This window comes from Adiantum capillus-veneris, chromosome 13 (genome assembly GCF_014529385.1).
Source record: "Adiantum capillus-veneris isolate H3 chromosome 13, ASM1452938v2, whole genome shotgun sequence".
Classification (NCBI taxonomy): Eukaryota; Viridiplantae; Streptophyta; class Polypodiopsida; order Polypodiales; family Pteridaceae; genus Adiantum; species Adiantum capillus-veneris.
In genome coordinates, this window is record NC_140943.1 from 123,449,429 (window position 1) to 123,521,517 (window position 72,089).

General features: G+C 44.9%; 1 protein-coding gene across 2 annotated transcripts; it reads left to right on the forward strand.

Moving 5' to 3' along the window:
• Positions 1-5,677: 5,677 nt before the first annotated feature.
• Positions 5,678-58,566, forward strand: LOC147444808 (uncharacterized). 2 transcript variants are annotated; one of them, XM_086527342.1, is made up of 4 exons: positions 5,678-6,286; positions 6,373-6,476; positions 57,215-57,255; positions 57,336-58,566. In XM_086527342.1, exons 1-4 carry the CDS (start codon positions 6,198-6,200, stop codon positions 58,275-58,277), a joined length of 1,176 nt encoding a protein of 391 aa, XP_086383468.1. In that variant the 5' UTR covers positions 5,678-6,197; the 3' UTR covers positions 58,278-58,566. The 2 variants fall into 2 exon arrangements, with proteins under 2 accessions (XP_086383468.1, XP_086383467.1); XM_086527341.1 differs by lacking the exons at positions 5,678-6,286; positions 57,215-57,255 and having other exon boundaries at positions 6,302-6,476.
• The last annotated feature ends 13,523 nt before the right edge of the window (positions 58,567-72,089 follow it).

Below are 72,089 nucleotides of genomic sequence, written 5' to 3' on the forward strand. Positions count from 1 at the left end.
AAGCCATCTATGGTGCAAATCGCCTCTACGATTGCGCATGGAGTTTCCATCCTTTGATCCCCTCATACCCCCCCCCCCCCCCCCCCCCCCCCTCGCCCCCCCGACCCTTCCCCCCTTAAATGCTCCGCGTCAGTTAGTCATGAGATCATTCTACAAGGAAAACTCCCATCTCACTTCTTTTTTATTATCTCTAACGTTGGTAGCTAGCTAGCTTGGTATACAAATCAATAACTTTCTCCAATAAGTGTCCCCAATTTTGGAAGCAGCCGATTAACCGGTATCTTGGGAGATCCTTTGGATAAATTTGAAGTGAAAAAGGGGCAGCAGGCACGTGGAAAGAGGAAGGGGGGGGGGGGAGAGAGAGAGAGAGAGAGAGAGAGAGAGAGAGAGAGAGAGAGAGGAATCTCATTTGGAGCAGGCACGTGGAGAGAGAGAGAGAGAGAGAGAGAGAGAGAGAGAGAGAGAGAGAAATCTCATTTCGCATGGGGCCTCAGTCGTGTGAGGGCAGAGCGGAAGAGAGAGCGAGAGAGCTCGCCTGAGCTCGTCTGACTGCAGGAGCGTCTGGCGGTGGCTACGGATGTAGCGCAGAGGGCAGAGCGAGAGAGATTGTGAGAGAGCTCGTCTGAGCTCGTGTGAACGTGCATGCGATGTGTGCAGCCTGCAGGAGGCTGTGGCGATGGCTGCGCAGGCAGGGCAGAGGATACAGCGTCCCGCAGAGACAGATGGAAGAGAGAGGAGAGAGAGGGACGGTCACATCTTGGTAGATTCGGCTTAATCGGGGTGTAGACCCAATAGGAGATCCATAATGGGTACCACATACTTATTTGGCAGGTTCTTAATTCTATTAGTGGAGTCTTTGCAAATTCCTAATTTCTGTTGCTCGAAGAGGAGCTCTAAAACCGCAACAGCACACCAAAGCCAGTGATCGACTGCGGACAATCAATGACCTTTAGTGGAGCTTGCGTATTCATTACACACTCACAAAATGCTGCTGAAGAATCAGTATTTTATGAGATTAAAAAAGAGCACTCTAACCCCTCCTGCTCTTGCCATCGTCGCCATCCCCTGCAAAACCGTCACAGGTGAGTGAGGGTTTGGTTGCAAAACCTACGCTTCAAGTGAGTTGCCTACAAAGATAAATATTGAAGCCATGCATTGCTAAATGGTTGTTGATTATTAAAAACTTTATACTTTCATTTACTCCAAACATGCCAAATATACTTTGCTTTTATTATGTTCCACCATGTGGTGGGAAATCCTCTAAAATCTCCCTAAGAATGTGCTATCATTTTAGGTATGAGCATTTAATGGCCACTATTTTTCCAAGAATTTCATGCTCGTGTGTGTGTGTGTGTGTGTGTGTGTGTGTGTGTGTGTATATATATATATATATATATATATATATATATATATATATATATATAAATAAATAAAGAGAGAGAGAGAGAGAGAGAGCATAGGGAGTCTGTGAGGAAGTATTACATATCCAAGTAAATTTTCTTTGGAGTAATAGAATCCATTAATAATTACTTATGAAGTATGCATTAAGGGGATTGCATTCAATTCTTTTATATGGATGACAAAGCTATTTTAGACATTTTACCCATAAATGTTGAAGATCGTGTTTGTCAAAGTAATCGTGCAAAATGTTTGTGATGAATAGTATGACATGGCCCTAAGAGCGTAAAAGTGTGATCTAACACAAAAATATATACGTGGTTGAAGAACATGTAGACGCATAGGTGTAGGAGCTATGCGCTGATACACTATAGCCCTTTTAAAATGATACAAACGCTTTTCCTAGAAAAGCTTGCCTAAAATAGGTTCCATAAAGACTTCAAGGATATTATATCTTTTAAACCATTGAAACAAACATGTGGGTCCTAGCTTGTGATTTTGCTTCAACAAATATTTTGGTAACTTACAATGGTTAAGGTTAAGGAGGTGAAAAGAGAGATTCCTTACTATAGACAGGAACAATCTAGGATGAGCATGCTTTGCTGTAGCAAAGCTTGATTGTAAGTATCCACAATGTGAGTGTGCACTGAGCTTTTTACCTATCCATAACCCCTTTTTTTTTGGGGTTTGGGGGTGTGTGTGTATATGTTGGGGGGGGGGGGGGGGGGGGTGTTTGTGTGTGTGTGTTGGGGGGTTTGAAGAATTTGGCTTAGAGTGTCTAAACATTATTTGGCTCACATTTGTGGCTTAACGTCCTATCACTTCTACTGGGTCTACATTCACGTAAACCCATTAATTAGCAACAAAGATTCCAAAGGAATCTCCAATTTGAAGTGAAACCCTTCGCAGCAGTTCCCACGCCCCAGCCGTGTTTAGAATCCCTCTGGACCTTTCTCGAGCTGCACCCAATGCCACCCTCCCTCCTCGGCCATAGGTGGGGCTGCTCCTGTGATGGGCATGCAAGTGCACAAGAGGGTCAGGTTGCCTTCTTGGTCATGGTGAAGCTGACCACTTTGAACTCTCTCCTTGCCTCTTCTTCCCTGGGCACACACTCCCAATACTTAGTCCTACTGCATCATTCGGTTGCACAACCACTCATCCCTCTCTCCCTCACCCTCATCTCTCCGCCTATGCTCCGTTTCTTTGCCTCTGTGTCTGTCTCCCTCGGACCCAACGGACATGGTTCACCTCGATGCCAAAAAATCTCCCTATATTACTCCCTCATATCCGGCTCGCTTGCCCACATGGTGTTGCCTCCACTAACACCTGCACGCAGCTCCAAGTTAGGGTCGGCTCTTCACTTATGCTACCTTTGCACTGTGAATCTGCCATATTTTGGGGGGGGGGGAGAGAGAGAGAGAGAGAGAGAGAGGTTGTGCGCCTCCCCTACGCGCGTCCGTGCAAGTGCGCAGCTCCGCTGTATAAAACTCGAACAACGCCATCGAGACCTGCAACACAACCGACAAGGAAAAAATATAAGTCTCTCTCTCTCTCTCTCTCTCTCTCTCTCTCTCCTCCACGTGCCCCTTCTCCCTCCTCTTCCACTCATTTTAAAACTTGATCGCAAAATGGATCTTTGAAGATACCCATTAAACACTCTTTCCCAAAATTGGCTGGACCTACTTGATGTAAAAGAAGAAGGCCACCAAATTTGTGGATGGCCTTAAACCCTTGCCCAAAAGTAAATGCAACACCCATTTGACTTGAACCCTTGGCTCTATGATAAGAGTCCAATGTTGCAACCAATGGGTTACAACTGCAACGCAATTCCTTTTTCAACATTGAATAAGCAGTGGCGATTCTTGTATGTATAAATGGCAATGTAGCATTTGCAACATGCTGGTGGGCGCCCTTAGGGCCGAAACCTTGACACCAAGCTAGTATCGACAATTCAACACAACATACATGCTTGAAAGGTAAAGGCTCTAGACTTGTTTGGGTTCAGCCATCGTACTTGGTTGAAACCTTGACACCAATCTAGTATCGACAATTCAGCACAACATACAAGCTTGAAAGGTAAAGTCTCTAGACTTGTTTGGGTTCATTCATAGTACCTTTTGGGCATATATGGCAAGTATTTATTTATGCATTTCCTAGTTATTTATGCATTTCACAAGAGTCCAAAAGCATACCTAGAATGAGGGGTCGGCTTTTTCCACTTGTAGTATGATATAAAGCATCCGACCTTCACCTGATGTCAGGTCTAGATGTTTGGCTTCTCTTATATAAGAGGCTTTCTTGTGACCTCCCGAGCAATGCATTATGTCTACTTTATTATCTCTTGATTATGGATAACTCATTAATGTTTCCATCCTAATGCGAGCGTGCACGCTCGCGCGCGCGCGCGCACACACACACACACACACACACACACACACACACACACATATATATATATATATATATATAGAGAGAGAGAGAGAGAGAGAGAGAGAGAGAGAGAGAGAGAGAGAGAGAACATATGGAGTTTACATGTGAGGAAGTAATACGGATCCAAATAAATTTTCTTTGGAAGAATATAATGGATTAAAAATTACTTATGGATTAAGGGAATTGCATTCAATTCTTTTATATGGATGACAAAGCTATTTTATGCATTTTACCCATAATAGACAATTCATGTTGAAGATCGTGTTTGTCAAAGTAGTTGTGCAAAATGTTTGTGATGAGTAGGCTCCCCAAAACGAATTTTTTAGAAACCATTAATTCGGTCTTTTTTTTTTTTTTGGGGGTGGGGGCGGGGGGGAAGGGAAGGGTGGGGTGGGGGAAAAAAAGAGAAAGGGAAAGGAGAGGGGGGTTTATTTGTTTTTTTTTTAGTGCTCAAGGGATCCCCGAAAGGCAGCCAAGGCGAATAGCCTAATGGTTAAGCTTCTCTTTATAATCCTTGCGTGCTGAGATAAAATCCTAGGCATTACGAATGCTTTTGAAGCTAATTGGAGATGTTGAAGCATCTTGGAAAGATTCTGTGTATTGAAAAGTGAAAGTAAAGCCATTAAGGTGCTAACATGGTGTGATGAATAGTGTGGCATGGCCCTAAGAGCATAAAAGTGTGGTCTAACACAAAAATATGGTTGAAGAACATGTAGGAGCTCTGCGCCGATACACTGTAGCCCTTTTAAAATGATAAAAACGCTTTTCCTAGCAAAGCTTGCCTAAATAGGTTACATAAAGAAATCAAGGATATTATATTTTAAACCATTGAAACAAACATGTGGGTCCTAGCTTGTGATTTTTCTTCAACAAATATTTTGGTTATGTAAGGTTTAGGAGGTGAAAAGAGAGATTCCTTACTATAGACGGGAACAATCTACAATGAGCATGCTTTGCTAAAGCTTGATTGTAAGTATCCACAGTGTGGGTGTGCACTGTGAGCTTTTTACCTATCCATAGATCACTTTTTTTGGGTTTGAAGAATTTGGCTTAGAGTGTTTAAACATTATTTGGCCCACACTTGTGGCTTGTCATGCACACCAAACAAAGGATAGGTATTCGATGTAAACGAAGGCGGCCACCAAATTTGTGGATGGCCTTGAACCCTCGCCCAAAAGTAAATGCAACACCCATTCGACTTGAACCTTGGGCTCTACGATAAGAGTCCAATGTTGCAACCAATGGGTTACAACTATAGAATTAAAACACAATTCCTTTTTCAACATTGAATAAGTAGTGGTGATTCTTGTATGTATAAATGGCAATGTGGCATTTGCAACATGCTAGTGGGCGCCCTTAGGACTGAAACCTTTACACCAATCTAGTATCGACAATTCAACACAACATACAAGCTTGAAAGATAAAGGCTCTAGACTTGTTTGGGTTCAGGGCGGTCTTAGGGTTGAAACCTTGACACCAATCTAGTATCGACAATTCAACACAACATACAAGCTTGAAAGGGAAAAGCTCTAGACTTGTTTGGGTTCAACCATCGTACCTGGCTGAAACCTTTATACCAATCTAGTATCGACAATTCAACACAACATACAAGCTTGAAAGGTAAAGGCTCTACACTTGTTTGGTTTCAGCCATAGTACCTGTTGGGCATATTGTATGGGCAGGTAGTGTATAAATCAACTATTTAGGCTAAATAAGCACATGTGCAGGACCCAGTTGCCTCAAGACAGTTGCACATTGCATTGGGCCACCGTAGGTAGCTCACAAATGGGTGGTGCGTCCCACCTTGTAATGGAAGGGAAGCGTGGTTCAGCATAGCAACGACGTATGTCATGGTAGATGACGTGGAGACCGTTAAGACTGCTTGGCAGACCTAGTAAACAAGGAAAAGCAGGATGCCATGCGATGCGCCCCGCCCATTTCTTCATCTTCTGCTTACAGACAAGCGCCGCGTTTTCATCCCTCAGCTACTACAAGTTTACAACAGCCTTTTCTGTTGCTCCTCGCTCCGCTCTTCTCCCGAGGTCTCGTGCTTCGCAAAGTTTGCAGAAACGTTTCTTTGCCAAGAAGAGCACCCGCCATGGTAGCTTGCTTCTTCTGCGGACGTTCGTATTAGCTGCAGATGGTCGTTTGCCGCTAGGTTCCTCGCGCTGCCTGAGCAAGAAAAATGCGCAGATAATTCTGGGACGATAGCACTTTCTCCACTGAAGCTTGTGTTTCTTGCCCTTTAGGTTCGTACATCTTTTTGCTGACACCACTTGCCAAGAAGAGTGAGGGGTCAACATAGTCTTCCAAGACGGGGGCCGTTTGTTGTGTGGCCTCTAGGCCACGGGGATCGGCACATAACAGCGATGAGTGGTCTGTTGGACCGACAGAACCCCACTGGAGAGTTAATGGAGGCTTCTCTCCTTCGCTGTCTGCAAGATGGGAGCAGAAACAGGCACGTGAATCACCATTTTCATCACGAAGGAGTAGCATCAGCAGCCCTTTTTCACATCAGCAGCATCGTGATGTGCATGTCGGCAGGATTGTCTCACCGTTGGACAGCCCGCCTGAAGGTTTCAGGTTACCACAGTGGACTCCTCTTTCTCATGATGCCAGTGTAGATGACTTCATTGCAGCTGCAGCAGGTAAATGGAAGTTTGTCTCTTTTCATTCTGGCACATTGAATCTTACTCCTGCTTTTACAATTTCCGGCCAAAAAACGAAGCTTTATTTTTCTGTTTATATTTCCTCTCTCTGTTTTTTTCTGTGCCTCGTGTGGTTGGTGTTGATTCAGCAAGGGAAGCCCACTACAACTGTTTCATTGGATAGTTTGTGCTTGTTTCTGAATGTATTATGTGCCATATTACAGCTTTACTTGCCTTGCTGGCAAGATATTCGAGGAACCAGCTCCTTGTAAGGGAGTAAAGCTCGGGTCCATATTGCTTACATTGCTGAACACCTTCATAGTGGGACCAGTCGTGTATTGGCTGTGCTACCAGGCTATATGGTAGTTTTAATTGGGATGTGAGTGTAAAATTTACACTCTGCTGCTCCATTCGGGAAGGATATTGCTTGCATTTTTAACTTCCAGCATGTCTGGTTTTTGGCAGTTGTAAGGCATTGGTTTTGGGCCTTTTTCTGTGCTGCATATAGTAGAGCAGTGGTTCTTCTAGCTACTATGTCGAAGATCTGAAGTTTGACTGGCTATTAATGCTGTAGTTTTCTCAGCTGACTTATATCTAAGGTTTTCCCTTCAGGATGTTTTTTTGTGTGTGGTTTGCAATTGAATAATTGTGAAACCTTTCATTACATTTTTGTTTTTCAGTTTTGTTCTTAGTGTTCTTATATACATTGTTGTATAGAATTCTCCCTTTTGTCTTGTTTTGTAGAGGCCAAACAATGAGTTGAAGTCTTTTCTAAGTATCATCGGTGTATAGGTTACGTCAGCTTATATCTTGTTTTTTTAAACTGTTGTATAGGTTATGTCAGCTTATATCTTGCTTATTTTAACTGTTGTTTATCGGCGCCTAATGAAAAATAGGGCTCAACATCTTTTTATTTTGTAAGTAGAGATGTGGCTTGGCTTCTTTGGGATTGTGCATTTGTTTGTATGATTTGGCTCAGTATGAGTTTTGGCGAATGTTTTGCTCATCTTCCTCTTGACCATTGCTTCTGTTGACTAAAGGGGACAAAGTTTGCTATGCAGTGATAAGTATTCCATTAAATTCCTTTTGTGTTATAGGCTTCTTATTTTTGCTATTTATTTTACAATTTCACCTTGACTTTATTTTTGCATGTGGACACGTATGCATCCATACCTGGTTTTTTGGAGTAGAAACTATGATTTTAAGCGATACATCTTATGGGCAGGCTTCTACACGTCATGGCAGAGGGTTTGCCTCATGCTGAATGTTAATGTCTTTCTCTCTAAGTGTTGGGTGGTGTGTTCATTGGCTAGCTGGACCTTGGGGTTTGTGAACCTTTCAGGGTAGGACATATGGAAATGCTGCTTGTAGGGTTTGCATTGCCAAAGCAATGTTTTGGAACCCCAAATCTTGGCTGGTAGCATGTTGTGTGACAGTCACTCCTTGAGAAAGTTGGTCATGGGTTAGGTGCGTAAGTGTTTGGTTTCACGGTTGGAAATGTAATGTAGCTGTTGTCCAAGCTATGCAAGACATTAAAAATAAGAAAACTGCGTGGACCAGCTGACGCAGCAGTGCCATACGGACACTCCAAAATGCGTTGATTGCTGACGTGGCAGGTTATACGGATGCCCGTGATTTACGGCGGATTTTGCACCGACAATTTTCAGCGCTAGCTTGAAAGACCAGATTCTTTTGGAACTCGTAGCTTTTCATGTGCTTGCTTTTGGAAGGCCCAAAGCCTAAATAAGAATTGTCAGAGATGAGCTTGGGAGCACTAAGCACAGAGAGAGAGGACCCTCAGACATTGTACTTTGCCAAGATTAGTATAAAACGAAATACCGAAAGGGGCACCAAACTTTAGGGCCGATCTCTCTAGGCATGGAACTACGTCGGGCCGTGTCGTCTCGCTCAGTTGTGAAAAAAGTTATTTTTCAGTTTCTCTCACGTGTGTTCAGATTCTAGACTTGGGGTGTCCAAGCTTGTAACAGCTACAACTTGCCTCAAAAAACAAAATGCGGGGAGACTTTCCCAATGTGAAGGTAAGATATGTACAATGACGGCTAAATTAACATGTGTGGGGGGGGGGGGGGGGAACAACCACACTGATGGGCAATATTGCCATCTAGGCGCCCCATGAACTATAGTGAAGAAGGGCCTTGGTTGTCAAAGTCGAAAGGCGGCCTTGCGGCACTTCTGCATGCAATTGGAGTAGCCTTGAAGCCTCTCAAACTGTTCCCTGATTGCATGGATTAGCTCCAACAAGATGCCATGTATAGTCTCGGCCAGTGGGACATGTCGAGGCTTGAAGATGCGAGAGCATTGATTCTCTAGGTGAACCAAAGCGTAGGTTGCAGACGAGCTCCTAACAACACTACTATTTTTGCTCCACTCCTAAGGTACAAGCTCTATGGCGGGTTGGAGATTAGGTTGGCCCCCTGTCTCACAATCACCCTGTTGATTGAAGCCATCTCAAAACGAAGTGCTGGGCCTCGTGAGGGTGGATCAAGTTGTAGCCTCCCAAGTTTACTGGCTAGGTGTTGAAAGTGCAGGAATCAACCAAAAAATCCGAAGCCAAACTTGTTGTGCCATGGGGTAGTCCCACAGACAGTGGAGTTGTGTCAGGTGGATAGTCATAGGTGGTACATATCGTGGAGGATAGTCACAAGGAATGATGACAGATTCAAACCAACCTGACAATCCAAGTATCGAACTCGTGTCCTTGGGGGGATCCACCTAAAGCCCTTTCCAGGCGACCAATCGGGCATGGGAGCACGACCAACCCAGAAAGCCATCGTCTTCCGCTAGTTAATCAATGCTCCCGACACAACGAAACACCTCAAGAGATTGCTCACACCTATGCAAATTGGCCTTCCGGCCAAAAACATGCCTTAGTCATCAGCCAACTCAGCGTTGAAAAGCTTATCTCTTTGAATAGGCAGTTGTAGTCCACGCAAACAAACCTCTTGCGAAGTAAAAAATATACTCATCGCCTTAGCATAGAAGAGGAACAAGAAGGGGGCAAGAGGGCAGCCTTGTTGTACTGAGCGTGTGAGCATGAAGCGTGCTCCTCTTCCCCTTGCCAACATCACGTGACTGTGCGCACACCTGTAGAGAGCTGACACCCCTCTAATCCATGCATCTAAAAAGCCCAATCGGCACATAGTGCCCTCAAGGCTCAAGGAAGCCCCAACCAACTTTGTTATAAGCCTTCTCAAAGTTGAGGAGCACCACAAGGCGCGCGAGAGAGAGAGAGAGAGAGAGAGAGAGAGAGAGAGAGAGAGAGAGAGAGAGAGAGAGAGAGAATGATACTTTGAATGAAGGTAACACCAGATGGGGTCCCAAACCCCCCTCCAAGGGCCCCCCTCTATAGGTAGAGAGGTATTTGCTTTAGATTACACATATGCTGATACAATGGTCCTAGATACTGAGACGTTGTTGGGATCTTGCGGTAGATGCTTGGATCTGCGAGGCTAAGGGCTGAAAACTGAAAACGCCAGGGTAACTGATGGGATCTGCAATTGTGATAAGTCTAAGGGCTGATCGGCTGTTGCCGATATTGGCGATGGGCTGAAAACTGAAAAACCCTGGCTGATCTGAGCGCTGAATCTGAAAATGCTGGCCGATCAAAGTGAAAACGCTAGTACTGATGGTTGGATCTGCGATGGTATGGCGAGGTTATGGCTGAAAACTGAAAATTCTTGTGCTGTTGGGGTGTTGTAGGCTGATCTGGTGCAAAAGTGCTAGAGATGTTGAGGTACTGCGGGTACTTTGTGCTGGTATGCGCATGACAAGGACCCACCTTCTCAAAAAACTCACCAGTAACTTTGTCTCCCATCTGAGTCCACTGAGATGCTTGACGATGGAAGGCAAGCTCATGGTGTTGCTTCTCAATGGTAATCCACTCCTGCTGAGTTTGTTGTATCTGCTCCTCCATCCAAGGGCTACATGGGTGACGTTCTTGCGTCTCCTTATCGTAAGGAAGCCTTGTTTCTTCTCCTCTTGGGTAGTAGCCAGGACTCATGGAGGAAGAAACGACCTAGATTCGTTGTTCATAGCGTCACAACCTGCTGTTTGAGCTCTGTATCCAACAAAATTCTCTTTGGGATGTGTAGCATGAGACCATCGCTCTGTTGCTTATCTGTTAAAGTAAGAATCACTAGCGCATGATCTACAAAAGTGGTCCTTGCCAAAATGCATAGTGAAGCGCCCATGTCACTGATCTGGTCACTAGCGTGGAAACAATCAATCTTGGATAGATTCACCCCTCCTACTCTGTGGTCAGGAGAGACCGTCTGAAGGCCGCACAAAGCCTACATGCTGCCATACATCCGAAATCCTGAAAGTTATACATAGGCGCTCTCAAGTAGACAACTCAGCTCTGTGTACAATCGTATGGCTGCCCCCTTTCCTATCCGAAGGGTCCTCAAGCATGTTGAAGTTCCCCCCAATGCACCATTGCTTTGCATGAGCCAAAGACTCCACAATATGTGACCAAAACTCAGCCCGTGCATAAATGTTCAAGAAGCCGACAAGGGTTTTCAACGTGCATGGTAACCCATTGGTCCCTCCCTAGTACAATAATACCTCTACCCACAATGGCCTTATGCCATGAGTCTGCAATAGTCATAGATAAACCTCCTTGAATGCCTCCAAGCCCAAAAGCCGTTGACCAAAATGTCTCATAGCGGCCACGTAAGATCTGTCCACGACGCCAAACACGACTCTCACATAGGTGATACTCCTGAAGCATAATTATATTGATCGCGCCATCCACAAGGCATCTCTGAAGCTCATGTCTCATTCGATCTCTCCGGCGTAAAAACTTGGGCCACCAAGCCCTCGCACATTCATGAGACAATCCTCGTGGGTTCAATAAGAGAAAATGGATGCTACCTGTTACTTACTGGCTTGGACACTCCAAGTGAGAAAATCTGCAAATAACTGAACTTGACGAGAGAGAGAGAGAGAGAGAGAGAGAGAGAGAGAGAGAGAGAGAGAGAGAGAGAGAGAGAGAGAAGAGGAGAGTTGACACGACACGCCAAGTTCAGAGCCAAGACGCAATGGCCCCAAAGATTGGCGCCCCTTGTGGTATTTCTTTATTATTACATTTTCTTAAAGTACAACTCCTAAGGGTCCTCTTCTCTGAGACTCTGTGTCCATATGATCTCGAGAATGAGGCCCTAGGGTCCTTATAAATAGTACAAGGGATGCCCAAAAAACAGAGCGCTAAAAGCATATGATCCAAAAGCATTCACACCGAGCAGGTCTTGACTCAAACGCCCATGCAAAAACTGCAGCGCAAAGCGCGAAATCGGTACAGCATGCCATGTCATCATGTCAATGCGATTTTCAAACATCCAACACAGACTACAAGCTTTTGGTTATTTGGGTTTAGGTTTCTCGATTGGTGCTTATAAGTTCTTTATGTTGGTAGGTGTTAAGATTTTTAATCTCTTAACCCCCCCCTAGGCCTCTTGGTCCATCTTTTGGGTTGAGTTTCTCTTGTCCACTCGGCAAGTTCTTTCCAGTTTGGCACACCACGTCATCACTTTGTGACGTTCCCCCCTCTTGAAAGAATTGTAGTCGCCCTTGATTACGTCTGCAAAACAGCCAAAGGACAAACTTTTTCCAGTAGACATTGACCCTATGTGCTCAGGCACCAGACTCCACAAATCCAGCACTTTTACAAAGGCATCATTCACTAATCAATCACATTTGTGTTGAAGGTCTTAGTGTAACAGACTTCGACACTCCAAGTCGAGATTCTACCACGACACTACAAGAATTCACTTCAAAACAGTTCACAGTTCACAATTGATTGGACATTGGCCTGGCGGAGTTCCGTGCCTAGAGATATTGGCCCCAGAGACTTGCGCCCCTTTCGGTATTTCTTTTTATATTAATTTGCAACTCAAAGTACAAGGGAGTGGTCAGGACTCACTCTCAGACTTTGCGTCCAGATGCTTTGAGAAGTGAGAGCCCAAGCCAGTATTAGATAGGCTTACAAGGGATGCTAAAAGCAGAGCCCAAAAGCTTCAAAATCAAAAGCCTTGCCAAAAATAAAGCAAAAGCTCTCTCTCTCTCTCTCTCTCTCTCTCTCTCTCTCTCTCTCTCTCTCTCTTTTCTCTTGCAATTTGCGTAGCCAAAAAGCAGTTCCAAAATTCTGTCCTTGTTGCCATAAATTGCGCCGCAAAAAGCAGGCGTCCGTACAGCATGCCACGTGGCTGATTTTTTCGCAGAATGCGCCGCGTTTTCGGGGGCTGTCATACAGCCATGCCACGTTAGCATTGTAGCCAAGCTCTCCGCGGGAATGTTCATGCGAAAAGGTGTGTGTGTGTGTGTGTACTGGGCAGCCACATAACCAGTTTGTGACATACTCCCCTCTTGAAAGCATTGTAATCGCCCTCGATAACACCTGCAAAACAGAAAGATGCCATAAACTGTCTTAGGAGACATTGATTGTTAGTACCGACGCACTAGGAACACACATCTAGCACATGTACCAATCGACAGTCACATCACACGACATCACAGGACATCAGTAGACATGACATGACAAATCACATGACAAATCACATTCAACATTCATTCGGATCTCAGACCATGATTTATCGGCAATGCTATTAGCAATCACATCTAGATCCACTCAGGACCTCATAGATGCTCGATTGACTAATCCCTATTGCAACCATGTCTATCGAGATCATTCATACCAAAATGCTGGAGGCCGGGTCCATCTACACTCCTGTTGTTGAGACAGTGTCCCGAACAAGTGTATCTCTGGGCTCGGCTCACACGGTAAGGTGGCCGGTTGGGTGGTGTGATTCCAAGTATCAGATCAGTGGTATGATCCTCAGGATGAATTGGTAGCAACTCGCCTGGTAGGCCCTTTGAAAAGCAACCGGCATGACTGTGGAGAAAATTTTGGCGTTCTTTGGTCAGGTCAAAACATATTCGACCTTCAATCATCGTTCAGTTCTCTCCAAAAAAAGTGAGTAAAGAAACTGAAGTTCATTAAGTACACTCTCTCAGCCCTTCATTTTTTTCAAAGTCGCTTTCTCGGCCCGGTAGTCAACCACGGTGTTGTTCTTGTGGTACCAAGGGATTTCGAGTAGGACGTCACAACCTCCCAAGGAAATTATGTAGAAATCCTCGTGCCCTAAACACCCCTGTCATTGCAACTGAAGTTTGCCAATGATCGGTGTAATGGCAACATCCGTCCGGGTGCCGCTAGAATTACCTCCGCTTGTGGCCTTTAGCCTGTCATCCGTAATTCCAATTTGAGCCGCCAATTCAACTGAAAAGAAGTTGGCCTTGGCTCCTTCAAAAGAGCTTCCTGATCTTTCCCTTTGTCCTAAAAACGGCAAAGTTTGTACTTTTATTCATTTGATTCGGTTCGGGTCCCACGCAATGTGGTACCAGTTTTTTTTTTTTTTTTGCCTTTTCTGCCATGTCCCGCAGCTGCTTTGGAATTTTCTGGCCTTTCTTCATCCTGTTCATTTCGTGCCTTGTTAGGGCACTTCGCGGAGATATGCCCAGTTTCCCCGCATTTAAAACACTTCCCCTCTCTGATATAGCGGGGTCATGCATCCTTTTCTTTCGTTTCTGGGGTGCTCTTCTTCTTTCTACTTTCATTTCGGAAGTCTGTTCGGTTCTCTGCGTCACGATCTCATATGTGGGGTAAGTTAAATTGCCTGAATGAATGGCAAAACCCCGTTTCGCATGACTCATCAGTTCCTAAATGGAATTGGACTTTTGCTCTAAGCAATGATCTCGGATCTCCGTAGGAAGTCCCAAGGTAAACCGCTCAATCTGTTCTTTGAACAAGATCTTCTTAAATGAAGAGGCTGGTAGAAAAGAGCTCCAGAATCTCTCGCAATATGCGTCCAACGTATCCTTCTTGGTCATCCGAAGATGGTTCCAAGCAGTTCGTATGTCGTGTTCGTACTCTCCAGTCAACCAAGAAGAAATAAAAAGCCTTTTAATTTTCAGCCATTTAAGTGGCGCTGTCTTGTTCAATAAAAGCGTGGACCACCAAGTGCGAGCATTTCCCTTGAAGTAAGAAGCAGCCCTCTGAATCTTGGAGTGCTCTGAGTAACGCCCTCCAGAGAAAGCTATGTCAAACTGCTGTATGAAGGCCGAAGCCTTCGAAGCATCTCAATATCTCTCTCTTTTCTGTTGTAATTTGCGTAGCCAAAAAAGCAATCCCAAAATTCTACCCTTGCTGTCGTAAATTGCGCCGCAAAAAGCGGGCGTTCGTACAGCATGCCACGTGGCTGATTTTTCGCAAAGTGTGCCACGTTTTCCGGGGGCTGCTGTACAGCCATGCCACGTCAGCATTTCAGCCAAGCTCTCCACGGGACTGTTCATGCGAAAAGGGGGGTGTGTGTGTGTGTGTACTGGGCAGCCGCGTCACCAGTTTGTGACACTTAGATACAAATCATGATCATTGTAACCTATTTAGCAATCACATTTGGATTGCACTGATCTTTTATAGATGTCTTGATATACTATATCTTGTTACTATCGGATTATATGCTTTCTTTTCACATTTCAACCAAGCAAACCATGCCCTTGATCGACAATACATCCACATAGCATGCAATTCACGAAAATCACACACTTAGTTCACTGAACACCGTTTCAATCATTCAATTCCATGGAGCAGTAAGAAAGCGCCTACGGTTGCCTTATCTTCCACAACAGGGCTGTTTGTAGCGTTACATTTGAGTCAGTGTGGATACGGAGGCTGCTTTCAGAGATGGGATTTCCCCAGCAGATGACCATTATGTACTCTTACAACTAGAGTTGTATAGCCATTGCGAGGAATCTTGTGTTCCATGCCCATGCCCGGACCAAGCAAATAGAGATTCAATACCATTTTGTTTGTGAGAATACCAAGGATGGCTCTATCTGACTAGAGTACATCTCGACGTCAGATAACCCTGCTGATATCTTCACCAAACCTCTACCACAGGTGACATTGTCACCAGCGTGTGACTACTATCTATCCTTTTTGTTGATTTCTTTCTTATTATCTATTTACTTTCACTTTTTGGAAACACCCCTCGGGAAATCTAACTGCCCTGCATTGCATAGCTAGTGTGGAACTGTCCAGAGGGAGTCCAGGCCTGAGGGCAAGAGAGCACTAAGGTTGGACAAGGACTATGGTTAGCCAAGTGGGGTCATTGACTAGCCAAAGTGGAATCCTTTGCTACAGAGGCTACATTTCAGTTCTGGATGTGGCCGCAGTGTACAAAGAGGGTCGGATGACCTAGAAAGATACAATGGCAGCATCTCCTAAAATTTAGGGAACTGCTATTTTGGGACCTGAAAATGTCTTCGCGTCATTACGTGCAGTTTGACATGGGGATCATTTTGTTACTCTGTGGCCAAGTCAACAGAGGCTGCAGGTGAGATATTTTTAGACCCGAGGGTCTAAAGCGAGAAAATGCACAAATGAGTGACACTTGGCACTTTGAGGCCAGTTTACTACTTATAGAGAAGGCAAAAACGTGATTTATAGTTGGGAGGCTCATTTTGCAAGTCTCTGTCACAGGTTAAGAGCTATGGAGTGCTTGCTTTCCCTCTTATGCACAGTGCGGTGCCAGGAGTGATGCCCTGCACGCTACGCACTGCCCTCTCTCTCCCCTTTGGCAGTATGTTATGCCCCTCTAGTGGGCTCTTCATTTGACCAATGTACAGTTGTGTGGGTTCATGCGCGATTGCCGAGGCAAGAGCCTCTTGCACAGGTACTGGATTAGCTAGCGGCTAATCCCCCCGCAGGTACAGGTGAATTCGGAGAGGTTTCACGCCAGAAATCTCGTCCGTTTCAAAGGGCAAGTAGCCCTACAGGTGCGGGAGCTCGAGGACTTGCTAGGGATGCGACCGGCACGCGGAACGGAGCCCGAAACAGTGAATTACAGCCTGCTGTGTATTTTTGCAGGTTTAGGGTTTTGGCCCTAAACGGACCCTAATACCCCCAGGAGGTTCGGGGACGCAAGGGGACCGCTGTACAGGCGATCTGGCGCATTTTCAGGGCTGAAAACAGAGAATTCAGCGTGCTGCAGATTCTCGCCAGGTTTTGTAAAGTGCCCGTATGCGTCGGGAAAGTCAGTCAATGCGTGGGAATACTGACCGTGAAGGGTTCTAGTACAGTTATGCTGCCGAAATCAGGCTGGAACAGTGGAAATTCAGCCGAGTTTGTGCGGGGCAGCTTGTAGGGAACCACAGCGTTTATTCCCTCTTTTGAACAATAAAGAAATACCGAAAGGGGCGCCTAAGTTAGGGGCCAATCTGGTGTCCGTCTACTCATACAGGTGCAATCTAGCAGCCTGTATCCCTCTCCCCTTTGTTGTGTCTTGAAAGTACAGGTAAAATAGACGACTAATAATGGGTGAAAGCTAAATCAAGGTTTAAAGTAAAGTCTACCGCCCTTTTTGGATCAAACAGGCCGGTTTCATGGTTCCATCGACGGGATTAAATCACTTTTTTCCATAGAAGTGAGCCTTGGTCAGTTTTTGGGCTTGAAGACACAGGGATCATAGACCAGACACAGGGAATTGTAATTATGGCTGACAGACCAGATGATGTGACTGAAGAGGTTTCCTCTTCACAGGGTCAACAGACACATGAAGTGGGTGAGTCCTCAAGACCACCACAGACTGATGATGATATATTCAGGACCCAGTTGGCTACTGCTGTGGCTATGTTCACACAAGTAATGCAGAACCCAAGGTTTTTAGCCTTTCTGCAACCTCCTGTTCCGTCTCAGCAAGTTGGGTCACTGGATCATATTCAAAAGCCTGTTAAGGCTCGAGCACAGGTGATTCATACCGCACAGTCAATGGAAACACCTGTACACTTGACGGAGAACATGCAGTCTCCACAACGTATGCCTAAGGTGCAAGAACAGGTGGCTGAGATGCCAGTTTTTCAAGCTGTACCAATTCAGCCCGCCACCTTTCAGCAGCCTATAGCTGGTTCTAATGGGCAGGGAAGCAACCTACAGGCTATGCAACAGGTCTTCCCACCACCTTCAGTACACCCTGGCTATTTTGGAGGTGGATCCGTATTCCAAAGCATGGCTGGTCATGCACCTGGAAATCAGTTTTATACGCCAGGAACAGTGTTTGGGGGTGCTCAAACGATGATGCCTAACCCCATGTACAGTGTCATGGGTATGCAACAAGGGTTTCAAAGCACTCAGGGACAATTTGGGATGCCACAAGCAAATTTTGGTATGGCTGGAATTACAAATCAGCAGCCAAATATGGCATTTCCAGGTCAAGTTAATAGCGGCCAAGGAACACAGATGAACCCTAATAGTGTTCCTATGTTTCAGTCACTTCCATATGACAATTTAACGCCGTTGGAGAGGCCAACTCCGTACAAAGAAGGTGGCAAAGGAGTGTCATTCACGACCTTTACAGGGTTTGATGACAGGAAGAAGGCTCTTTCATTCCTCCAGCAGTTTGATAAGGCCTATGCAGGGGGAAACTTTACAGAGGCTTCAAAGGTCCGCAAGGCAGCCACTTTCTTGACAGGGAATGCGGGACAATGGTGGACAACTTTATTGCTTCAAGGGCAAGCTCCGTCCACATGGATTTACTTCAAGCAGATTTTTGCAGCAGCATGGTTATCTGATGATTTCGAAGCAGATGTCATGACAGAATGGCACCAGCTTAATGCTGCCACTTGCAGAAATCTGGATGATTACAATCGGAAGTTTTGGAAAGCTCTACTTCCAGTAACTTCCTATAGGTTTGTCAAATTGACAGAACAGATTGAAAAATACTGTTGTGGCCTACCTAAAGGATTGAGAAAGTACTGTACGAAGACAAAAGTCACTACTTTGACGCAGCTCATCGAGGTAGCAAACACTGGCAATGGTTTGCTCAAGGGAGAAGATTGTGAATTTAACACTGGCGTCAAGGCAGGATCAGGCAAGAAAAATTCAGCCAAGAAGCACGTTCCCAATGAGGCTCCTAAAGGGACTCAGGAGTCAGCCAACGCAGGGAAAGACAAAGCTACGGCTGAATCAGAAAAAGGACCAGCAAAGAAATGGAAAAGACGTTTTCCTCGCAAGTCAGAAGAGCAAAAGAAGGTCCTGAGGACAGAGAACAAATGCTTTATATGTGAGCAGCCTGGCCACATCGCTTACAACTGTCCTACAAAGAAAAGGCCAGCTGATTCTGAAGACAAGGAAGACAAGAAAGGAAAGAAGCCCATGGCTGGTCTAGTGCCAGATATGGTGGGCGACAAGCCAAATTCAGATGCAAGTGAGCTTTGCAGAGCATGGGGAAAGGTTAGGGATCAAACAGTGCTTATCTTCTTTGATCCAGGTGCCAAAGCCAACTTTATTTCCCCAGAATTGGCTTCAAAGTTGGGAATCAGACCTGAAGAGATGGGGCATACAGCAGAGGCAGGTTTGGCATGTCCTGGCCATACAGAGGCTGTGACACCCATCATTGGAAAGTTGCGTCTACATATCCAGTCCTATGTAGATGCTGAAGAATTTTACATCATGCCACTGGACGGATGTGATGTGTTGTTAGGTATTCCTTGGTTATTTCGTGTACAGGGAATCATGGATGCCTACAACAAAAAGATCACTGTACAGAGCAGGGGAAAGACTCACATTCTGGATGTAAAGCTTAAAGGGGAGTCTATTCCTACTGTATCAGCTTCTGCTATTACTTCTGTAATGAAAAAGCATCTTTCTGCGTACTTGGTTTTTGCACGTGAAGTGTCAGATTGTGATGAATCAAATTTATCTGTGCTAGATAAAGAAAGGTCAATGTTTTTACAACAGTATAGTGACTGCTTTTCCGATTCATTACCGTCTCAATTACCGCCAGAGAGACCCGAGGACCATGCGATAGATTTGGTGCCAGGCAGTAGCCCACCAAATAAGCCTCCGTACAGGGTTAGTGCGGCTCAGCAGAAAGAGATAATGGGCCAAGTACAGGAGCTGTTAGAAAAGGGGCTGATTCAGCCCAGTTCATCTCCATTCTGTTCTCCAGTGTTGTTGGTGCAGAAAAAGGATGGCTCATGGCGTATGTGCATCGACTACCGTGCACTGAACAAGAATACCATCAAGAATAGGTTTCCTATACCTAGAATTGATGATATTATGGACAAATTAGAAGGAGCAGCTATGTTTAGCAGGATAGATCTAAAGAGTGGGTATCATCAGATCCGCATTAGATCAGAGGATGTGCACAAGACTGCTTTTAGAACGACGTTTGGCCTTTACGAATTTTTAGTGATGCCCTTTGGTCTCACAAATGCTCCTGCTACGTTCAATAGGATGATGGACAGAATTTTCCGTCCACACCAGCAGTTTGTTGGTACATTCTTTGATGACATGATAGTCTACTCAAAGAATGAAGAGGAGCATAGGCATCACTTGGCCATTGTGTTCAAAGAGCTACGCAGTCATAGGTTGCTCATCAATGCAAAGAAAAGTGAGTTTTTTCTGGAAGAGATTCACTTTCTGGGACACATTGTCTCAAAGGACGGTGTCAGAATGGATCCTGCAAAAGTTGAAGCGATCAAGTCATGGCCAAATTTGAAGACGGTGCATGATGTCCGAAGCTTCTTGGGACTATGCTCCTATTACAGAAGGTTTATCCGAAATTTCGCTGAGATTGCTTCACCTTTACATGCTCTTCAAAAGAAGGCAGTCACCTTTAGATGGACACAAAAAGAGATTTTAGCTTTTAATCTCTTAAAGGAAAAGATGACTTCGGATCCAGTCATTGTGTTGCCAGATCTTAGGAAGTCATTTGTGGTCCAGTGTGATGCCTGCGGTAGTAGCATTGGTGCTGTGCTAATGCAAGATGGCAGGGTAGTAGCCTATGAGAGCAGAATTTTGCAAGGGCCAGAGATGACCATGCAGGTCTATGAGAAAGAGTTACTGGCTGTGATTCATGCGCTCTTAAGTTGGAAACACTACCTGCTAGGTGCAGATTTCGTTGTCCAAACGGACCATCAGACCTTGCGATACTTCTTGACACAGACAAAGTTATCTGAAAAGCATATGCGATGGGCAAATATCTTGTCCATGTTCCATTTTCAGATTGTGCATGTGGAAGGCAAGAAGAACGTTGTGGCTGATGCCTTGTCAAGAAAGCCACAAATTTCAGCTGTGTCGATTCCTTATCATCATGAACTTGATGATATGAGAGAACAGTATGCAAATGATGAAGATTTTGCAAGGGTCTTCGAGCAACTAATGGATGGACAACGTCATGAACACTATCTTCTCAAAGATGGGTTCATGATGATGCATGGCAGATTGTGTGTCACAAAGCCATTGCGACGCAAAGTTATGGAAGAGAGTCATGTCCCACCGTATGCAGGGCATCGTGGTATTGATGCTACAGTTAAAGCGGTAGAGACATTCTTCTATTGGCCTACATTGAGAAGGGATGTGGATGCCTTTGTGCGAGAATGCCTAATATGCCAAAAGGTCAAGTTTGACAGGCAAAAGGCACCAGGGTTATTGCAACCACTACCTATTCCAGATAAACCATGGGAAAGTATTGCTATGGATTTTATCTTTGATCTTCCAAGAACGCAGACAGGAAATGATGGTATTTGGACCATTATTTGCAGATTCAGCAAACAGGCTCATTTTATTCCTGTCAGGAAGAAGATAAAGCCAGATCAGATGGCACGCTTGTTTATGAGCAATATTTTCAAGTATCATGGCATGCCACAGTCGATTATTAGCGACCGTGATCCACGCATGACTAGTTTGTTCTGGAAAGGCTTGTTTGAGAATATGGGTACCACGCTCAAATTCTCTTCGTCATTTCATCCTCAAACAGATGGGCAGTCAGAAGAGGCAAATTCTACTGTCCTAGATCTGCTGAAGTGCTATGTGTCAGAGCATAAAGGAAAGTGGGAGCAGTATTTGCCATTGGTGGAGTATGCATACAATAATACAGTGCATTCATCAACTGGCAAGGCACCTTTTGAAATAGTTGAAGGTGGCAAGAAAGTTCCTCCCATACTGCATACAAAGGACAAGATATTTGAAGCAGATAAGTATGTTCAGGACATGGATGAAATGTACAAGAAGGTCAAAGTGGCCTTAGAAAGGACTCAGGCAAAGCAAAAGAAAGCAGCTGATCGTCACCGTCGTGAAGTGGTATATTCACTTGGTGATTGGGTGCTTTTACGCTTTGAAAAGGCAAGGTTAAAGAAGATGAAGGGCAAGGAAAGAGTGTTTCCAAAGCTCAGCATGCGTTACTATGGGCCTTTTCAAGTGTGCGACATAATCAGTGATGTTGCATATAGGCTGAAATTGCCTGACAGTTGGACGATTCACAATGCGTTTCATGTGAGTCTTCTCAGACCCTATGTGGGTGATGTGCCAGAAGATATACCAGCTGAAGATCAGCCGGAAGTCGAGGAACTTGACGAAATCTTGGTCCCTGAACAGATTTTGGCACACAAAGAAAGGAAAGTGAAAGGCAAGGTTGCTAGGCGTTACTTGGTAAAGTTCAGAAACTATCCACCAATGGATGCTAAGTGGATGGAAGAAGGTGAACTTGCAGAGTCACCAACTGTGTTATCACTTTACCTGGAAGCCTTCGATTTGCAACCTACCTTGACCCCTTGAGTTTCAAAGCTACATGGATTGTCAGTGTGACAATGGCTTCTGAAACAAATGATGTACATGGTATTTAAAGTGAGCTCAAATGAAATACCTGTTACATGAATGTTAGAGCTGTACAGATTGTCAGTTTGGCAATTGCTCTTATGGAATGTCCAAAAGTTTGGTTAGTGCTATAGAAGTGAGTATTTCTTGTCAGTCTGTCAAGGATACAGTGATTGCTTCTATTAAAGAGTACATGTGTAACTGCATTCTTAAACTGTCGGTTTGGGTATGCTCGCAAGTGTTACGGGATCCAACATGTACTATAAGACAGTGGCAAAATGTGCAGCTACCATTTTGTCATTGGAAAGTTAGTGACTCAAAACAATGGCAGAGTGCGAAGCTACCACTATGTCATTGGGACAGGGTTCACACGCAGGCAATACATGAGTCGACGAGGTGTTGAATACACCAGGGTTGACAATGAGCATGTATGTGTCGTATATGTGTCGACAGGTGTTGAATACATCAGTGTTGACAGTAAGCATGTACGACATAGATGCAAACGAGGACGTTTGAGATTTCAAGAGGGGGGTATGTCACCAGCGTGTGACTACTATCTATCCTTTTTGTTGATTTCTTTCTTATTATCTATTTACTTTCACTTTTTGGAAACACCCCTCGGGAAATCTAACTGCCCTGCATTGCATAGCTAGTGTGGAACTGTCCAGAGGGAGTCCAGGCCTGAGGGCAAGAGAGCACTAAGGTTGGACAAGGACTATGGTTAGCCAAGTGGGGTCATTGACTAGCCAAAGTGGAATCCTTTGCTACAGAGGCTACATTTCAGTTCTGGATGTGGCCGCAGTGTACAAAGAGGGTCGGATGACCTAGAAAGATACAATGGCAGCATCTCCTAAAATTTAGGGAACTGCTATTTTGGGACCTGAAAATGTCTTCGCGTCATTACGTGCAGTTTGACATGGGGATCATTTTGTTACTCTGTGGCCAAGTCAACAGAGGCTGCAGGTGAGATATTTTTAGACCCGAGGGTCTAAAGCGAGAAAATGCACAAATGAGTGACACTTGGCACTTTGAGGCCAGTTTACTACTTATAGAGAAGGCAAAAACGTGATTTATAGTTGGGAGGCTCATTTTGCAAGTCTCTGTCACAGGTTAAGAGCTATGGAGTGCTTGCTTTCCCTCTTATGCACAGTGCGGTGCCAGGAGTGATGCCCTGCACGCTACGCACTGCCCTCTCTCTCCCCTTTGGCAGTATGTTATGCCCCTCTAGTGGGCTCTTCATTTGACCAATGTACAGTTGTGTGGGTTCATGCGCGATTGCCGAGGCAAGAGCCTCTTGCACAGGTACTGGATTAGCTAGCGGCTAATCCCCCCGCAGGTACAGGTGAATTCGGAGAGGTTTCACGCCAGAAATCTCGTCCGTTTCAAAGGGCAAGTAGCCCTACAGGTGCGGGAGCTCGAGGACTTGCTAGGGATGCGACCGGCACGCGGAACGGAGCCCGAAACAGTGAATTACAGCCTGCTGTGTATTTTTGCAGGTTTAGGGTTTTGGCCCTAAACGGACCCTAATACCCCCAGGAGGTTCGGGGACGCAAGGGGACCGCTGTACAGGCGATCTGGCGCATTTTCAGGGCTGAAAACAGAGAATTCAGCGTGCTGCAGATTCTCGCCAGGTTTTGTAAAGTGCCCGTATGCGTCGGGAAAGTCAGTCAATGCGTGGGAATACTGACCGTGAAGGGTTCTAGTACAGTTATGCTGCCGAAATCAGGCTGGAACAGTGGAAATTCAGCCGAGTTTGTGCGGGGCAGCTTGTAGGGAACCACAGCGTTTATTCCCTCTTTTGAACAATAAAGAAATACCGAAAGGGGCGCCTAAGTTAGGGGCCAATCTGGTGTCCGTCTACTCATACAGGTGCAATCTAGCAGCCTGTATCCCTCTCCCCTTTGTTGTGTCTTGAAAGTACAGGTAAAATAGACGACTAATAATGGGTGAAAGCTAAATCAAGGTTTAAAGTAAAGTCTACCGCCCTTTTTGGATCAAACAGGCCGGTTTCAGACATTATATAACCGGCCTATACAACGTAGAGGGCGGTACTATTTCAATTACCTGTTAACTTTACACAGAGCACTGAGAAGGGAAGAGAACACAGTTGCGTCCAGCGACTAGAATGTCACTGCGCACACGAGACCGACACCCTGTAGGCCCCAAAGACTGGCGCCCCTTTCGGTATTTCTTTATTCAAATTAAGGTAGACGATCCGACCACTTAGCACAAGCTTTCACAAAGCTGTCAAAACCTGGCGAGGGCTGAAAACGCAGGTTTTCGACCTGATTTTGGCAGCATAACGGCGCAAAAACCCCTGTAGGTCAAAAACACCTGTCTAGGATGGATTCCCTCGCTATCTGGAAGCTTTCTGGCGAGCTGTCACAGAATTTCAGCAGGCTGTATTTCCATGTTTTTCACTGCCGGGTGCCCAAAAGCCTGTACACGCAGCCCAAGGCTCTCACGAGACTCCCCCGATGTTCCCTTGCAGTTTAGGTGCGAAACCCTAAACCTGCAAAAAAAACACAGCAGGCTGTAATTCCCTGTTTTGGATCGTTTTTAGCAGAGCGAACACGCCTACGCGTGTCCCAAGGGCTCCCGCACGCAATGATACAGTTCCCCTGTGAATTGGACGAGTTTTCACGCGAGAAAACTCTTCAAACTCGCAATCTTTCGTGATGGAACTGTGCATACCTGTGGGGGATTAGCAATTACCTAATCCGGTTCCTGTTCAGAAGGCTCTTGCCTTGGCAAACGCGCATAAACCCCCAGAACTGTACATAGGTCAAATGAGAAGCCCACTAGTGGGGCATAACGTACTGTACGTAGGGGAGAAAGAGAGCAGTATGTAGCGTGCGGGGCATCACTCCTGTCGCCATACTGTGCATAGAGGGCAAGGTAAGCATTCCATAGCTTCTGTACCTGCTACAATCCACCTGAGGCTGAAAATGGCGCCCCCTTTGTTGATATGCAGCTCGTTTTTGCCTCCCAGAGTGGCAGAATCGCTCATAGGCTGACACGTCGCCCAGTTTCCGAGTTTGGGCTTTCCCTGCTAAAAATATCTCAACTGGTGCGTCAATTGACTTGGCAGCAGAGCAATAAAATGTTCCCCTTGTCATTCCAGAGCTAATGACGCGAACACATTTTCCGGTCAAAAATAGCAGTTCCCTAAATTTTAGGAGATGCTTCCATGGCGTCCCTATCGGTCCCCTGACCATCATTGAAGACTACCATTTGACCAACATCTACAATGTGGGTTAATTTACTGGCCCCTTTCAACTTATAAAGTTGCAGTGACTTGACGAGTGGCCCAAATTCCAGTTTGGCGCACACGAGCTTCCATACTCATCAGAATTTAGTGCTAACTGGCCCGGGCAGTCCCTGTCTGATTGACCTAGATCCCCGATGTGAGAAACCCATTTGGCTGCAACCGTTTCACACTGGCCATGCAATGTTCACTTGCACCTTTTCAGGGGTTTTGGGACAAACAAGTAAAAATAAAATAAATATATCTAATACTTATTTACGGAAGGCAACAGGAAAAATACACCTCCTGGTGACACACCCCACCCTTGAAATACTGCAAGCGACCTCGCTTGCATGCCAATAATACATGCAGATATCTCTTGATATCACATATATTCTATGATGGGAATCCAAGATATACATGCTTCCGGAAATGTAGCGTTGGACGATTAAACAATCCCACCAACCTGGCTACAACACATATATCAAGCATAGAAGTCTTCTAGTGTACTCTTGAGCACAAACTTCTCTAGCTAAATTCTGTATGGAAAGAGTAGATACAATTGCTTAACTACTCTCTTGAGCATCATGAACCATGCTCTTGCCTTGCTCCAAAAAGGTTGCATCAAGTCACTGTGGGTTCCATTTGAAAGGCTTCAAGATACAATTGCAATAGCTGAGGTGAATCAAGCAATTCAGACTCTTCCATCCATTTGGCATCTAATGATGGATAGTTCTTGAACTTCACAAAATAGCGTCTTGCAACTTTTCCTCTAACCTTTCTTTCTTTATGTGCCAATATCTGTTCAGGAACAAGGATTTCATCCAATTCTTCCACTTCGGGTTGTTCCTCATCAAGCATATTCTCTGGCACATCACCAACAAAGGGCCTTAGAAGGCTGACATGAAAAGCATTATGTGTTTTCGAGCCTTCTTGTAGCTTTAACCTGTAAGCTACATCGCTGATCTTTTCTGAAATCTGAAAAGGACCATAATATCGCATACTGAGCTTAGGAAACAAGCGTTCCTTGCCTTTCCTTTTCCTTAACCTGGCCTTTTCAAAGCGCAAAAGTACCCAATCACGAAGTGAAAATACAAGTTCACGACGGTGACGATCAGCAGCTTTCTTTTGCTTAGCCTGAGTCTTCTCAAGAGCAACCTTTATCTTCCTGTATGTTTCATCCATATCTTGCACATACTTGCCTGCCTCAAATATCTTGTCCTTAGTCTGCAAAATGGGCGGGACTTTCTTTCCTCCTTCTACTATCTCAAATGGTGCCTTACCTGTTGACGTATGCGTGTTATTTTAAGCATATTCAACCAATGGGAGATGGTGTTCCCAAGTTGCCTTGTGCTCTGAGACATAACATTTGAGCAGGTCCAAGACAGTAGAATTTGCCTCTTCTGACTGTCCATCAGTTTGCGGATGAAACGAAGAAGAGAACTTGAGCGTAGTGCCCATGTTCTCAAACAATGCCTTCCAGAAAAGACTCGTCATACGTGGATCCCTGTCACTGACAATTGACTGAGGCATCCCATGATATTTAAAGATATTGCTCATGAATATCTTGACCATGTGTTCTGGCTTTATCTTCTTCCTAACAGGAATGAAATGGGCCTGCTTACTGAACCTACAAATGATAGTCCAAATCCCATCATTTCTTGTTTGCGTCATTGGAAGATCAAAGATAAAGTCCATTGCTATACTTTCCCATGGCCTATCAGGGATCGACAATGGCTGCAACAATCCCGGTTGCTTTTGTCTGTCAAATTTGACTTTTTGGCATACTAAGCATGATCTTACAAATGTGTCAACATCTTGACGCAAAGCTGGCCAATAGAAGAATGCCTCAACCCCTTTCACTGTCGCATCAATTCCACAATGCCCAACATAAGGTGGAGCATGACTTTCCATCAAAATCTTTGGCCGTAACTGTTTAGTAACGCATAACTTTCCATGCATCATGAGAAAGTCATTCTTAAGCATATAGTGCTCATGATGTTGCCCATCAACAAGCTGGTCATAGATCCTTGCAAAATCTGAATCTTCAGCATATTGTGTCTTCATTTCGTCTAGTTCACAATGGTACGGAATTGACACTGCTGAAATTTTGGGGCTTTCGTGACAACGCATCAGCCACCACGTTCTTTCCCTTGCACATGCACAATCTGAAAATGGAACATTGACAAGATGTTTGCCCATCGCATGTGCTTCTCAGACAACTTCGTCTTTGTAAGAAAATATCGCAAGGTTTGATTGATGACAACAAAATCAGCCCCTAGCAAATAGTGTTTCCAACTAGTGAGAGCATGAATTACTGCCAGCAATTCTTTCTCATAGACTTGCAAGTTCCTTTCAGTCTTCAAAAGAATTCTGCTCTCATATGCGACTACTCGGCCATTCTGCATTAGAACTGCACCAAGACTATGGCCACACGCATCACATTGAACCACAAAAGGTTTAGAAAGATCTGGCAAAATAATTACCGGATCTGAAGTCAGCTTCTCTTTCAAGTGTTTGAACGCTAAAATTTCCTTGGCTGTCCACTTGAAAGTAACTCCTTTTCCTTGCAGTGCATGGAGTGGAGAAGCAATCTCAGCAAAATTTCGGATGAACCTCCTGTAATAGGAACATAAACCTAGAAAGCTTTGAATGTCATGTACGGACTTCAAGTCTGGCCATGACCTAATTGCTTCCACTTTAGCGGGATCCATGCGTACCCCATCCTTTGAAACAATGTGCCCAAGGAAGTGAATTTCTTGCAAAAAGAACTCACTTTTCTTCACATTGATGAGTAGCCTATTCTTGCGTAGCTCATTGAAAACTGCGGTCAAGTGATCCCTATGCTCCTCTTCACACTTTGAGTAGACAATCATGTCATCAAAGAAGGTACCCACAAAGTTTCTATGTGGTCTAAAAATTCTGTCCATCATTCTATTAAATGTGGCAGGAGGATTTGTGAGACCAAATGGCATGACAAGAAACTCATAGAGACCAAATGTTGTCCTGAACGCAGTCTTATGGACATCTTCTGGTCTAATGCGTATCTGATGATACCCGTTCTTTAGGTCTATTCTTGTAAACAATGACGCTCCCTCAAGCCGATCAAGAATGTCATCTATCCTCGGTATGGGGAACCTGTTCTTGATAGTATTCTTATTCAAGGCGCGATAGTCAATGCACATGTGCCGTGAACCATCCTTCTTCTGCACTAGGAGTACATGCGAACAAAAAGGGGATGAACTGGGCTGAATCAGCCCCTTCTCTAAAAGCTCGTTGACCTGACCCATAATCTCTTTCTGCTGGGCTGCACTAACCCTGTATGGTGGTCTATTCGGTGGACTAGAACCTGGCACAAGATCTATAGTATGATCCTCAGGTCTCTCAGGAGGTAACTCCCCTTGCAAAGAGTCCGAAAAACAATCATTGAAACCACTCAAAAAATTTGACCTGTCTTTATCTAAGGTAGACAAATTAGATACAACTTGAGGTACTTCTTTTGCAAAGATCAAGTACGCAGAAAGATGATTCTTTATTACAGATGAAATAGCAGAAGCAGAAACAATTGGAACAGACTCGCCTTTAAGCTTTACATCAAGGACATGAGTCTTTCCTCTATGTACAAGGGTAATCTTTTTGTTGTAAGTATCCACCATAGCATGCAACCTGTAACACCATGGGATACCCAATAACACATCACAGCCCTCAAGCGACATAATATGAAATTCTTCCGCATCCACATAGCTCTGAATGTGCAGACGAAGCTTTCCCAGAATGGGAGTAACAGGCTCTGAATGACATGGGCATGCCAAACCTGCTTCGCCTGTCATACCCATCTCCTCTGCACGAATGCCCAACTTTGATGCCAATTCTGGTGATATAAAATTTGCACGGGCTCCTGGATCAAAGAAAACCAGCACTGTCTGGTCTCTAACTTTGCCCCAAGCTTTGCACAACTCCGTGGCATCTGTGTTTGGCTGATCTCCAACCAAATCTGGAACAAGTCCTGCACTCGGCTTTGGCTTGTTCCCTTTATGGTTTGACTTGTCATCCTTATCCTGTGACTTCTTCTGTGGGCACTCATTTGCAAAGTGTCCTTCTTGTTCACAAATGTAGCATTTCTTGGCCTCCCTAAGAGCTTTCCTTTCTTGAAAAGTTTTGCCAGAAAAATGCCTTTTTTGTCCTCGTCCTTGTTCCGAAGAAGATTTAGACTGCTTCTTGGACGTATCAGCTTCTTGAGTGGAGGGCTTCTTTGCAGGAGACTCAGAAGGCTTTGCTGCAACATTGCCCTTGGCTGAAAACTGTTTGCCCTGGGCCCGTTTCTTGTGGCTATTAAATCCATCAGAATCTCCCTACGACAGATTGTTGGCCACTCTTGGATTCTCTATCAATTGAAACATATTCATGACAGTAGTCTTTGTGCAGTAGTCCCTGATTTTCTTGGGCAATCCGCAACAGTACTTCTCAATTTGTTCTGACAAAGGCACAAACCTGTAAGAGGTGACTGGCAACAGTGCGGCCCAAAACCGTTTATTGTACTCTTCCAGATCCGCACACTGTTTAGCATTCAACTCGTGCCATTCCGTCATTACATCCACTTCAAAAGTGTTTGTCAACCATGCAGGCGCAAAAAGTTGTTTGAATTGGACCCACGTTGTTGGGGCTTGACCCTGGTTCAACAATGCGGTCCACCATTGGAGCGCATTTCCTTTCAAGAAAGTGGTAGCCTTGCGTATCTTTGAAGATTCCGTGAAGTTTCCTCCAGCATAAGCTGCATCGAATTGCTGTATGAAGGTCAAAGCCTTTAATTGGTCCTCAGTTCCTCTGAAAGTTTCAAACTTCACTCGCTGCCCACCTTCCTTGTAATCCTTAGGCTGACTCAAAGGAGCCACATTATCATAAACAGGTGCCTGTAACAGTGGTGCTCCATGAGTGTTCATTCCAACACTCGCATCAACTATTTTCCCTGTCATATCTGCATTTTGTACGCATGGCTGCGAAAAACCAGCCATACCAAATTGTGTTCCAGGCACTCGAAACTGACCATAGGCACCCTGAAAACCTGGTTGGACACCTGTGTTCGCGTACATAGGGTTACCCATGCCTGTTTGCATTGTCCCGAACACATTCCCTAGCATATAACCTGTGGAAGGTCCAGCCATAGCTTGAAACACTGAACCACCTCCAAAATAACCAGGATAAGTATTAGGTAATGGAAGGGTCTGACGCATAGCCTGTTCATTGCTCCCTTGACCATTCACAAACGGTTCCTGTCCAGCTAAAGCAAGTTGCTTTGGATCATTGGACACCGCTAGTTGCTCAACCACATGGACTTTCCCTCGAGCATCATGAGTCCTCTGTGCATTGGAAATCTCCTTTTCCTGCAACGGCTCAGTCATGCCCTGTGTAAGAGGCTGAAAACCCTATGTCGGAGCCTGTAAGAATTCCTGCATCCTTGGGTTGTTAGCCAACTGCTGAAACATGGCCATGCAACAACGCAGTTGAGTTCTAAACAACCTGTCCTCTTCTTGAAGAGTTGAAGGAATTTTCTCTGTGCCATGTGAGGAAGATCCCTCTTCAGGTACTTGGTCTCTCTTCTCTGCCATATCGACAAGCTCTGTGTTGCTTTCACCCACAACAATCCACGCTGCACTTTTTGAAGAAAAAGTGACTATCCCGTCGATGGAACCATATAACCGGCCTATACAACGTAGAGGGCGGTACTATATCAATTACCTGTTAACTTTACACAGAGCACTGAGAAGGGAAGAGAACACAGTTGCGTCCAGCGACTAGAATGTCACTGCGCACATGAGACCGACACCCTGTAGGCCCCAAAGACTGGCGCCCCTTTCGGTATTTCTTTATTCAAATTAAGGTAGACGATCCAACCACTTAGCACAAGCTTTCACAAAGCTGTCCAAACCTGGCGAGGGATGAAAACGCAGGTTTTCGACCTGATTTTGGCAGCATAACGGCGCAAAAACCCCTGTAGGTCAAAAACACCTGTCTAGGATGGATTCCCTCGCTATCTGGAAGCTTTCTGGCGAGCTGTCACAGAATTTCAGCAGGCTGTACACGCAGCCCAAGGCTCTCACGAGACTCCCCCGATGTTCCCTTGCAGTTTAGGTGCGAAACCCTAAACCTGCAAAAAAACACAGCAGGCTGTAATTCCCTGTTTCGGATCGTTTTTAGCGGAGCAAACACGCCTACGCGTGTCCCAAGGGCTCCCGCACGCAATGATACAGTTCCCCTGTGAATTGGACGAGTTTTCACGCGAGAAAACTCTTCAAACTCGCAATCTTTCGTGATGGAACTGTGCATACCTGTGGGGGATTAGCAATTACCTAATCCGGTTCCTGTTCAGAAGGCTCTTGCCTTGGCAAACGCGCATAAACCCCCAGAACTGTACATAGGTCAAATGAGAAGCCCACTAGTGGGGCATAACGTACTGTACGTAGGGGAGAAAGAGAGCAGTATGTAGCGTGCGGGGCATCACTCCCGTCGCCATACTGTGCATAGAGGGCAAGGTAAGCATTCCATAGCTTCTGTACCTGCTACAATCCACCTGAGGCTGAAAATGGCGCCCCCTTTGTTGATATGCAGCTCGTTTTTGCCTCCCAGAGTGGCAGAATCGCTCATAGGCTGACACGTCGCCCAGTTTCCGAGTTTGGGCTTTCCCTGCTAAAACTATCTCAACTGGTGCGACAGTTGACTTGGCAGCAGAGCAATAAAATGTTCCCCTTGTCATTCCAGAGCTAATGACGCGAACACATCTTCCGGTCAAAAATAGTAGTTCCCTAAATTTTAGGAGATGCTTCCATGGCGTCCCTATCGGTCTCCTGACCATCATTGAAGACTACCATTTGACCAACATCTACAATGTGGGTTAATTTACTGGCCCCTTTCAACTTATAAAGTTGCAGTGACTTGACGAGTGGCCCAAATTCCAGTTTGGTGCACACGAGCTTCCATACTCATCAGAATTCAGTGCTAATTAGCCCGGGCAGTCCCTGTCTGACCGACCTAGATCCTCGATGTGAGAAACCCATTTGGCTGCAACCGTTTCACACTGGCCATGCAATGTCCACTTGCACCTTTTCAAGGGTTCCGGGACAAACAAGTAAAAATAAAATAAATATATCTAATACTTATTTACGGAAGGCAACAGGAAAAATACACCTCCTGATGACACATTATCCTCTTGGACTTGTTTCCCGTCCAAGAGCTGAGAGGGGGTGTCAAGAGTTCAGATTCCTGTCTGGTGGTGGCGCCACTATCTCCCAAGAGCAGTTTAGGAAGTGGGGGCTGTTTTGTGGCTGTGCGTGGCCGTATTTGAGGTAGACTTACCTTTTTGGTGATGCTCTCCACGGTGTTGCTCACATGGTAGGCCGCCATGAGATGGGATCCCGTTCCTAGGGTTTATCGGGGTCAGAGTCTGGAGTGTTCTGCAATTCTGCTACTAAATATGTGTGTCAGGTCACTTTTAGTGAGTTTACATATTTATTAGCATTGTTAGAGCCATAATTAGGTTTGTGGAGTTTTGTAGTAGGAAGTTATATATGCAAACACCTCCTCCCCCCCCCCCCCCCCCCCCCCCCCCCCCCTTCTCTTTCGTACTTTTGGCATGTTGTGATCATTGCAGAGTTCCAGCGTCGTTTGGGCTCTCTCTCTCTCTCTCTCTCTCAGCGTTTTCAGCTTGCTAGCGTTTTGGAGTGTGCGCAACCACTCTCTCTCCACTAACGATCTCTCTCTTTAGCGTTTTTCCCTTGCAATCTCCCTGCCCCTCTTGCTAGGGCTCCATTTTCCTAGCGTGTACATGTTGCTAAATGGACTATTTTCTTATTTTTTGGGTAAATTCTTTTTATTGAAATAGGATATTTAAATGTGTGCACTTGAACCGTAAGGTTAGGAATTGTAGGTCTATTGGAATTATTAAAAGCCATTAGGAACGGACAACTTTGATATGTCATATGGTGGGTGACATTAAGGATTGCGAAGGGGTTGTATCGTTAGTTCGGTAGGAGAGCGGGGGAAACGGATATTCCTGATACGTCACGTGATTGGTGACGGGAGCATCGGAAAGGGAATATTGCATGGTCTAGCAGGAAATTCAAACTAGAAAAAAGGAATACTCGTAAAGACGCAAGCACAAGACTAAAGATGGGTTCTGAGAAGCTTTTTCTAAAAAACGAACATTTATAAGTGTTTTTCGAGAAAAGCAGATGCTTTCTCGCGAGGAATTTGTGCTTGCATTGCATCTGTGCCTGAGAACTGCATTTGGGGATATGCTTGGAATGTGATTGTATAGCATCAATTTTCAGCTCACTCAGTTTTATTGAGTTTTGTCCAGGTTCACATTTAAAAAAAAAAGTGATCGATCGCCCACTTAAAATAATAAATGAGGCTTTCACAAAAAAAGGCAGCGCTGGCTAAGAAAAAACCATCGTACGACCTCTCTCTCTCTCTCTCTCTCTCTCTCTCTCTAACAACTAGCAGGTGGCGCCTCCTTCAAGCGCTACCCCTTCCTCTATTTCAGCCGGCTCCTCACCGGCTATTCTTGCCCGGTAGGGAGCCTATAAAAGCAGCCCGCTCTCTCTCTCAGTAACACAGATATGTCAACGCTAGTAGGAAGAGTCCATTGGCAGAGATCTGCTAGCGCCAACAAGAGGAGGCTCTGCCGCTAGGAGACTGCAAGTGATCGCATGGCCTTGGAGTGCGGAATTCGCTTTCCCGTATGCAGAGCGACAGGTATCAATTTTGAATGTGCAATACAAGTTGTGGTTTCGTGTTTGTGCTTTTGCAAGTACTCCACGGAGAAGGAACAACGAGCCTCGGCCTATGTTCAGAGATTCCGGGATGGAATTGCGAATGGTGTGTAGGGCTTCACGCTCTACGAAGAGACGGAAATAGAAACGAGAGTTCGTCTCTCGGGAATTTTTTGCAGATTGACCATCGAGTCTGATGAACTAGAACGGAGGGGTCACTCCGGTTCTCCTGCTTGTAAAAAGATTCTCCCTAATAAAGTTTCTCTTTAAGGGGGAGGACAACCCCATCTTTTGGTCCCGAATACTGTGTCGATCTCCTTCCTCATCTCTTTTGAGTTGTAAGTTTATTTATTTCTCAGCTTGTTGATTACGTGTGCGCCCCCGTTTGTGACAGTGGTATTAGAGCTCGGATTCCTCTCTTTCTCTGCGAAGGAGGACGATTTCGGGAAGGAACGGGAAGAACCATGACGAGCCACGGAAGAACCGTTGAAGACGAACTTCAGCAAGTACGAGTTCAACTCGTGGAATTGCAGCAGCTTATTTTACTGCTAGCTATCCAAAAGGTTTTGGGCGGAATCGAGAAGCCGCAAGGAACAAATGCCGATGGGCCTTAGGAAAATCTTACCGGTGGTAGCAACCCGCAGGAGGAGGATGCAGAAAGAGGTGCCGAAGCGCACAGGGGGTCTCCGGATCAAGACAAATGGCCTTCCAAGAGCAAGGATCAGGAAAAAGACCGTCTCTGCCTAACGAAAGAATATCTCTATCTCTTCTCCATCATACGCTCCTTACTATACTACTACATCTACTTCTCATACAATATCTAAATCTTCTCCAAAGAAGAAAACTCCTACTACTTCCCTACGTAATACTAAAGAAAAGCCGAAGTTCAAGAAGGGTATTCGCAAGCGTCACCGTAAGATGCGGATTTTCAAAGTTGGTGACAAGGATGTCAAGTTTGACAATACACAGGATAGAGAGACATCTCTAAGGCACTGTCTTTCATTAGGGAGTTTGAAGTTGCTTTTGCCAACAGGAACTTCATCGAGAAATCCAAGTTGCGTTATATTGGGATGTATCTCAAGGAGACGGCAAGCAACTGGTGGTTAGCCAAGATTTTGGAAGGTACACATGCCCGAAGGTGGGCTCAATCCAAAACTGAATTTTATGAACAATTTCTTCCGCCTGTGTCACGTGACACATCCAACCCTATGTGTCCGTGGACAAGCTATAGCATGACAAGGGTTCAGTCAGTCCAATGAGTCTAGATTAGAAGTGATCTGGCACTTTTGTGCGTCTATTCGTAGATCATGCATGCCCAGTCACTTAGTGTAGATGCATATCCTCTGGTTGTACACAACATGATCATAAGCATTCCCATTAGAATCCATTAGGATCCTTCAGGGGAATTTTCCATTGCATTTAGCCTATTTTACCTATTTTTGACATTTTTCACTTATTATTTTTAAGTGACTTTTGTTGGAAAGTAGGTAGGGCAATTTGAGTAAGTTTTTATATAAGCAAACCTAGACTAGCACTAAATGGCAGAAGAGGCAACATGAGCCAAGCTCAGCAGGCAACTTCTCAACAAGACCCCTTGGCGGTTTCCCCCTCCAAGCAAGAAGAACCATCCCTCTAGCGTTTTCTCCAGAAGAACCATCGCCCAGATCTGCATCAACATTGCGTTTTCAGCATTTGGATCATCACCGAAAAGTCCCTTGCCTTAGCGTTTTTGACAGACATCAGCCTGGCGTTTTTCTCCATGCCTAGCGTTTTTGAAGAGCTACAACATCAGCGTTTTTCAGCCAGGAAGAACCTGCAAGTTCAGCCCCTAAAAGAGTAGCAGATTCAGCTGGAAAGACCATCAGTTTTCAGCCTAAAGAAACCTTAGTTTTCAGCCCTAAACCTGCAGAATTTCAGCGACAAAGACCCACAGAAACAGCCCCCAAAATCAGCGTTTTTGGACTAGTCACAGATTTCAGCCCATAGCGTTTTTGGACAGCAGATAAAAGATTGCAGATTTCAGCCCTTAGTGTCGGTGTCGTCATCCCCATCGTCATCGTGAACATAGCCTAGACTTGCATGAGTCACATGCATTCAGTTTGTGCAATCAATAGTAGACCACTCTCGCCGACGAGAGTGGGGCCTCCAGAGGAGGGTTTTACGTCGTCTCTGGTGTCGTATTATCTTCTCTCTCTATATCTCAGTCTCATACACTTTCACGCACAGTGTCCATTCACTTTGTTTATGATCATAGCATTCTCTCATTAAGGACGGAAGGCTCTCCCTTCCATAAGAACAAAAGGAACCTTGAGCATAGTTCGGAGCACTCATCTTGAGCAAAGCGCAAACATTCATTCCGCAGCACCTAATATTGGTATCAGAGCTTTCGCAGTGTTCTGTATCACTCAAGGTAAGAACCACAAGAACCACTGAATCTTTTTTGCTTGTTGAGGTCGCACGAACCCAAGTTTACTTGGGCGTGTCGATTCCTAATCGTGTTTTTGAAGAGTGACAGGAAACCCAAGAAAGAAGGGCTTGTCCAGCCTCCCCTTTACCTCTTTTAACTCATTTAGACCGGACCGTGCACTTAGCTCGGCCAATTGACGTGAGGTGGGAAAAAGCAACCTTGGTGTGAGTGCAAGGCCGCCAAGGGGTGCGCCCGCGGAAAAGAGCATAACTTGGGTGAAGAGAAGATCCTTCTCAAACAGAGATTGCAAGCAAAAGAAGAACCGCAAGAACCTCAAGAACTCAAGACCCTCAAGAATCCAAGAACCCAAGACCCACAAGAACCCAAGTTCCTCGTAAACTTAAGAACCCAAGACCACAAGAACCCACAAGAACCGACGACTTCAGAATGGTCATTACTCGAAGGGAAATGGATACTTCGCTTTGAGGTGATGAGCATAAGAGAGGCGAAGAATTTTCCCCACCAGGAGGGTTTTCCGACCCTCTCCCTTCCCCATTCTCGTCAAGGATTGTACTATCTCCTATGGAGGAGTTGAAGCAGTTGTCTATGGAAAGGAAGTTAGAACGCGAAGCAAGATATGCAGAAAGAATGACATTAATGGAACGCAGACACACAGAAAGAAGAGCAGAAAGAGAAGCAACAAGAAAGGAAGCCACAGCAAGACAAGAACAGAGCGACCGACAAAACAAAGAGTTCTGGTGACTCTTTTCTCAAGTTCAGGCACAGATGCAAGAGATTTGGGGAAAGGAGACTCTCTCAGTCTCTTGCACAGCATGATACACAGGATTTGCATGATGATACGCATGATGATTTGAATGATAATGATTTCCATGATGATTTGGTTGACAATGATAAGCATGATGATTTGGATGTTAATGATGAGCATGATGATTTGTATGATCAAGATGTGATTTCTCATAAGCATGATGATTTGCATGATCAAGATGTGATTTCTCACAAGCATGATGAGTTGTATGAAAAAGATGTGATTGTTCACAAGAAGGATGATGTGTTAGTGGATGCTTTTTCTAGCGAAGCTAATCTCGTTGCAGATTCGATCAATCACGAAGGATCGATATTGGCTCTCAAGCTGAGGTCCAAAGAAACCCCCCCCCCCCCCCCCCCCCCCCCCTCCAGGAAGAACCGATCTTGGCTCTCGCGCCTAGGTCCAAAGAACCCTTACAGGAAGTACTATGTGTTCGCATGATTAGTAAGCACGCATTGATTGGGTGTTTCATTCGTGATCGTTTCCTGTATTTTAGTTAGCGTCTTTATGTGATCCCTTTTACTAGGCATGGCATATTGTACGTTGAGTACGTTTCATTCATGAATGAGCACGGATGTATGCGAATTATTCATGAAAAGCTGGAAAGTATGCATTCAAGGAAGTCACATTCCATGTCTCTTCCTTGGCATGACACATTTGTAGAAAGAGCACATGAAAGTATGAGCACCAAGCATGGGCATTTCCGTTGTGAATTGCCTCAGTTGATTGCTCTAGATCATAAAAGAAAGACTCGATCTCATTGTTTGTGTGTGTGCGGTGAACCGTTTGACACTCCGTCTATTTGTTCATCTATATTGCATGCACAGTCTTTGAGAAAGACGAGATTTTTTCCACTCACTTTACATGGAATGGGTATGCTCATGTTTTTGTGTTGGAAATGGTTTCAGGAATTTTCAGCCATGGAGATTCTTGAAGAAGAAAGAAGCATGACACTCGACGAAGTTGAAGCATTGAAGGAGCCACACAAGACTTTGTGTCGCTTTTAGCGCGGCCCAAAGAAGCAAGCGTTGCAGACCTTTATGAAGTTCAAGTACCACACGACCCACACATCAGAGTGGGCTGGCGAAGAGTCCCTTCCAGGATTCCGGATGCTATTGGCGATCTCCCTCGACGCCATACAGTTCGGTACCTGTACCTCACTTTGAAAAGGAGGGGATGTCACGTGACACATCCAACCCTATCTGTCCGTGGACAAGCTACAACACGACAAGAAGGGTTCAGTCAGTCCAGTCAGTCTAGATTAGAAGTGATATGGTACTTTTGTGCGTCTATTCGTAGACCGTGCATGCCAAGTCACTTAGTGTAGATGCATATCCTCTGGTTGTACACAACATGATCGTAAGCATTCCCATTAGAATCCATCAGGATCCTTCAGGGGAATTTTCTAGTGCATTTAGCCTATTTTACCTATTTTTGACATTTTTCACTCATTATTTTTAAGTGACAGGTCACTTGAGATGCCAAAACTCTTAACACCCTTTCTGTAGCTCGTAGTGGACATCAATAGTGAGATAAAGTTGATAAAGAAGCTACCATGGACACCCCAGTAGTGGCCACCAATTGGATACACCTCGGTGTTGCTCTCCTCAACTTTGTACTTGAAAGTAATGCCATCTTGACCATTGGTTGCCTTCGTAGAAACTTTGAACTGTAGACCTTACTACTTCCAATAATCCCCATTTGTGAACTGTGAACACATCACATGTCCGAAATATAAAACTCCAAGGTAATGAACTCTTGGAGCACATCCTGTCCATAATTTGACCAACAACAATGAATTGGCGCATCCATCCATAGTGTTTTAGACATCTGATTGGTTCCCTACCAGATGCATATACATTGAACTCCTCCCTACGGGTCCAAACTCCAATGACTTGAACTCCCAACATAAGGGTCCAAATTAATTATAGGGAGCATTCATTGCTTGCCCCTCTCTGCCACTCACAAGCCTCTCTCTGGCTGAAGCTAGTGGTGACACCTGTCATTTGACTAGAAATTTGACGTCGAGGCCACTGTGGCCACCGCCACTAGTGCCATGTCGATCTCCTCTGCCAAATCTTTATTACTGTAATCTTTGTCCAGCTTGCCTTTGTTGTTGTCTATCTGTGAGTTCTTGCTTTTGCCTTTGGCTTCAAACACTCCAGCCAAACAAAGCGTCGAGTCACATTCATGACAATTGTGATCGTACCTCGTGGGTACCAAGGCAGCTAATTGAGTATTGGTATTGCCATCCTTGTCAAGATTGCCGATGCCTATGTCCTCTAGCAAACTTGCCCATCTGCTTTTGGCTTCGCAATCTCGAGCCAAACAATTTGTCTGATTCCTTGAGAACTGTGCCGATGCATAGGCCGCTAAATGGATGGTTGACGATCCCTCATTCATAGCTTTTGGTTGGTTTTGGTCGATGTCGTCAGCCCTTGAGCAAGGGGAGGCCATTTTGAAGTCGCAAGATTTCGAAACTTGTACTCCTTCTCGCACTCCAAGGGCCGTCGTACTAATCCCAAGCAATTCCGCTCCACTGGCATTCCCAGACTGCTCCGCACCCTCTGTTGAGCTCCAATCTCCTCGTTCCTTTTCGAGCCACTCCACAACTCTTCGACTCCCAAGTCGCTACACAATCTGTCACTTTACCTTGCAAACCTGCCATAGCGCCACAAAATAACCCAAGTGACAGCCACACCCAGACACCCTTCAGCTGTTGCATTTCAAAACACCAACGGGGAAGTGTGTCAGAGTTGTTGAAACCGGCCTGTGGGGCGGTAGGCGTTGGCTTTCACCCGAAATTCTTTACTTTAGACACACACAGAGAGAACGTGCAAAAGAGACTTGTGACGGGAATTAACACCACACACACGGCTCGGAAGCTAGAATGCTCCGAGCAGACCCGACAACCTGTAGGCCCCAAAATTCATGCCCCTTTCGGTATTTCTTTATTCTTTAACAAAGGGAATAAAACCTATGATCTCCTACGAGCTGCCCCGCATAATCCAGACTGAGAAACACCTGTTCTGGCCCGATTTCGGTAGCATAACTGTACTAGGACGCTTCACAGTCAGTATCCCCACACAATAGATGACTTTCCCAACTCATACAAACACTTTGCAAAACCTAGCGAGAATCTGCATGCAGCACGCTGAATTCTCTGTTTTCTGCCCCGAAAATGCGCCAGATCACCTCTACAACAGTCCTTGAACCTCTTGGGGGTATTAGGAACCGTTTAGGGCCAAAACCCTAAACCTGCAAAAATACACAGCAGGCTGTAATTCCCTGTTTTGGGCTCCGTTTCGCGTGCCGGTCGCATTTGTAGCAAGACCTCGAGCTCCCGCACCTTTAGGGCTACTTGCCCTTTGAATTGGACGAGATTTCTCACGTGAAACCTCCCCGAATTTACCTGTACCTGCAGGGATTAGCCACGAGCTAACCCAGTACCTGTGCAAGAGGCTCTTGCCTCGCCAATCGCACATGAACCCACACAACTGTACATCAGTCAAATGGAAAACCCTCTTGTGGGGCATCGCATAACCGCACGTAAGGGAGAGAGAGAGCAATGTGTAGCGTGTAGGGCATCACTCCTGGCACCACACTGTACATAAAGGGGAAAGGAAGCACTCCATAGCTCTTAACCGATGGCAGTACTTCAAAAATGAGGCCTCCCAGCTTATAATTCAGCGCTACCTCTTCCTTTGTGAGGCAAGTTCACAAAAATGTGCCACTTGGCACATTTACAAGCATTTTCCCGTTTCGGGTTTGCCGCCTAAAAATCTCCCGATTGGTTGCTCAGTTGACTTCGCGGCAGAGTTGTAAAATATTCCCCTAGTCATTCCGGAGGTAATGACGCGAACACATTTCATGGCCCAAAATAGCAGTTCCCTAAATTTTAGGAAACGATTCCATTGGGCTCCCACTGGTCATCTAACCATCTATCCTCATTGGGACCGCATTCAAAAGTGCAATGCGGCCCAACTGTCGGATACTTTCTGTTGGTAGTCCCACCTTGACTTTGTGCCTTTATTGAGTTCACTTCCTAGTAACCACCAACTTGCTAAGTGCGACGGGGGGACCTACTTGATCTTGCTCTGAGCCTAGACATCCTCTTACTATACGAATTCCAGTGCCGACCACTTTCCGTGCGAGGGTGAAACTACCGTTCACATTGGCCATACAATGTCTGACCGTTTGCTACTTCAAAAAGAGGGTCTCAAAAATAAAACAAAAATCATTGGAAAGAAACCAACAACTAAGGTTAGTAGTTGCATGTATCCGCAAGAAAGGTCGTAACACATAGATACAAATGACTTAATGAGACCTTCATACTTTTGTCATTTCCATCTATTACAGTGAATTCAGATGTACATTTGATGTACTAGCTCTATCATTACCTCTCCTTTGTACACGTTGGGTTAGGGCATAAGTAGGTTGTAACCCAAAGGCTTCAAGGTAAAGCTGCAATACATTTGGTGACTCTGACAGTTCACGCTCTTCCAACCACTTTGCATCCATAGACTTCTTGAACTTCATCAAATAACGTCTTGCAACTTGTCCTTTAACTTTTCTATCCTTATGTGCCAAAACTTGCTCAAGTACCAGGATCTCATCAAGTTCCTCAACTTACGGCTGATCCTCATTTGGCATATTTTTTGGCACATCACCCACGAAGGGTCTTAGAAGACTCACGTGAAACGCATTATGAATCTTCCACGCATCAGGCAATTTCAGCTTGTAAGCCACATCGTTGATCTTGTCAAGTACTTGAAAAGGCCCATCGTAACACATGCTGAGCTTAGAAAACAACCGTTCCTTGCCCTTCATCTTCTTTAACCTTGCCTTTTCGAACCTTAACAATACCCTGTCACCAGGTGATAATAGCAATTCACGACGGTGACGATCAGCAACCTTTTTCTGTTTTGACGGAGTCTTCTCCAAGGCAACTTTAATTTTCTTGTACATTTCATCCATGTTCTCAACATATCGATCTGCCTCAAAAATCTTGTCCTTTGTATGCAAAATGGAAGGAACCTTTTTGCCGCCTTCAACAATCTCGAAAGGTGCTTTGCCAGTTGACGAATGCACCGTATTATTGTACGCATACTCAAGCATAGGCAAATGCTGTTCTCACTTGCCCTTATTATCTGACACAACATTTCAGTAGATCTAAGACAATAGAATTAGCCTCTTTTGACTGTCCATCAGTTTGTGGATGAAACGATGATGAGAACTTGAGCGTAGTGCCCATGTTCTCAAACAATCCTCTCCGGATCAAACCGGTCATGTGAGGATCACGATCATTGATAATCGATTGTGGCATACCATGGTACTTATAACACATTGTACATGAACAAGCGTGCCATCTGATCAGATTTTATCTTCTTCCTGACAGGGATAAAATGGGCCTGCAGATAATGGTCCATATACCATCATTCCCTGTTGGCGTTCTTGGATAATCAAAGATAAAGTCCATAGCAATGCTTTCCCATGGCGTATCCAGAATCGGCAGTGGTTGTAACAACCCTTGTGCCTTTTGCCTGTCAAACTTGACCTTTTGGCAAATTATGCATGCTCGCACAAAGGCATCCACATCCACATCTCTCCTCAAGGTAGGCCAATAGAAGAATGTCTCTACGGCTTTAACTGTGGCATCAATACCACGATGCCCTGCATACGGTGGGACATGACTCTCTTCCATGACCTGCCTAGTGACACAAAGTCTGCCATGCATCATCATAAAACCATCTCTGAGGAGGTAGTGCTCATGATGTTGCCCCTCTTGCAACTGTTCAAAGATCCTTGCAAAATCTTCATCAGTAGCATATTGTTCCTTCATGCTTGCATATGCCCTATCAACTACCTCATTTTTGTGCTAATCTTTCCGATTTAATGCTTGTTTTAGTGCTAGGCTTCAAACTCAGTACACTGAACTTTGTGTTGATGTATGCTCATGTGTATGTGTGTGTGTGGTGTTTGGGAGCATATGCTAGTACCTAGTTCTACACCCACTATTGGACACTGACGACGTTAGTGGGGATGTCGTGGTATTTAGTCAATACTATGCATGATGGAGCTGATGGTTATATTGTCTTGTGGGTGACTACCATGGGTCTATACCTTGCACGTTCCTCTAAGGGTGAATCTGGATTCATCTAGGTATACTGTTCCTTCATGTCATCTAACTCATGATGATAAGGAATTGACACAACTGAAATTTGTGGCTTCCTTGATAACGCATCAGCCACAACATTCTTCTTGCCTTCCACATGCATAATCTGGAAGTGAAACATGGAAAGAATGCCCATCGCATATGCTTTTCGGATCTTTGATTGTGTCAAGAAGTATCGCAAGGTCTGATGATTTGTTTAGACAACAAAATCAGCACCTGAAAGGTAGTGCTTCTAGCTAGAAAGCGCATGAATCACGGACAAGAGCTCTTTCTCATAGACTTGCATAGTCCTCTCTGGCCCTTGCAAAATTCGACTTTCATAAGCTACTACCCGTCCATCTTGCATTAGCACTGCTCCGATTGTAACAGACTTGGACACTCCAAGTCAAGAATCAACCGCGACAGCACCAAATAACCACTTCAAAACAATTCACAGATCACAATAGATTTGCACTGGCCCGGCGGAGTTCCGTGCCTAGAGATATTGGCCCCAAAGACTTGCGCCCCTTTCGGTATTTCTTTTTATATTAATCAATCATCAAAGTACAAAAGAGCGGTTAGGGTTTCACTCTCAGACTCTGCGTCCAGATGCTCTGAGAAGTGAGGCCCTCACCACTAATTTATAGGTTACAAGGGATGCCCAAAAGCAGAGCCCCAAAAGCTTCAAATCAAAAGCAATTGCTCTCTCTCTCTCTCTCAGAGAGTCAAAACATGAAAGCAAAAGCATTCTCTCTCTCTTTCTCATTTAAGTAGAGAAAAAACGAAATTTGCGTCGCTCATCATTTTCCAAATTTTTTTTATTTATAATAATCCGCCTCCGCGATTTCCGGAAATTAGGGTTTCTGGCAGAAATTAGGGTTTGCAGGAATTTTAGGGTTTTTGGCAGAAATTAGGGTTTTTGCTGTCCGCCACGTCATCACTTTGTATCACTGTAACAGACTTGGACACTCCAAGTCAAGAATCAACCACGACAGCACCAAATAACCACTTCAAAACAATTCACAGATCACAATAGATTTGCACTGGCCCGACGGAGTTCCGTGCCTAGAGATATTGGCCCCAAAGACTGGCGCCCCTCTCGGTATTTCTTTTTATATTAATCAATCATCAAAGTACAAGAGAGCGGTTAGGGTTTCACTCTCAGACTCTGCGTCCAGATGCCCTGAGAAGTGAGGCCCTCATCACTAATTTAAAGGTTACAAGGGATGCCCAAAAGCAGAGCCCCAAAAGCTTCAAATCAAAAGCAATTGCTCTCTCTCTCTCACAGAGAGTCAAAACATGAAAGCAAAAGCATTCTCTCTCTCTTTCTCATTTAAGTAGAGAAAAAGCGAAATTTGCGTCGCTCATCATTTTCCAAATTTAAAAAATAAAAATAAAAATCCGCCTCCGCGATTTTCGGAAATTAGGGTTTCTGGCAAAAATTAGGGTTTGCAGGAATTTTAGGGTTTTTGGCAGAAATTAGGGTTTCTGCTGTCCGCCACGTCATCACTTTGTGACATACCCCCCTCTTGAAAGCATTGTAATCGACCGCGATTACGCCTGCAAAACCGACAAAAGCCATAAACCGTCTTAGCAGACACTGACTGTTAGTACCTACGTACTAGGAACACACATCTAGCACATGTACAAAATCGACAGTCACATCACACGACATCACAGGACATCACCAGACATCACAGGACATCACATGACATTCAACATTCATTCGGATCTCAGACCATGATTTATCGGCAATGTAGCTAGCAATCACATCTAGGTCCAATCGGGACCTCATCGATGTCCGATTGACTAACCCCTATTGCAACCATGTCTATTCGAGATCAAGTAGACCAAAATGCTGCAGTCATTTCGTCTACCAGTTCCTGCACTCACAAGAAGTCAAGAACAAATCAGTATCATAATTAGGAATTCCATTTCATAAAGTCATCCAGCAGAATACTGTCAGCTCTCAGTATCCCTGAAGCTCAAAGAGACATCAGTGACTTTGGTATCAAAATCGAGGCATATGTTGACAAGGGAGCGGAGTGACTCCCCTCTTGTGCATCCCACTGCACCAGATCTCCGGCCAAGCTGAATTCTGGGTTCCGTTTGGAGTAGACTATGCTAAACCAAAACATCGAGGTAAAGTTTCACAATCCGAGGAGCATCTGCTAGGTCCTCCTCCTCCATCCACTTCGCATCAAATGCAGGAAAGTTCTTGAACTTAACCAAGAACCGCCTTCGGACTTTACCTTTCTTCGTATCATTATGTGCCAAAATCTGTTCAGGAACAAGGATCTCCTCGTTTTCTTCCACTTTGGGTTGCTCATCAGGCTCCCCATCATCAGGCACATCACCCTTAACAGGGTTCAAGAGACTCACATGCAATGCATTGTGAATCCTCCAAGTATCTGGCAGTTTCAATCGGAAGGAGACATCATTTATCTTGTCAGTAATCTGGAAAGGTCCGTAGTATCACATACTAAGCTTTTGAAAAAGCCTCTCCTTTCCCTGTTTCTTTCTTAGGCGTGCCTTCTCAAAAGTAAGAGCACCCAATCATCCTCCTTTAGTTTCCAGTCGCGACGATGGCGATCCGCTGCCTTTTTCTGTCGTTCTTGAGACTCCTGCAAAGTCTCGCGAACCTTGGCAAAAGCCATATCCAAATCTCGCGAATATTCATCCGCTTCAAATTTCTAATCTTTCGTGCTCAGGAAGGATGGAACATTCGCAGCACTTTCAACAATCTCACATGGCATCTTCCCCGTCGAAGAGTGTATCGTGTTATTGTAGGCAAATTCCACCAAAGGTAAGTTCTTTTTCCATTGAGTCTTTTGATGCGAGATACAAGACTTCAATAAATCTAAAATCACTGAATTGGCAATCTCAGATTGCCCGTCAGTCTGCAAGTGGAACGATGACGAGAATTGTAACCGCGTGCCAATGTTCTCCCAAATTGCCTTCCAAAACAAACTCATAAATCTGGGGTCTCTGTCGGAGACAATCGTCTTAGGCGTGCCATGTAATCGGAAAATCATCGTGATCATTCTGTATTCTCGGGAGATAAAAGAAAAAGAAATCCATTTCAATATTTTTCGAGGGGCGGGTGGGTATGGGTAAAGGCTGTAACAATCCCTGTGCCTTATGCCTGTCAAACTTGACCTTCTGGCATACCAAGCAACTGCGCACAAACTCGTCCACATCCTTCTTCAGTCTCCGCCAAAAGAAATCTCTCTCTACCCCTTTCATGGTGGTAGCAATGCTGCGGTGACCCGTAAAAGGTGGACAGTGGCAATCAGTCATAACCTTTTCCCTCAACGGCTGTGTAACGCACAACATAGTCTTTTTCATCAAGTAGCCTTCCCAAAGGGAGTATCCAGCTATTGTCTCCTCATCCCGTATCCGTGTGAAAATATCTGCAAAATCTGTATCTGTGGCACATTGATCGACCATATCCTCGAAGCTCCTATGATGTATCGCGGAAATAGCCAGAGCCAACGGTTTCCGAGACAAAGCATCTGCCACCACATTCTTTTGTCCCTGCACATGGACAATCTTGAAGTGGAACTGTGACAAGATGTTTGCCCACCGCATCTGCTTTTCCGAAAGCTGCTTTTGTGACAAGAAGTAGCGCAAACTCTGATGGTCTATAAAGACAGTAAAATCCGCTTCGAGTAGGTAATGCCGCCACTGAGTAAGAGCATGGATAACCGCCGAAAGCTCTTTCTCATAAATCTGTGCTGTCATCTCCGGCCTAGAGAACAAACGACTCTCGTAAGCTATGACATGGCCTTCTTGCATCAAGACCGCACCCAGACTACGACCACAAGCATCACAAAATACTTCAAATGACTTCTGCAAGTCCGACAAAGTCAAATCTGGTCCTGTAGTGAATTTCTCTTTCAATGTCTGAAAGGCAGTCACCTCTGTGGGTCCCCACGAAAAAGGTACTCCTTTCTGTGTCAAGGTATGCAAAGGGGAAGTAACCTCTGCAAACTTTCGTATGAACTGCCTGTAGTACGAACACAATCCCAAGAAGCTTCTAGCTTCATGGACATTCCTCAAATCGGGCCAATCACGGATAGTCTCTATCTAGGCCGGGTTCATTTGCACTCCTGCTGTTGACACAATGTGTCCCAAAAAGTGCATCTCTGGTAGGAAAAATTCAATTTTCTTAGCATTAATCACTAATGTGTGATCTCATAATGCCTGAAAGACTTGAAGCAGATGATCTCTGTGTTCTGCCTCATTCTTGGAGAAAACAATGATGTCGTCAAAGAAAGTGCCAACAAATAGCCTGTACTCTCGAAAAATCCTATCCATCATCCGGTTAAATGTCGCAGGAGCATTGGTTAAGCCAAAAGGCATCACCAAAAACTCAAATAACCCAAAAGTCGTCCGAAAAGCTGTCTTGTAGACATCTCCTGGCGCTATCCTGATCTGATGATATCCACTCTTCAAGTCAATCTTGCTAAAGCACGAGGATCCCTGTAACTTGTCGAGTATATCATCGATCCTAGGAATCGGAAATCTGTTCTTGATGGTGATTTCGTTGAGAGTGCTATAATCGATGCACATTCTCCAAGATCCGTCTTTCTTCAAAACCAACAACACTGGAGAGCAATACGGTGAAGTATTAGGCTGGACAAGACCCTTTTCCAAGAGGACTTTCACTGAGTTCATAATCTTTTCATTCTGTACTCGGCTCACACGATAAGGTGGCCGATTCGGTGGCGTGCTTCCAGATTTCAGATCAATGGTATGATCTTCAGGCCCTCTCAAAAGCAATCGGCATGAGCGTGGAGAAAAAAAATCTTGGCGTTCTTTTCTTCAGGTCAAAACATTTTCTACTTTTATCCATCATTCAGTTCTCCCAAAAGAATTGAGTAAGAAAACTGAAGTTCATCAAGTACAATCTCTAAGCCCTTCATTTATCAAAGTCGCTTTCTCGGCCCGATAGTCAACCACGGCGTAGTTCTTGTGGTACCAAGGGATCCCGAGTAGAACGTCACTCGCGTGCCCTGAACACCCCCGTCATTGCAAACGAAGTTTGCCAATGCTCGGTGTAATGGCAACATCCCATCCGGGTGCCAATCGAACTACCTCCGCCTGTGGCGTCAGTATGTCGGGCGTAGTTGCAAATCGAGCCGCCAATTCCAAGTGAAAAGAAGTTGGCCTTGGCTCCTTCAAAAGAGCTTCCTGATCCTTCACTTTGCCCCGAAAGCGGCAAAGTTTGTACTTTCATTCATTAGATTCGGTGCAGGTCCCACGCCATGTGGTACCAGTTCTGCTTTTCTATCTGCCTTTTCTGCCACATTCCTCAGCTGCTCTCGAACTCTCAGATCTGTCGTCGTCTTTATCATTCTGTTCTTTCTGTGCCTTATCAGGGCACTTCGCGGAAATATGTCCATGTTCCCCGCATCCAAAGCACTTCCCCTCTCTGATGAAGCGAGCTCTCTCCTCAGGAGTAAGCTTGGGTCGTGCATCCTTTTTTTTTCTTTGGGTTGCTCTTTTTCTTTCTATTTTCATTCCCAGAAGTCTGTTCGGCTCGTTGTGTCATGGCCTTATATGTGGGGTAGGTCAAACTGCCAGAGTGAATGGCAAAGCCCCGCTTCGCATGACTCATCAACTCCTGAATAGAAGCTGACTTCTGTTCTAAGCAGTGATCTCGGATCTCTGTAGGTAGACTCAAGGTAAACCGCTCAATCTGTTCTTTGAACGAGATCTTCTTGAATGAAGAGGCGGGTAGAAAAGATTTCCAGAGTCTTTCACAATAAGCATTGATTTTATCTTTCTTGGCCATCCGAAGATGGTTCCAAGCAGCTCGTAGATCTCGTTCATATTCTTGCGTCAACCAAGAAGAAATAAAAAGCTTCTTAAATTTCAGCCATTTAACTGGTGCAGTCTTGTTTAAAAGAAGCGTGGACCACCGAGTACGAGCATTCCCCTTAAAGTAAGAGGCAACTCTCCGAATCTTGGAGTGCTCTGAATAGCGTCGTCCCGCGAAAGCGATGTCAAACTGCTGAAAAAAGACACAGCCTTCGAAGCATCCGAGTATCCTGAAAAAGTATCAAACTTGATCGAGTGGCCACCTTCCTTAAACTCTCGGACTTTCTTGCTTTTATCTTCGAGAAAGTCATACTGGTTGGCTTTGTAAAAATTCTTCCTGTTCGCATAAAACTTTCCGTCATCGAAATCTGAGCTGTCTGTAGACGAGTCCTCAGTAGAACTGTCAGTCTCTGGGCGAGATGTAGCCTTCTTTGCCTTTTTCTTGCCCTTTCCAAAGCGTTGCTTCTTGCTTCGCTTTTTACCTTTTCTGTCTTCTTCGCTCGAATCCGAGGAGCTAGAAGAACTGTCAGAAGAAGAAGAAGAAGAACTGGGTAGGTCTTCAAACTTGACGCGCTTCTTCAATTTCTTTGCCTTGTCAAATGTCGACCGACGACCCATATATCTGGGGAAGTCAGTGCCTTTCTTCTGCTTTTTGCCGTGCTTTTTGGCTTTCTTTTGCGTGTCAAAAAGCTGAGCAATCCGTGCATCAACCACGTTCTCCAGTTCCTGCTCTGTATATTTTCTTGGAGGCAGAAGGTTTCTTGAGAGCGGGTTTCGAGAGTTGTGTTGTGGTTCTCTGCCACTCCATCTGTACCTCTTCCAAAGAGGTCTGGTTCATATATTTTGCCATCTTCGGGTCCTTGGCAAAATTGAGCATCATCTTTGTTGCATCGCTGATCAACTGGCGACGCTCTATCTCTTGCCGCTCCGCCTAAGTAGGCCAAGGCGGGCCATACTCTCTACCTGAATCTTCGTTGTGATCCCAACCCGCATCTCCAGATGCAGAGGGAGTCGACTGATCATTGCCTGAAGCCATAGGTGCCGCGGAAAAAAAATTCGGGGATCGAATTTCCCGCAGAAGAGAAATCGGCCGTGCTTTTGTCGGTTTTGCAGACGTAATCGCGGTCGATTACAATGCTTTCAAGAGGGGAGTATGTCACAAAGTGATGACGTGGCGAACAATAGAAACCCTAATTTCTGCCAGAAACCCTAAAATTATTGCAAACCCTAATTTCTGCGAGAAACCCTAATTTCCGGAAATCGCGGAGGCGGACTTTTTTTTTTTTTTTGGGGAAAATGATGAGCGACGCAAATTTCGTTTTTTCTCTACTTAAATGAGAAAGAGAGAGAGAATGCTTTTGCTTTCATGTTTTGACTCTCTGTGAGAGAGAGAGAGCAATTGCTTTTGATTTGAAGCTTTTGGGGCTCTGCTTTTGGGCATCCCTTGTAACCTATAAATTAGTGGTGAGGGCCTCACTTCTCAGAGCATCTGGACGCAGAGTCTGAGAGTGAAACCCTAACCGCTCTTTTGTACTTTGATGATTGATTAATATAAAAAGAAATACTGAAAGGGGCGCCAGTCTTTGGGGCCAATATCTCTAGGCACGGAACTCCGCCGGGCCAGTGCAAATCTATTGTGATCTGTGAATTGTTTTGAAGTGGTTATTTGGTGCTGTCGCAGTTGATTCTTGACTTGGAGTGTCCAAGTCTGTTACAAAGATGCTACTGTCACACGCGTCACACTGGACCACAAATGACTTCTTGAGATCTGGCAAAACAATTACTGGATCTGAAGTCAACTTTTCCTTTCGGAGACTAAAAGCTGAAATCTCTTTTTGGGTCCATCTGAAAGTGACCTCTTTCTTTTGCAAAACGTGAAGAGGCGATGCTATCTCTGCAAAATTCCTGATAAACCTTCTATAATAGGAACATAATCCAAAGAAGCTTTTGACATCGTGCACAATCCTCAAGTCTGGCCATGTCTTAATAGCTTCGACCTTTGCGGGATCCATTCTGACACCATCCTTCGAGACTATGTGGCCAAGAAAGTGGATCTCTTCGAGGAAGAATTCACTTTTCTTAGGATTGACAAGTAACCTGTGATTGTGCAGCTCTTCGAACACAATGGTCAAGTGATGCCTATGCTCCTCTTCATTCTTCGAATAGACCATCATGTCATCAAAGAACGTCCCAACAAACTGTTGATGCAAGCGGAAAATGCGGTCCATCATTCTGTTGAACGTGGCAAGAGCATTTGTTGGCCCAAACGGCATCACTAGAAACTCATAAAGACCAAATGTCGTTCTAAAGGCAGTCTTGTGCACATCCTTTTGGCCTTATACGAATTTGATGGTACCCACTCTTAAGGTCTATCCTGCTGAAAATTGCAGCACCCTCTAAACGATCGAGAATATCATCAATTCTAGGAATAGGAAGCCTATTCTTGATGCTATTCTTATTCAACGCATGGTAATCGATACACATGCGCCATGAGCCATCCTTCTTCTGCACTAGGAGCACTGGGGAGCAAAAGGGTGAAGAACTAGGTTGAATCAGCCCCTTCTCTAATAACTCCTCAACTTGGCCCATAATCTCTTTCTGCTGCGCCGCACTAACCCTGTAGAGAGGTCTATTTGGTGGGCTACACCCTGGCACCAAATCTATCCATGGTCCTGAGGCCTCTTTGGCGGCAATTGCGAGGTAATGAATCAAAAAAACAGTCACTAAACTTTTGAAAAAATGCTGACCTTTCTTTATCTAACACAGATAAATTTGATTGACCACTATCTGAGACATCATGTGCAAAAATCAAGTACAAAAAAAGATGATTCTTTATTACAGAAGTGATAGCAGAAGTAGATACAATAGGGACTGACTCTCCTTTAAGCTTTACATCCAAGATGTGAGTTTTGCCCCTATACTGTACAGTGATCTTTTTGTTGTAGGTATCCAAAGACTCCATGCACTTGGAACATCCACGGGATCCCCAACAAGGCGTCACATCCTGCCACCAGCGGCATGATGTAGAACTCTTCTGTGTCCACATACGACTGAATATGCAGACGCAACTTTCCAATGATGGGAGTAACACACTCTGAGTGGCTAGGACATGCCAACCCTGCCTGTGCTGTGTACCCCATCTCTTCAGCTCTGATGCCCAGCTTCATAGCTAACTCTGGTGAGATAAAGTTGTCTTTGGCACGTGGATCAAAGAAGATGAGTGACGTCTAATCCCTAAATTTACCCCAAGTCTTGCATAACTCACTGGCATCTGTACTGGGCCTATCACCCACCATATCTGGCACCAAACCTGCCGTGGGTTTAGGCTTCTTGCCTCTCTGGTCTTCTCTATCATCTGAGTCAGCTGGTCTTTTCCTTTAAGGACAATTGGTAGCAAGGTGACCAGGCTGCTCGCATATAAAGCATTTGTTTTCAGCCATTAGGACCTTCTTTTCCTTGAGCGACTTGCGCACAAAAGGCTTCCTTTTCTGTTTCTTTGCTTGCGCTCCAGAAGCTCGAGGTGAATCCTTGTCTTTGGTGGCCTTTTCTGACCCCTGTGACGCATAAGAAGCCATTTTCACAAAGGGCTTATTCGCTGGATTTTTCTTTTGCTGCCCTCCTTTCTCGTTGCTCGGAAACCCACTGTCCTCTCCTTTAAGCAAGGCAAGACGAGTGTTAGCAACTTCCATTAGCTGAGTGAGGGTAGCCACTCTGTTCTTGGTACAGTAATCACGAAGCCCTTTAGGCAGCCCACAATAGTACTTCTCTATCTGCTCTGTCAATGACACAAATCTGTAGGAGGTCACTGGGAGTAACGCTTTACAAAACCTCCGATTGTACTCCAGCAAGCTCTTGCATGTAGCTGAAGTAAGTTGGTGCCAATCTGTCATGACGTCGGCTTCAAATTCATTTGACAGCCAAGCATATGCAAACATTTGCTTGAAGTAAACCCAAGTGGCGGGTGCCTGCCCTTGCATTAACAATGTCGTCCACCATGTAAGCGCATTGTCCTTTAAGAAAGTGGCAGCTTTCCTGACTTTCGAGGCCTTTGTAAAATTCCCTCTTGCATAAGTTGTATCAAACTATTGGAGGAAAGTGAGAGCCTTTGCTTTATCCTCAAAGCCACTGAAAGTACTGAACTTTACAGCTACACCATCTTCGTTGTAAGCTTTCGGCTTCTCCAGTGCCCCCAAATTGTCATAGGGAATAGTCTGCAACATGGGCACTGTAGTAGGCATGATCGGCACATCTTGGCCATTCACATTTTGCATCAGAGGTGCGACATCTGGCTGCTGTCCAGAAAAACAAGCCATGCCAAAATGACCCTGTGGCACCCCAAACTGGCCCTGGCTGCACTGAAAACCTTGCTGCATGCCGATACTACCATACATGGGGTTTGGCACGATGCCTTGTATACCCCCAAACACTGTTCCTGGCATGTACGGCTGACTTCCAGGCGCATAACCAGCCATACTTTGGAACACTGATCCACCCCCGAAATACCCAGGATGTAGAGTGGGTGGTGGAAAAACTGGGTGCATTGCCTGGTAACCAGTTTCCTGTCCATTCAAGACAACATGCTGGCTCTGAAAGGTGGCGGGTTGAACTGTCATAAGCTGTGGAATAGGCGTTCTAGCCACTTGTTGAAGGACGGGAGGAACCTGTTTTGGAGCCCCTGATTCGCAAATCTCCGCAACATGCGAGTGTTCCGTTTCCTGTTGAGTCGCATAAAGTACTTGGGCTTGAGTCTCAAACAAGCTCCGTACGCGGTGTAGGTTGCCTATTTTGCTGTTGCACTGGCGACGCTTGCAAGAACTCCATAAACCTTGGATTCTGCACCATCTGCGAAAAGACATTCACAGCGGCAACTAACTGAGTCCTGAACGCATCATCCTCAAGTTGCCCAGTCATAAAGTCCTGTACTATGGGAGGGACATTCACATTAACAGGAGGTACAGACTGACGTGGCTGTGAGCTCTCGCCAATCTCGAAAACCATAGGGATTTTCCGTCTGTCCTTTGAAGAGGAACGCTCTTCCATAATGTCCTTCCCTTTGTCGGTCATAGTGTAATCCAGCGTTCCTGCACTTTGTGTCTTTACCCAAAACAACCGAGGCTCACTCTTTGAGGAAAAGTGATTGATGTCCCGGCAACGGAACCTTGAAAGCGTCCCGTGGGGCGGTAGGGTTGGCTTTCACCCGAAATTCTTTACTTTAGACACACAGAGAGAACGTGCAAAGGAGACCTGTGACGGGAATTAACACATAAGCACACACACAGCTTGGAAGCTAGAATGCTCCTAGCAGACGCTGACAACCTGTTGGCCCCAAAATTGGCGTCCCTTTCGGTATTTCTTTATTCTTTAACAGAGGGAATAAAACCTGTGATCTCCTACAAGCTGCCCCGCATAATCCAGGCTGAGAAACACCTGTTCTGGCCCGATTTCGGCAGCATAACTGTACCAGGACGCTTCACAGTCAGTATCCCCACGCAATAGATGACTTTCCCGACGCATATGAACACTTTGCAAAACCTGGCGAAAATCTGCAGCATGCTGAATTCTCTGTTTTCTGCCCAGAAAATGCACCAGATCACCTCTACAGTGGTCCCCTCGCGTCCCCGAACCTCCTGGGGGTATTAGGGACCGTTTAGGGCCGAAACCCTAAACCTGCAAAAATACACAGCAGGCTGTAATTCCCTGTTTTGGGCTCCGTTTCGCATGCCGGTCGCATCTGTAGCAAGACCTTGAGCTTCCGCACCTGTACGGCTACTTGCCCTTTGAGTTGGACGAGATTTCTCATGTGAAACCTCTCCGAATTCACCTGTACCTGCGGGGGATTAGCCACTAGCTAACCCAGTACTTGTGCAAGAGGCTCTTGCCTTGGCAATCGCGCATGAACTCACACAATTGTACATCAGTCAAATGAAAAACCCTCTTGTGGGGCATCACATAACTGCACGTAAGGGAGAGAGAGAGCAGTGTGTAGCGTGTAGGGAATCACTCCTGGCACCACACTGTACATAGAGGGAAAGGAAGCACTCCATAGCTCTTAACCTATGGGCAGTACTTCAAAAATGAGGCCTCCCAGCTTATAATTCAGCGCTACCTCTTCCTTTGTGAGGCAAATTCATTGAAATGTGCCACTTGGCACATTTACAAGCATTTTCCCGTTTCGGGTTTGCCGCCTAAAAATCTCCCGATTGGTTGCTCAGTTGACTTCGCGGCAGAGTTGTAAAATGTTCCCCTAGTCATACCAGAGGTAATGACGCGAGCACATTTCACGGCCCAAAATAGCAGTTCCCTAAATTTTAGGAAATGATTTTGTTGGGCTCCCATTGGTCATCTGACCATCTATCCTCATTGGGACCGCATCCAAAAGTGCAATGTGGCCCAACTGTCGGATACTTTCTATTGGTAGCCCCACCTTGACTTCGTGCCTTTATTGAGTTCACTTCCTAGTATCCACCAACTCGCTAAGTGCGACGGGGGGACCTACATGATCTTGCTCTGAGGCTAGACATCCTCTTACTATACGAATTCCAGTGCCGACCACTTTTCGTCTGCGGGTGAAACTACCGTTCACATTGGCCATACAATGTCCGACCGTTTGCTACTTCAAAAAGAGGGTCTCAAAAATAGAACAAAAAATCCTTGGAAAGAAACCAACGACTAAGGTTAGCAGTTGCCACGTCCTCGTGACATAGTTAACAGTTGCCACGTCCTTGTGACAGTTGTCCAGGGAGGGGCTCTATGGCTGTTAGTGGAGCACATAGGCTGGCGTTTAAAACGCTAGCCCAAAACAATCACCGGCAGAACCCGGGGGGGGGGGGGGGGGGGGGGGGGGCATTCTCAAAGGTCGACTGTGGCTGCCGGTTCAGCGTTTTGAAACGCCGTCTTGGGACTCTGCCTAGTGCTGTCTACGGCGTCGCTGTTTACAGCGTTTTGAACGCTTGTAGTGCGCTATGCTCTATTCTTCAACAAGCACTGTGGGGGGAAAGAGTCCGCAGCATCGCCATTGCCACCTTTTACTCAGCATTTTAGAATGCTCGCAGTCAAAGCACACAGGGAACTTTGAGCTTGAGGGGGGAGAACGGCGCCGGCAGGGGCAGTAACGCCCAGCGTTTTAGAACGCTATGGGCACAAGGTGGGGTGAGAATTGTTGGCGACCGGTCCACGGTTCTCTTCTTCTCCGAGAGATGCTCCTCCATGCCAAGGGCTTCAAGCACGAGCTACACCAAGAAGCTCTGATACCATGTCAAAGTCGACAATGCGGAAGCGTAGAGATCAGAGAGAGAGAGAGTCTCCTGAACCAATCGACCTTGGCAATGAATGTATGTATACAATGGAGGCAAGGGGTTGCTTATATAGCAATCTCACTAAATTGCCCTACCCAAGACTTCGACAAATAAGTGAAATAAATAGCTAAAAGCCAAACTAAAGAATGGGATCACATTGGGCAGTTCACTTGAGATGCCAAAACTCTTAACAGATCTCTTATTCTTGACCATATCTCCATGCCTCTTGTGCGTTAAGTAGAAGCTGTTACATGCCATCTTATAGGACAGCGACTGGTCCATATTTTTCATTTACACTGTCAAAGTTGGATGTAGAATGTTTTCTATACAAGTAGGCAGTTTAAGATTGCACTTCGCAAACTACCAGGAAGTTGAAATCCCAGTAGAGTGCCAGGGCATTACTATGTGCAAAATTTTGTTACTGCAAGTAGTTAGTATGCTTTGGACATCTCAAACCTGCATAGCATATTGATGGGTCATGATCTGTGATTTCTTGGAGGCTCAGCTACTTCTTAACCTGCTTCTCTATTTTGATTCTGCAGAACCTGTGTCTAGAGCTTCTGGTCTGACCTCTGTGAGTGAGGTCTGTTGTCAAGCTCAGAATGAATTTTGTTTCTCTCACTTTGAGAGATGATGCCTTACGGTCTAATTTTGTGTTTGTAGGTTTGTTTATCTACTGGAATCTCAGACACTTTATCATCCTCAAGTTCTCGAAGGCTTTCCAAGGATATAGCTGTAGCAGCACCACGACGTCCTTGTTCGTATATCTACAGACGTTTCAGTAGACATTGCTTATCAAGATTGGGATCAAGGCGTCTGTTTGGTCGGCAAAAGTCAGATGGCATCTCATCTCTTGGATCAGCAGGGAGGCAAAATCGGGCACTTCTGTTTGAGAATGGGCTTGATTTTCAAGAACTTGGAAGCCATTCAGAAAGTGTTGGCAAACAACCGCTCACTCTTTCCCAACTTGTGGCTTCTTCAACGAGGGATGTTTTACATTGGTCAGATGTGAACAGTGTTTCTCAATTAAGCTGGTCTGTAGATGAAGATGGTGTCAATGCATGTCTGCCCTTACCTTTAGAACGAATCAGAGCAGATTTTTCTCAGCCTGACGAGGACATTGGTCACATTGAGTCTGATGTTGTCCTTGAAAAGTGCGGGCTGTGCTCTCGCAGTCTGTTGCACAGGTCTCCCTGGAGCTCTCAAGGGTATGTTGGAACTAATGATTTGCCAGTTGTGGGTGTGCTTGTGTGTGGGCATGTATTTCATGCGGATTGCCTAGAGAAATCTGTTTCAGAAGTTTTCAAGGCCAATCCATCTTGTCCTCAATGTCTGCAACTAGAGAAGGCAGCTTTAAAGGCATTCATATTGAGGTTGGACCTTGTGAAGCACACAATTGGGCCTCTCAAGAAACAACTTGCACGGATTTTCAAAATGACATCACAGAGACTAGCACTGAAGGCAGATGAGGATTTAACCATTCGACCTCGGTCCCTTACTGCAAAACAGAAAGGGGCCCTCCTTGGATTGCTATCAAAGCTGCAAGGTCCTTTGCAGGCAAGGGCGCTAAGGGTTTCAGCTTCGCACAATCGGATTTCAAGATAGAGAAGCTGGTCGGTGGCCATGCTTCCTGTGTTTTTTTTCTGTTCAGAGCACAGCATGCTTCTTCTTAGCCATACATGTAATTGCTTATGAAAAGCTAGGGTTTTTTCTCTTGAGATTTGAGCTTGTGTCATGCACTCATGAGGAAGTAGACCTACAATTCTTGTAATTCAAATATATACACCCGCATGTATACTTACAAAGGTCATGTGGCTTACTAAGGCACAGGGCCCGGGCCTTCCATACTGTTAGTGCTTTAATTACTTTTTAAAATGATAATGCGGCTTTGTTATCGTGTGAATTTCAATTAGTGAACTCTTTTTGGCAGGCTTGTAAGTGTGCTATGCTTTGTGCCAATGGCTTGTGTGTTGTCAAGGAACAGATTTGGCAGAGTACTTCGTGTCCATATGTGCCTTGGCAAGCTAGAAAGGATTGAGGTATGGTGTTGTAGATCTAAAGTCTGGTGCTAAGTAATATATTGCGGGTGTGCCTCTTCATACGTTGCAACATTGTATATGGAAATGCTCAATAAAAGGGACTTCTATGGTTAGGACATACTATTTAGAGTGCTCCTATGCAGGGAGCTACTCTTAGTGAACTTGTATGAGAGGTGTACAACGCCTAGGATTCTGCATACTTACCATCAACCCTTGACATGGGAAACATAATCCACAAAAAGAGAAGATTCAAAACTAGAGTATGTGCTCGATTTTAAAAATATTCGTTGAGAAGGTGAATCTGGAGGCGATGCCTTCTAGATGGCGTCAACGCCGGCAAGGGAAGGAGGAAAGAAGAGGTTCTCGAAAGCCATCTCTCTGGAACGCGCCGCGTGGTTCTGCCTGTGTCTCGAAGCCTCTTGAAGACTTTATCTCAAAACCATTATGGCGGCAGGCGGCTATTTGCTGACCTCCCTCTCTATAAAAGTTTGCAACAAGTGCAGCACAGAGAACTCTCTCTCTCTCTCTCTCTCTCTCTCTCTCTCTCTCTCTCTCTCTCTCTCTCTCTGTGCGCGTGCGCACTAAGCGAAGCGAGCTCAGGTGGTGTTCAGACGAGCAGGCAGGGGGCATGCGTGCGCTAGGTCTACACGAAGGTTATCCATGCAGGGTACAGGCCAGGCAACGGCCCCATATTGGGGGCGGGGAGGAAGGAGGAGGGTCGAGCATGGGCAAGGGCTGGTGGAAGCAGGCCTCGTGACTAATTGACACCCCCTCTGTCAGGTGGGATCTACGGTCTCTATTGATTGAGGACGACGGGATCGGTTTTGCACCGTCCGATGGTGGTTTAATCCCCAAGCGATCACCATGTGATCACAATTAAAGTGAACCCTAAATAAATTTGATGTGAACATCAAGTGACCGCCAAGTGATCCTATGTGAATTCGAATCAACATGTGAACAGCTTGTGACCCCACCCATTACCAAGCGATTACAGTGTGACCCCGACTATCCCAAAGTGACCCCACCCATTACCAAGTGATTACAGTGTGACCCCGACTATCCCAAAGTGATTGCAGTGTGACCCCGTCCATCCCAAAGTGATCTCCAAGTGAACAACATGTGATCCTTGACTTTGTCATTTTTGCTATATAATTCTATGTTCACACCTCCATTCCAAGTGGTGCGCGATAGCTTAATGGGAGAGTCAAGGCTACCGACGGCGTAGGTGGTGGGTTTGAGTCGCAGGGGTTCAATTGGTCGGAATCTTTTTATTCTTGAGAATAAATGGACGGTCCACATCGTTCGAAGATGGTGGCATCCCACCTGACAAGGGGAGTGTCAAATAGTCACGAGGAGAAGCAGTGACCAAAGTGATTGCAGTGTGAACAGCTTGTGACCCCACCCATTACCAAGCGATTACAGTGTGACCCCGACTATCCCAAAGTGATTGCAGTGTGACCCCATCCATCCCAAAGTGATCTCCAAGTGAACAACATGTGATCCTTGACTTTGTCATTTTTGCTATATAATTCTATGTTCACACCTCCATTCCAAGTGGCGCGCGATAGCTTAATGGGAGAGTCAAGGCTACCGACGGCGTAGGTGGTGGGTTTGAGTCGCAGGGGTTCAATTGGTCGGAATCTTTTTATTCTTGAGAATAAATGGACGGTCCACATCGTTCGAAGATGGTGGCATCCCACCTGACAAGGGGGGTGTCAAATAGTCACGAGGAGAAGCAGGAGGAGCGGACCTGGTTATGACATGTGGCTGGTGATAAAAGGGCATTGGTGCAGAAGAGGAGGGTGCTCTCTGTGCAGCCAGCTGCAGGATGGGGCTGACTTGGAAAAGGCGAGGGGCAAAAGAGAATATTTGAGGAGTATCGACCTAGAAATCCGACTTTATTTTTGGTAGGTATTAATTATGAATGAATGAGTGTGGTCAATTTTTGGAAAAAAGGCAAAGCTGAGGCATCTTTTGAGATGTCCATGCTCTCCCTTCACGTCTCTCTCTCTCTCTCTCTCTCTCTCTCTCTCTCTCTCTCTCTCTCTCTCCGAGATAGGACTGGTGGGCGAGCAGGTCTGTGGCGGGCTGAAGCTCTGTGGCGGGCAAGTCTGGCGCGAGGCTGAAGCTCTGTGGCAGGCAGGTCTGGCGCGAGGCTGAAGGTCTGTGGTGGGCTGAGCGTGAGGCTGTGACAGGTTTCATGCGTTAGGGACAAGCAGCATAGTGACTCTCTCTCTCTCTACACACTCAGTTCGAGCAGTGTGCAACATTCTGTGGGCAACGTGCAACATTCCACAGGGCAGCGCTGCCTGTGCATTAGGGTTTTGGGCGAGAGGTGGAGCAAGCAGGAGCTCGCGGGAAGGGCAGGCAGCAGAAGAAGTCCTACGCGTAGCACGTCCTAGCAACCCTACGCGTAGCAAGTCCCAGCATATGCGCGCCCTTCACAAGTTTGGAAGTATGGAGAACAAATATGGAAAAGCACATGGGGGAAAAAGATGCAATAATTGAGGAGCTAAAAGGAGAACTTGCGGCTTGCAAATCTGCAACTAAGGAGAAGGGAGACGACCAACCTTCGGTGCTGAAGGAGCTCGAGGACATGAAAGATCAAATGAAAACTCTACGGGAAGGAGATGAACAGAAATCGAAAACGGCATCTTCATGGGCGGAACGTGTTTTTAAGACACAAGAAAAGGTTGATGAAGCACAGAAATGGATTGAGGATGCGAAGAAAGGGAAGGCCCAGATGCTCGAGACCACACCTACTTCTACCATTATTAATATGACCATTGAGGAAGAGCAGAAAAGGAAGAATCGGACTCTGCATGTGCCGGTCACAGGAGTCAAAGACAGAGAGAATGTAGATGAAGAAGTGAAGGAACTGCTACAACGCATGGGCATCACAGAGCCTACTCACACAAGTGCATGGAGAGTGGGCAAGAAAGGAATCGATGAGAAGGGAAACGTAAAGGACCGGGCACTTATTCTCCGCTTCCCGAATATAGAAATAAGGAAAGAATTTCTAAAGAAGAGGCCAACTCTTAAGAAAACCGGTATTTTCCTGGGAGATGACCTTACATCGGCACAAGTGGCACACATGCAAGAGTTGATGCCAGAGTTCAGGGCAGCAAGAGAAAAGGGGAAAATCGCCTTTTATAGAGGAGGGAAAGTAGTGGTTCTGGAAAAGCGCTCAGCATGACGGTGCGAGACCTATGGGGCGACGCTCCAGATAGCGGCGTGGAATTGTAATGGGTCATATAGGCTAGATGTAGGTGCCTTTGAAGACAGCTTTACGGACAGAGACATAGTTTTCTACTCAGAGACACACCAGATACCGGGACAGCGTATGCTACATGTGAAGGGTTATTTATGGGAAACAGCTGGTCGACCAGACAAGAGATCTCTATAGGGTAGCCGGGGGTCAGGAGGAGTAGCAGTCTTATTTAAAGAGGAGCTGAAACCACTACTACAGATTATCAGGAAAGATGAGCAAGCAAGGTATATGTGGGTGAGAATGAGAGCCGAGACAAGTAGATTTCTATATATCGCTATATGCTACTTCCCTCCAAGTACCTCAGTCTACTCCTCACCTAAAGGACAGTCCCCTTTCTCCATATTGAATAATGACATATGGGAGTTCTCTGGAGATGGAGACATAGTTCTCTTAGGAGACTTTAATGCTAGGACAGCCAACTCTCAAGCAGTATTCTATGATACTTCTGAGGAAATGCTCAGAGAAGTGGATTTATCACAAAGGGGGCTTACTAGAAACTCACAGGATAAAGAACACACTGAATATGGGAGACATCTCATGGAGATGGCAACCATACATGGTTTGGCCGTACTTAATGGTCTAGAGAATTTCCCGTTATCTGGGGGATTCACATGCTTCCCACACAGGCATGGGGCAAGTACAGTGGATTATGTCATGACTTCACCAAGCTTTATTTCTAGTATCAAATACTTTAAGGTGGGACCCAGACCGGGTGGGATTGCAGTGGATCATGCTCTCTTGACCTTATCAATCTCCTTCCAATACAATGCCTCTCAAGTACAAAGGAAGAAGACACACACAAGATATACTTTCACGCCAGAAACTGATTCAGTCTATGTGGAAAAGATCTATAATAGGATGCGGGCAGCCGAGCCAGTATATACTGTAGAGGAGATTACTTCTCAGTTAACAGAGATACTACATGGAGCAGCACAAGAGGCATACCCACATACTCAACCTGATCAGAAGAGAGGAGCTGGGAACATGCCTCAAAACAGTTGGTATGACAAGGAATGCAGAGAGACGAGAATCCAGGTCCAGAAAGAGCTTACACTTGGGATCATCACATATAAGCAGTCTCGGATTGCTCTTCGGCGTATAGTACGTCGCAAGAAAAGGACATTTTTAGCCAAACTAGAGAAGGATTTATATCAGCTCTTCTTGAGTCAGGACTCACATGAGGCATGGCGCTTATTTCAAGAGCATTCACCGCCTCCGACGATTACTTCTCCTGAGATCTGGGGTCAATATGTAACATCATTATATATGGTATCTGGACAGCCTCCATTACCAGATCCGCTAGAGCCATGCCTTGCTGCTAGTACTTTATTTACTACGGAAATGGTGGAAAAAGCCATTGATAAGATGAAGACAAGAAGAGCATATGATCATGAAGGTTTGGTAGCAGAACATCTGGTCCATGCCAGGGATCTACTTTCAGAAGTCCTTGCTCGGCTGTTTAATTGGGTCATGTGTGAAGGATTACCTGAATCTTGGAAATTATCTACTATCGTATCTATTTTCAAGTCAGGGGATCCTATGATACCTGGGAACTACCGCACCATTATGGTAGGTCACACTTTGACCCGACTGTACGCATCCATTCTTGAACAAAAATTGAGTAGATGGGCAGAGAATGAGGGCATAAGAGCAACAGGACAAGCTGGATTCAGAAGGGGTTATTCCACTTTAGATCATATTCTTACGCTCAGAGCCATATTGAGGAAGGAAGAGCAAACGGGAGAAGGATGTATTGTTGCTTTGTGGATTTTCGGAAAGCTTTTGATACAGTACCAAGGGCTAGATTGATGCGTAGGATGCAAGAGTTAGGGGTCCCCAAAGAGATTATTTGGGGGATCATGGCCTTATACGGGTCAGTAACTGGTTATGTACGTACTCCAGAAGGGGATTCCGACATTGTTCATTCCACCGTTGGAGTAAAGCATGGATGCCCATTGTCCCCTACTTTATTTGGTATGTACATAGATGAGGTATCAGATTACATTGATAGAGAGGGTGATAGAGGGGCTCAACTTGCAGGGTCATGGATCCCTTTGTTGTTGTATGCAAATGATATTGTATTGATAGCAGAATCACCAGATGGAATGCAGAGGCAACTAGATGCATTACATAAACTCGCAGAGGATAGTGGCCTGTCGGTAAACTTGGGTAAAACCAAAGTTATGGTGTTTAACACCACACCACAATGGGTCAGGAGATCGGCACCTACATTTGCATATGGCCAGGATACAGTAGAGTACACAGATGCATACACATACCTTGGGGTGGTATTTGTAGGACCGAAGTTTACTCTTAAGAAAGCAGCGGATGCTAAATTATCCAGATCCTCTGCGGCCTTGGGAGGGTTGGAGAGGATGTGTTCACAAGTGCAGTTTTAGGAACCACGAACAAAACTTTGGCTCTTTGATACTGTGGTGGCTTCAGCTATGCTTTATGGGGTCCAGATTTGGGGACCATTTGTGGATCAGGATAATTGGAAGTCAATGGAGAGACCTTTGGTATCTATGATTTCCCGAATGATTAGAGCCAAGGTCTCCGTACCACACGCGATTACCCGAGCGGAACTAGCGGCCCCTCCGATAGAAATTGAAGCTCTTACTTGATCAGTGTCCTTTATACATGGTTTGTGGGATACAAATAATTGCCAATATACTAGATTGGCCCTCGAATCCTCTCAACAATTAGCAATGAAAGGGGATACATCATGCTGGTATGCGCAACTGTCCTCGTGGTTTCGGAGACACGGGGTCAGTATGGAAAGATTACCCCCCTTCCAATACTCTCTTGAGGCCTCATCACTAGCAATTACACGAACGGAGATTAATAAAATCATCCGACAAGATCTTATACAGTTGGATACTAAGAGGACATGGGTAGACCCTACACAAGTATTGGGCACGAAGATGGCCGACTACAAAGAAAACTTCCTACAACTATCTGAAGATGGGTTTGTGATTCGCCCGAGTTACATGGATACCCACCTGTCTCATGGTTTGAGATGTGCTATTGGTCAGATTCGTACATCCTCACACCAGTTGGAAATTGAATCTGGCAGATTTAGGGGAATCCCACCTGAGAGCAGAATTTGCAAGTTATGCGGAATGGAGCCGGAGACAGAATTACACTATATATGCCACTGCATAGTATACTATGAGATATGGGGGCGTTTTCATTGCCTCTTTAAAGAAGGCTTTGGACCTCTAGATAGAATCATGCAATACCACCAAGATCAAAGATGCTTAGGCTTGTACCTACTGGAACTACATCGGCACAGGGATAATCTAATGAGAAGACAAAGAGCACTACAGCCTCAGAGTCCGATCACAGATTTCTTCGGATCGAGAGAAGCACGAGTGGAAGGAGAAGCAAGAGGCCAATAGCTAGCACAAAGGAGTACCCACAGTCATACCAAAGGCACGCTAATTGACAGAGCGACTGAACTTAGGAAATCGAGACGACCACGACCAAGATGCAGAAGCACACTTAACCGGAGGAGACTACAACAAAGGATTAGAAGCATTCTAGCCAGACACATAGAATGCTCCTAAGAAGTTTATTTAATACTTTGTATTTAGTTTTTCACATTTATTTTCACACTTTTCACGTTTCACACTTAATACTTTAGTACTAAGGTACCCAGACATTGTATCAGATTCACCACTTTTGTATCAGTTTGGTCTCATAGGTCATTCTGGCCTTTTGAAGACTTTAATATAACATTTCATTTCATTTCATTTCTCTCTCTCTCTCTCTCTCTCTCTCTCTCTCTCGTGCGTTGGTCTGCTCCTTCCAAAACCTTCTCTGCATCGTATCCAGTATCCAGTATCGTTCTCGCTCACCGACTTCTTCATAAACATGCTTCAGAGGTTGGTCGAGTGCAAAGGTGTGCGCTTTGGGAGGGTAGGAGTAGATGCAAGACGATAGCGACGCTCTCTCTCTCTCTCCTTGTTTTTTGGGGGGGGGGGGGGGGGGGTGTGTGTGTGTGTGTGTGTGTGTGTGTGTGTGAGAGAGAGAGAGAGAGAGAGAGAGAGAGAGAGGAGGAAAATGGTATAACCTTTCTATCTTTCTATCACCCAAGTGTGGTAGATTGGTTATGCCATTTCCCTCTTGAATAACAGGTCTTGGTGGAATAGATCTTTAAGGTCTCTTGGGATAGCTTTCCACAACGTTAAAATTCTCCTAAACTTCTTCTTCTCTCTCTCTCTCTCTCTCTCTCTCTCTCTCTCTCTGTCGCGTGACCAACAGGGTGCAGAGGCATCGGTCTTGGGATAGTTTCCTAGGACAATACTCTTCTTCTCTCTCCCTCCCTCCTTGAGCCAGTAAGTGGGGTTAGAATGGAAATCAGGGTAAGGTAGAGGTGGTTGCATTTGTAACCGTGGTCAGGAGGAGGGTATGGGTGAGTGAGGTGGAGGCAGAGGCAAGGGGTGTATTCTCTTTGCGTGCAGTACTTGTGGGTTGGCAAGCAAGGCGAAAGGGATGACATGGATTTCTAGAGAGAGAGAGAGAGAGAGAATCCGTAAGGGTATCTCGTTAGTTGGGGGTTTTAATTAGTGTGAGCCAAGATCTTTTTGACACGCATACAAGTGGGCTTTAGACCCACTTTAGAGCATTTGGAAACAAATGACACATTCTTGTTTGTTGACTTTTTTTTTTTTTTTTTTGGTAGCAGTTGCTTTTTGGTGTAACAATGATGATGCTAGGTGGGCAAGCCAAAGAAAGCATTAGTGCAGGGCGCGCGAAACATCTTTTGTGGAATTGGTTTTGGAACCTTTTCGCACGCATACGAACAGTCTCACTCTAAATTTGAGAGGGATAATCACACTAAAAATCTCATATTATAACTAAAAATTCCATAGTTTGAACCTGAGAGAAAGAAAGTTGAAGTCAATATCAAACACGGGTTGCACTTACCAATGGATTTTGGAAATTAACATGGTTTTTGTCATTTTAAAATTAGAAGCTTGTTTACAATGGATTAGTTACTTGTATCTTATGGTGTCAAAATGACAAACTTTGTGCATAAAGGCAATTCTTTCATGGCAATTGATGCTAGTGCAGCATTCATGGTGCTTAAGCATTTTCAAAAGCATATTTTTGCAACGCCAAGTTTAAACATCTATATTGTAATATGCACAAAGAGTGGTCCAAGTTGAGCCTTTCCTTCTTGGAGAAAGCACCTCTATTTATACTAGTAGCAAGCGCTTACATGGGACTTCACACCATAGCCTATCTGACCACACACCAAACCTCCCCTTTCAGGGAGAAAAAGATGGACATCTTTTTACGATTGGACTCCACAAGAAGGACATGCCACTTTGGACCACTTTTTGTGCACATCACAACAGGTCTCGTGAGGCACAGTGGTGGCTGGTGACAGTGGTGTCACTTCTGAGGTCTAGGCGAGTGATGGGGACTATGGGCCCCACCCCTTTTCGGTGATATGATATCTTGTATTTATTGAGGGTGACACCCTAATCAACCAATGTATCTGATTGTCTAGTTTTCTTTTTCTTGATGCATCTCGGGGATGAATTGTTCGTAGGGTGATAGTCTGGCATAGGTCGTGGTGGCAACGCAGCCTCTAGATGTCTTTGCTTGGTATTGTCGATGTTGCTTGGTTGTATTTGGCACAAACTCTCATGCAACTTTTTGGTTTGTTAAATATATTCACCCACATATTGTGGGTTTCAAAAAAAAAAAAAGAGTTTTTTTTGTACCACCAAACATGCTTTTGCTAGGAGTCGACCTAGAGATATTTAGGTTAGCATGTGTGAACAAAATAAAGGATTTATGATTAGGTGGACTTACAAAAAAAAGGTACATATATATGTGAGGTAGTTTCTTTTTACAAAAAATCATACATAAGGAATACATACAATTCTTGAAAATTTATAGGCAAAGGATTATTTAAATGTCTTGTTTGCACACGTTATATGTAATTTTTACATAGTGCAATAGTTTCAAAACAACAAGTAGACAAGAAGAAGTCTTACTCTTCAATCGATTAAAGTGGAAATACATCAATGGAAGCTATGGATATCTCTCCTTGCTCTTCCACAAGCTCTGTTCAGTGTAAACATTTTAAACCTAGAAAATGTTGCACCAAATGTGACTAGGGTTGAGGCTTTTATACCTTAGGTTAAAATCTAGAGTTCAACTTAAAGGTTTGTGGCCAAAGTAATTGCAAAACATGGCTTGTATTATGAGGCATTTGGGCTAACAATGGATTTGTACGGTGATGTGGGGTGCTCTACCGACGGCGATAAAGATCCAGGAAAGAGGAATTGGGTTTGATGAATACCTTGGGTGTAGGATAGCTAGTGAATGTTTAGCCCACCTATGCATGGAATGCCAGGCAATCAAAGGCGTGGCAAGGAAAATCTACAAGTGGGTCCGAAGGAAATGACAGATTAGGTTCTTCAAGGTTGTTCTATTCCTTGGTGGCAAGAAGATGGGAAGTCTTTCTCTTCTTATATGCACTCGAAACCGCCATGTGTTTGAAGGAGATCTTGACGTGGCAAGCTTCTCAGAGATTATATAAGAAAGCAGAGTGATGATCTATATGTTCAAAAGCAAGCAAGACTCAGGAGACTGGTACCCATGCTGTGTTGTCAACCTGCACAAGTAAAAGCTTAGAACTCTAGTTCACCTACTTTGCAAAGCCGGTTGTGGGATTAGACTCAGTGAGAGTTTGTAGACATCCAATTTGTAATCTTCAGCACCTCAAGGTTCAATCTGAACTTGAGGTTGTTTTGTGGTTTTTATACTGTGCTTAATACAATTCACTCACAAATTCTGAGTTTTGCAAAAGGAGCCTTGAGCTTGAGGTTGTTTTGTAAATTTTATGCTCTGCGTGATACAATTCAGTCACAAATTGTGAGTTTTGCAAAAAACATTGGTTTTGTACATAAATGCTGAAAAAATGGGTAAAATCTATAGCCCACTTCACTTTGCCAATGACTCCCATATCTACGTGCTTTCACTTAAATATTCATTATCCGTTTTGTAGCTTCCATCTTGAAACACCTTCCAAGCCCATTGTTTCATTCTTGAGAATAACCATTTCACCTTGTTTTCAATGTATTTCGGTTAAACTAGAGGACATTTAGGAGTTTTCGACTAAAAATGAGCAAAAATCCTAAAGTTAGAGGAGACAAGAATGTCATATTTTCATGCATGCAATAACTTATTATTGGAAAAGTACCATAATCAAGAGATTAGCAAAAGGCCACATGTGATCCCCATCACATGGCCTTTCCTAACCACCTCAAAAGGCCTTGAGGAGATGTGAGACGAATGGTTTCAAGATTGCCATATGAGGGCTTCACTTATGGACTCGCATGTCTCATGCAGGATAAAATTTCCATGTCCCTCAACAGGGTGCACAAGTAGCTCCCAATACAACTTTCTTGTGAGCGCAGCTTTTCATATTCCCCCTACTTCAAAGGGTACTAGAGAGAATTTGCCTTTGATACCATGAAGTGTCATGTAAAAGCATAGGGTCGCGTGTGGCCCTAATACTGGGCCACCCCAAAAGGCCCTCATGAGATGTGAGAGGAATGGTTTCAAGATTGCCATATGAAGGCTTTAAGGCCTTCACGGGATGTGAGAGGAATAGTTTCAAGATTCGCATACGAGGGCTTAAGTAGAGGCCTTGTAGATCCTGTGTGGGATAAAGAAGCAGATAGATTTATGAAAAACAATATTAATTGTGTGTGTAGGTAGGGCTTGGGTAAAGTTCAAAATTGCTCATGAGTGCCCGAAGGTCTGTCTCACATCAAAGGGAGTCAAAGCTAAGCAAGATTGCCATTATTGTGAATATTGTGGATAACATGATATATTAAAAAAATGTATCGGTAAGTACTATCTCCTCTGCTATAGATTAATATGATTTTAAGAGTGCTTGGCTATCTTGAGTCTTACACTTTCAGGTAATGGGAGCCGAATTAGGCCCATGTGACAATTTGAAGATCCGACAGCGGGGCCCTCAGGCTGTGCTGGAAGTGAACCTTGTTAATAGAGGTAGCTAGAGAGGGCATAGAGAGAGAGGTAGATAGATTCTTTATCCATCTATCTACCCCTCTCTCTCTACACCTAACCTCTACCTTATCTATACACCTCTATCTCTCTACCTAAGTAGATAGAGAGGGCATAGAGAGGGAGGTATATCAAGGTAGATTGAAGGGGCATAGAGGGAGAGGTAGCTGGAGAAGGTGTAGAGAGAGAGCTAGAGGGAGAGGTAGTAGGGTAAGACATACAGAGATAGGTAGACAAATTTAACATATCTACCTCTCTTTCTACATCTAATCTCTACCTAATCTACCCGCATCTATCTCTCTCTATCTAAGGTAGATAGAGAGGGCATACAGAGGGAGATAGATGGAGAGGGCATAGAGAGAAGGTAAATAGAAGTAGATTAGGTGTAGATGACAGGTGTAAACACACACACACACACACACACACACACACACACACACACACACACACACATTAGTACACTTATCTTTTTGTTTATTTCCTAAAAACAACTATTGTACCCCTTAATGCTATCATCTTTTCTATATATTTTCACTTAGCTATAGCTTAAAAATAATGCCTATTTTGGGGCTACACTGGGTGGGATGGAACCCCTAATGGGTTATGATGAAAAAACCACAAACGTGGGTAGTTTTTTAGCTGATAGCTATTAACTTGTCTTAACCTTTACTCTACAAATGTGCCTCACTTACCCCGCCATGCTAATGGTGCGCAGGTTGCTCTTCTCTATAGAACCAGACCTCATCAGAGGCGGCTGCGTTTTGTTTCCCCAGTAGGAATGGCACCTGGCCTACTCAATGCTTGGTATGATGCGGATACTGCTTGCTACACGTCATGAGTGATCGTGATCTACCTCCTTCTATTTAAAGAGGTGAGGGTGCATTCCACCTCTCACTTAGCCTTGTGTGTGTTTTATTTGCCTAAACCTAAAAGTGTGGATTGTGTATATTCACTCTCTGCTATGCCAATTATGGAGGTTGCAACGCAACCTACACAGGTTGGTTATTGTATACTGGGCTTGGTATTTTGGGTCTCTCTCCTTTGTACATATTGGTCTAAAGGTGATATAAGCACCCGTGCTTACAAGTAGGTATACCTTGCGGCTTAGCTTGGTGAGGCCCACTGTGTGAGTGGCTAAGCTTGACAACATGTGGCTTTAAATGGTTGAATGGTTTAACACTTGGTATGGTTAGGCTATGGTTTATTGATCCCGCTACTATTTTCGGTTCTGAGAGCTCTGCTTAAATAGTTCACTGTTTTTTGAAAAAAATGAGGTGGCACCTTAGGTATTGGGGGTATGGCATATTTGTTGATTGGTTTGCTTTACAAAGGAGAGAGACCCAAAATACCAAAATACCATATTTATGAAGTAATGATATGTCCTGCTGCGAACGCATACTGTTCATTAAAAAAATGGGGGAGGGGGGGTTCCGCCCCGAAAGCATACTGTTTTGGATTTTTTGATGGTACTAGTTGTCTATATAGTGTTGTTTCCTCTGACATGATACAAGTCACGTAGAGGCGTGTTAAACTGGCTCTCCTAGAATTGAGTACCATATCAAGAAGCTTTATGGCTAATAAGTCATGGTGGTAAAAATGTATTACTTCTTGGTTTAGTATATTAAGGACCCATGCGTTAACGATTTTATGATAAAACCTGCTTTATGTTGGCAACTATGGTGCATGATGATGCTTGTTATTACTGTGTTTTTGATAGAACTCTTCCAATAAAGCTCTACAATGCCTATATACATTGTTTTGATGGGGTGTTACATTACACCTTTTGGCATTCACAAGTTAGGGTATAGTCTATGAGACTAGACCCAAAGGGCGACTGTTCTTTATACTTCATGGTTCGACCGTCAATCTGACTGTGTTCTTTATACTTCATGGTTCGACCGTCAATCTGACTGATACCGTGTTTATATTTGGGGGGTTGCCACTTTGTACGCTAATCAGTAAGGCACAAGAAATTTTTGAAACTAAGAGGAATGAAATTAGTGTATTTTTTATTCCCATTTGGCATACAAGCTAAGGTAGGTTGGATTC

What these genes read in the sequence shown, in the direction of transcription:
- LOC147444808 (XM_086527342.1), top strand. Translation starts at nt 6,198, where the DNA reads ATGAGTGGTCTGTTGGACCGACAGAACCCCACTGGAGAGTTAATGGAG. An exon ending in CTTCATTGCAGCTGCAGCAG is followed by an intron (nt 6,477 to 57,214) that starts GTAAATGGAAGT and finishes TTGATTCTGCAG; the next exon opens with AACCTGTGTCTAGAGCTTCT. An exon ending in GTCTGACCTCTGTGAGTGAG is followed by an intron (nt 57,256 to 57,335) that starts GTCTGTTGTCAA and finishes TTGTGTTTGTAG; the next exon opens with GTTTGTTTATCTACTGGAAT.